At 36.3% G+C, this 72,089-nt stretch overlaps 3 protein-coding genes across 4 annotated transcripts; 2 read left to right on the plus strand and 1 right to left on the minus strand.

Moving 5' to 3' along the window:
- The first annotated feature begins 7,635 nt into the window (after positions 1 to 7,635).
- LOC141666951 (E3 ubiquitin-protein ligase UPL3-like) lies at positions 7,636 to 19,855 on the plus strand. Of its 2 annotated transcripts, none has more exons than XM_074473211.1 (18): positions 7,636 to 7,789; positions 8,080 to 9,073; positions 9,246 to 9,356; positions 9,467 to 9,583; positions 9,695 to 9,865; positions 9,939 to 10,100; positions 10,536 to 10,775; positions 10,859 to 10,980; positions 11,075 to 12,500; positions 14,550 to 14,648; positions 15,784 to 17,331; positions 17,436 to 17,654; positions 17,752 to 17,856; positions 18,766 to 18,846; positions 18,926 to 19,009; positions 19,091 to 19,219; positions 19,329 to 19,451; positions 19,540 to 19,855. In XM_074473211.1, the coding sequence occupies exons 2-18, from the start codon at positions 8,225 to 8,227 to the stop codon at positions 19,603 to 19,605; spliced, it is 5,652 nt and encodes a 1,883-aa protein (XP_074329312.1). In that variant the 5' UTR covers positions 7,636 to 7,789; positions 8,080 to 8,224; the 3' UTR covers positions 19,606 to 19,855. The 2 variants fall into 2 exon arrangements, with proteins under 2 accessions (XP_074329312.1, XP_074329313.1); XM_074473212.1 differs by having other exon boundaries at positions 18,941 to 19,009.
- Positions 19,856 to 25,002: 5,147 nt separating this feature from the next.
- Positions 25,003 to 25,916, plus strand: LOC141665840 (CASP-like protein 4D1). The gene is made up of 4 exons (XM_074471825.1): positions 25,003 to 25,175; positions 25,340 to 25,475; positions 25,567 to 25,692; positions 25,764 to 25,916. The coding sequence occupies exons 1-4, from the start codon at positions 25,003 to 25,005 to the stop codon at positions 25,914 to 25,916; spliced, it is 588 nt and encodes a 195-aa protein (XP_074327926.1).
- A 7,112-nt stretch (positions 25,917 to 33,028) lies between these two features.
- Positions 33,029 to 38,427, minus strand: LOC141664008 (beta-galactosidase 13-like). The gene is made up of 19 exons (XM_074469868.1): positions 38,053 to 38,427; positions 37,750 to 37,845; positions 37,514 to 37,626; positions 37,326 to 37,392; positions 37,137 to 37,229; positions 36,872 to 37,015; positions 36,689 to 36,783; positions 36,347 to 36,452; positions 36,179 to 36,263; positions 35,957 to 36,075; positions 35,673 to 35,843; positions 35,373 to 35,551; positions 35,134 to 35,243; positions 34,891 to 35,000; positions 34,436 to 34,543; positions 34,214 to 34,318; positions 33,975 to 34,120; positions 33,504 to 33,855; positions 33,029 to 33,393 (listed from the first exon to the last, which is right to left on the minus strand). Exons 1-19 carry the CDS (start codon positions 38,239 to 38,241, stop codon positions 33,253 to 33,255), a joined length of 2,529 nt encoding a protein of 842 aa, XP_074325969.1. The 5' UTR covers positions 38,242 to 38,427; the 3' UTR covers positions 33,029 to 33,252.
- Between the last annotated feature and the right edge of the window lie 33,662 nt (positions 38,428 to 72,089).

Genomic DNA, 72,089 nt, shown 5'->3' on the forward strand with positions numbered 1-72,089 from the left:
TTATAAAATAAATATAAATTATTTATAATTAATTCAAATAATTCCTAAAAATTATTTTTAAACTTTTAAAAATTATATTTTGGTATTAAAAAAATCAATTAATATTATTATTAATTGATTTATTTCCAATTATTTCTTATTTTATTCATAATAAATAAACCGTTCGTCCGTTTGAGTCAGTATCTGATCGGTAAATATTATTATTGACCTGATTTTCATTCTGAACGCACTAAGACATATCTTTTAATGATATGACTTATGTGTTACATGAAATATGTGATTACGTGTTAGACGAATGCCATGATTACTTGCTACATGATATGCATGCTATCTGTTTACAGTTTTAAAATGCCATGATTAGTTATAAAACGATCGGGTAGATGTCAAGACGTATAGTTATGTCGATTGAGTTTGGTTCTGTTAATTAAGATAGTCCTTTTATTTATAGAATCGAGTAGCAAGGGGTGCAGCCAAGTGTTAGATGGAGATAGTAGCCAGCAGCTATAAGCAGAGTTATAGTGAAAGGTTATTGAGCATACCAGGCAAGCACCCCTAATTTCACTTATCGTTCAAGTAACGTTTATTTCAAATCATATTATGCCAGTATTTATATCTTCATTTATCATTCAAGTGATACTGACTCTGAACTTTATTCTTTCAAATTCCATACTATTCTAAGTTCAGAATAGTTCAACATTTTATATCTCGCTATAAATCACTCTATACAGTGGAACGTTGAATTGAGAATAGCGAATAACTAATTGTTCTAATTATTTCGCCATTGATTGTTGAGATAACTCTGGATCATGAGAAATGGGGAGTTATACAGTTAAGGATGTCCTTTGATTCGACTTCTTTGATCAAAATGTTTTATGGATTGGATGAATGCGTAAGTGACCGGGACGGACGGTCCAGCGGAGGGCTATTGTTATGTGTTATATGAAATATTATGACACAATTTATGCCACAGGCAGATATATTGCCTTTTTATTTGAGTACTCGTGTTTTGGGGACATGTTTCTACGAATCATGAACCAGTGCTATCACACGGGCTGATCAACATGTGATAGTACGTCCGTCGGAGTTAGATTCCAATCTAAAAATTATCGTTTATTGTTGATAGCTTGTGAAGCTTTTATTATGGATCAAATATTACAGGTTTTATCATGTTGTTCAGTTATTATCAAAATGTGGTTTATCATTTCAAGCACATTTTATACTGCTTGCTGAGCATTTCTTTCGCTCATACTTGTCTATCAATCTAATCTTTCAGCTAAGCAGAGCAGGCTTGAGTTCCATGTTTGATCAGAAGTCAAGTGCTTGTAGATAGTCGAGTGTGTTTTCCAGGTAGACTATTTTGGGATGCTTGAATAAGTCTAGAGGTTTGTAATAAAATTTGAATAATCTGTAAAACTAGTAAGACTTATGGTTTGTAATAACAGTGGTTTGCATTAGTGCATGTTCCATACTATAACCTGTGATCGATCCAGTGTATGCAAGGGGTCATATTTATTATATTATTCCCCTGTGATTATTTTATTATGGTTTATTTGCTAGTGAACCCAAATCTAGACCCCGGGTTTGGAGGGCGTCACAACTCTTCCATGATTTAATTCTTGAACTCAGTGTCATTATCACTTCTTATAATTTTGACAGAATATTTGACCAATTTATCCAGCTGTCTGACATGATCAGTTAGAGTAGATGTAGTTTCATTCTTCTTATGCAAGTAATACACCCAAGCGTATCTTGTGAACTCATCCACTATAACCATAACATATTTCTTCCTTGCAATAGACATGACATTGACTGGACCAAATAGCTCAACATGCAGTAAGTGATAAGGCTCAAGAATTGAAGATTCAGTTTTGCTCTTGAATGAAGATTTTCTTTATTTTGCCTTTTGACTTGAATCACAAAGGCCATCAGGAGTAAATACAGATTTTGGTAGTCCTCTCACAAGATCTTTCCTTACAAGCTCATTTATGTTGTTAAAATTTAAATGAGAGAGTCTTTTATGCCAATTCCAGCTTTCTTCAATTGATGCTCTACTCAACAGACAGATTGCAGAACCATCAGAACTTGTTGAAAGTCTGGCTTCATAAATGTTACCATGCCTGTAAACTTTCAGAACCACTTTTCCTGTAGAATTGCTTACAACTTCACAGTGTTCTTCAAAGAAATCCACATGATAACCTTTGTCACAGATTTGACTCACACTTAGCAGATTGTGTTTAAGTCCTAAGACAAGAGCTACTGTTTCAATGATGACATTCCCAAGATTGATATTGCCATATCCCAGAGTTTTTCCCATGTTGACATCTCCATAAGAAACTCCTGGGCCAGCTTTCTCCACAAAGTCTGATAGCAGGGCTTTATTTCCAGTCATATGTCCTGAACATCCACTGTCCAGCACTAGGATATTTTTCTTGTTGCCCTGCAATCACAAAGACCACTATTGGTTAGTTTTAAGGACCCAGACTTGCTTGGATCCTTTGGCCTTTTTAAGTTTGTTAGCATTCGCAGCGGATTTAATTTCAGAGGTTATGCTAACATGCTGTTTATCAGAGTTTATATCAGACTTTGCATCAGACTTTACACTATAAGGAATTAAACTCACTTTCTTCAAAGAAGGTTTTATTTGATAATAATCATAATACAAACTATGATATTCCTTACAAGTATAAATGGAATGCCATAAACTACCACAATGAAAACAAGGATTTTATGGCTTAAACCTAATAGACTGATTCTTAACTCCTGATCTAGGAGGTAAAGAGTTTATATCTTTATTTTTCCTGCAAAAAGAAGCAAGATGTTTAGAATTTCCACATTTATAACATTTCTTTCTAGGAGCATTAGGAACAGGCATATAATTATTGCTTTTATTCACACCTTCCTTTCCATTCCTATTTTTCATAGCTTCCTTTACCTTGTTGACATTCCTAATCTCTTTCAGCTTATGCTTAAGCTGCTTCTTAGTCATTAAGCCTATGTTTACTTCAGCTGGTTTATCCTGTTCTAATTTGTCAGAAGTTGACTTTTCTTTGACTTCTGTCCTAGACTCTTTCATCTTTTCAGAATCAGACTTTACAGTTTTTTCTACAAACTTAACATGATTTACCTTTGGCTTAACAGTCTGTTTAACAACAGTTGGCTCAATTTTTACAGTTTCTTTCTCACTTGTATCATTTCCATAACCTAAGCCCTCTTTTCAGTTTCCACTGCTTACTAAATTCTGAGTTGTTCTGCCAGAGTTAGTCCAAGTTCTGATAATTTCTCTTTCCTTTTCTAACTCAATTTTTAGAGATTCATTCAATTTTAGCACTTCATCTATAATATAAAAAGCATCATCTCTTTCTTTCTGAGTTTGATGAAACATAACTAACTCTTTTTCTAAATAATCATTTCTCTTTTTAAAAGCAAGATTTTCAGATGTTAATCTTTCACATGTTAAAGTCTGATCTCTATAACTAATGAACATGGTTTTAAGATATAATCTCAACTCAGTAATATCATCAGTATGAAAAATATAAGTTGTTTGAGGTACCTTTAATTCAGCAGTTTCAGGACTGCTATCAGCATTTGCCATTAAGGAATAGTTCACCTCATGTTCAGAATCTGAAGTGTCTGTCCAACTTTTCTTCTTTGTGACAAGTGCCTTGCCTTTGTCACTTTTTCCTTTCTTGCAGTCAGGAGATATGTGGCCTCTTTTACCACAATTGTAGCATTTGACATTTGAGTTGTCTCCTCTGTCAGACTTTCCTTTACCTTCAGACTTTCTGAACCCTTTCTTATCAGAACTTCCACTTTTCTTGAAAAACTTCTTGCCTTTTTTGAATTTCATGTAGGCTATCTTTGTGATACCCTTTACCATAAGAGCACACAGTTGGATCATCTCTTCATCAGGATCCATTTCAGGTAAACTTTCAGTTTCTGAATCATCATCAGAATATGATGACTCTGAATCAGACTTTATGATGAGAGCCTTTCCTTTGCCCTTCTTTAAGACAACAACTTTAAAAGATTCCTCCTCAGCTTTAAGAGCAATTGTCCTTGACTTTCTTCCATGCCTCTTGCTCCTTTGATCCATCTCAAGTTCATGAGTCTTGAGCATACCATAGATTTCATCAAGAGTAGTTTCAGTAAGGTCATAGTTGTCTCTTATGGTAGTAGACTTCAAATCCCAACTTTTAGGAAGAGCTAAAAGGAATTTTAGATTTGAATCTTCAAGATCATATTCCTTGTCCACCAGTGACAGATCATTCAAGAGTCTGGCAAACCTGTCATATAAATCAGTTAATGACTCATCAGCTTTTGAGTCAAAGTGCTCATACTCTTGAGTGAGTATAGTCTTCATGTTCTTCTTGATTGTATCAGTTCCCTGGCATCTTGTCTCCAAAGCATCCCATATCTCCTTTGCAGTCTTGCAATGAATTACCCTGTTTGACATGACATTATCAATGACACTATGTAGCAAATGCCTTACCCTTGCATCTTTGGTAATAGATGAGATGTCTTCAGCTGTATACTCACTTTTCTCCTTTGGTACGGTCTTTGCTGGTTTATTAGCAACTACAACAGAGAGTTTGGTTGGCTTATGTGGTCCTTCATTAATTCTGTCAAGGTATTTTGGATCTGTAGCTTCCATAAATATAGCCATCTTCACTTTCCATATGGGATACTCAGAAGGTCTCAGTATGTTAACCCTAATAGTCTCATATCGACTGTGGGTTTGAGTGTTTTGAGTTTCTTGAGTTTTGGTGGATTTGGTTGGAGTTTGTGTTTCTTCAGACATGATTGTTTGGATCTTTACTGTATGTGTGTTAACAGATAAGCTCTGATACCACTTGGTCACACAACACTGTAGAAGGGGGTTGAATACAGTGTTTATACAATCAAATCGATTTAACACAAGTATGTAACAAAGATCAAGTATATTGAATAAATTCTGTTACAATATGAACTGTTGTTCTCTATCAGTGATGAACAAATATCACTAAGAGCTTCTAGGTTACAATGTATAATCTTCTCGATAATGATAACACATATAGTGTAAACCCTAAGTCTGTATTTATATAGTACACAGTTACAAGATAACTTCTAATTGATATGGAATACAATTTTGTCTCTTAAAATATATCAATCAAATATCTTCTACAAGTCTTCCAGTCTTCTAATTCTTTCCATGCATATATTCTTTTGATTTAGTCTCGATCTTCTCCTGTAAATCAGCTTCATTCCTTATCTGAAAGTCTTCCCGCACTTAAGTTTTGATATGACCTTAAGTTCTGATATTAAGTCCTGACTTTCAGTAAGTCCTGATTTCAGTAAGTCCTGATTTGTCCTGTTGTTAAGTTCTGAAAATTAAACATAAATCATATTAGACATGACATCTCAAATAAATCTAACAAGATAAGTCGAATTTCATCGTGTATCAACATCCATTATTGGCATACACTTGGAGTCAATTTTCTCAATCTCAACACAAGTTCTGAAAGTATCAAAACGGTTAGTAGAAGCACATATATACTTCACAGCATTTCTAATTGAATCAATGGACTTAATTTCTATTTTTAAACCATCTTTTACGACCAAATTAAGGATATGGGCGGAATAACGAATGTGTAGAAATTCATTGTTGGAGATACATGACTTCCAATTTGTTGTCTTCTATTTTAAGTGCTTAAGTAATAAGTCATTTGCAGAGGCATTATCAGATGTTAGTGTCAAGATATTATCAACCCCCCACTCTAACATGCATTTTTCAATTGCTTTTCCCAGTACCTTCCCTTTATGACTTTGCACTCGACGAAAATTTAATTTTTTTTTATGAAGTTTCCAGTCATCATCTATCCAATGGGCTGTTAAGAACATATAGTTCATTTTTTGATGTGAACCCCAACAGTCAGTAGTCATATATATGCGTCTACCTTTCATAAGATGTTTCAGTTTTTTCTTTTCAACTTTGAACACCTTAATACAATCTCTAGCCACTGTCCACCTTGATGTGATATTAAACCTAGGCTCTAACTCTTAACTATATCTAATAAAACCAATACCTTCAACAATTCGAAAGGAATATTCATCTAATATAACCATATTTGCTAAGGCCTGCCTACAACGCTCAACACTAAAAGTGTGGCCCTTAAGAGTTCCTGACCCCTCTCTTTTCATTTAAAATGAAAGTATAGGTTGATTCTTATCTGCTCTCTTAGATGGAATTTTTGGACATTTTTTGGCATGATTCCATAAGGTACTTGTCCCATTAGTTTTATTATCATGAACATACTCTTTGCTGCAATAGTTACAAGTCGCTATTTTACTAATTTTATCTTCGGTAAAAAATTGCCAAATAACTAATCTAGCTGCTCTTTTTTTGTACCTTGAGATTTATGCTGAGTTTGTGTAGGAGGTTCCGCATGTTCTTTATCCCCGATAGCAACATCAGGTTCAGGTTCGACAAACTCTACGTTTTGCGGAACTTCGTTAGCATCAAGTTCAATAATTTCACTATTTTCATTCATATTCTTAAATCTCACATGCACATTATTTGGCACAAAATACAAAGTTATAAACAACTAACAAAGAAAAATAATGATAGACTCTAACTGTATTCAAACACAATACACACCAAGTGTTTGTCAAAAGTTCACAATTAAAAAAGTAGTGTGTTCGAATTTATTTAAACTAATTAGTAATATTAACACAATAAATTAGAAGATTCAAGTATATCAAGCATCAATACGATAATATCTTCCATCGAACATAATGAATCTCAAGATTCAAGTAAAAATTCACTAAACAAAGAATCATATATATATATATATTATATTATATATATATAAGATAGACGAAGAAAGATGAAAGATAATGATACATTACCTTCAAAATAATATTGAAAAGAGAACTAAATGAAGAGTTAAGAAGAAATATATGAGCAGATGGTGAAAGAAATTTGAGATACTATTAGTGCGGTTCAAGCCTTAAGTGCAACTGTGCAAGTACTTGGGTTTTTTCAAGATAGAAATAAAAAATTTATTTGATATCCCCACTTACTAATTTTAAGTTATTTTAAATAAATATGTAAATATATATAATATTTTAATATGTATTTTGAAACGGTCCGGTCCGGACCTAAACGGTCGGTTTGGATGTGCAAGTCGAATCGAACCGCTAAGAAACAGTTTTTATTTTGATCAAACCTAAGTCGAACCGAACCGCCTCAAAAACCGAAAAATGCGGTTTGGTCGGTTCGACCCGGTCCGGTTCGGTCGGTTCGACCCGGTCCGGTTCGGTCGGTTTGGAAAAATTTTGCTCACCCCTACATGAAGCTGCAGAAACTCGTCGAAAGTTGCATCTAGTTGAATCGAGTTGTAGAAAATCGTATTTTTACAAAAAAAAATATTATTTTTTTCAAATAAAAAAATATTTTTTTTGAATAACAAAATATTTTTTCCAATTATGTTTTAAAAAATCAAAATATTTTCGCAAAAATATTTTTGGCATTAGGTAATTTTTCAAAAAAGGTCAACAATTATTTGTTTATTTGGCTAGAAAACAAAAACATACAATACATGAGAGTACACGTGGCAACTGAAGCCCAGATATAATAGGAGAAATAAATTTATATTAACCTCCATTAAACTCATTTCTTTCCCCCTCTTCCCTATATACTCCTCAATCCGCTGCTATACACACACATATACATACATATCATATCATACACACACATCTAATTCACTTTACAATTAAGCGAAGATTGAATAATCACACCGTTTAATCCAAGGTTCGATGATTCTATTTTAATAATTAACCTGTTTTTTTATTATTTGTTTTTTGATCGTTACTATTAATTGAGATTAGGGTTTTATATTAATATTCGACTTAATTTTACATGTTTGTGTTCTTAATTCATGTTTGTGTTGTTATATATGGTTATTGTGGTGTTATTTGTGTGAATTGTTTGTTTTTAGTGTTTTTGGATTGGTGCGATTGAAATTAGTGAATTGATTGTGATTATTATGTGGTTGATTAGGTTTGGGTGGTTAATTTGTTGTGTTTTTGTGTGTGGTGCAGATTTTAGAGGGAAAGTTTTGATCTTTGGCGTTTCGAGTTTGTAAAATTAGGGATTTTGGATGAGAAGGAGTTTTGGAGTGAGTAGTGTTTGATCGCCGAGTCACGGCGATTGAATTTGTGATTTTTAGGGGGTTTTGTGTTTTGTATGGAAACTCGGAGCCGTAAGAGGGCGGAGGCTACCTCATCAGCCCCTAATTCTTCGTCATCGGGTCCAACTACTCGTTCTGCTAAACGTGCTCGTACTTCTGGTGCTGCTGGTTCGTCTGCTAATAGTGGTTCGCCTGTTACTCCTGTAATTGTTACTCGTTCGCGTAGTTTGAAGATGGAGGAATCGTCGGGGTCTGCTTCACGTGGTGGTGGTCGTCGTGGGAAGAATGTAGAGAAGGATAGTTCGAGTAAAGGGAAAGAGAAGGAGCATGAAGTTAGGATTAGGGAAAGGAATAGAGAGAGTAGAGATATTGAGAGGAGTTTAGGGTTGAATTTAGAATCGACTGGTACTGGAGGTGAGGGTAATGATGATGATAATGACAGTGAGGATGGTGTTGGAATGTTACATCAGAATTTGACTTCTGCTAGTAGTGCACTTCAAGGGCTTTTGCGGAAATTAGGTGCTGGGTTGGATGATTTGCTTCCATCATCTGCAATGGCCGCTGCCTCCTCTCAGCAGAGTGGCAGGCTGAAGAAAATTTTGTTGGGTTTGGAAGCAGACGGAGAGGAAGGGAAGCAAGTTGAGGCGTTAACTCAACTTTGTGAGATACTTTCAATTGGAACCGAGGACTCACTTAGCACTTTTTCAGTAGACTCATTTGTGCCGGTGCTTGTGAATATGCTTACCTATATGGATAATGCGGACATAATGCTTCTTGCAGCAAGGGCGATTACCCACTTATGTGATGTGCTTCCCTCCTCCTGTACTGCAGTTGTGCATTATGGTGCAGTAGATTCGTTGGTAAATAAACTGCTCACGATTGAGTACATGGATTTGGCTGAACAGGTGAGCAACATATATAAATGCCAATAGTAGCTCAGCTGTGGTACAATGTTTAGAGTTACCGCAGTGTAGAATTCCTAATGTTTATCTAAAGAAAGTTTCCATTTTCCTTTATTCTTGTTGATACTCTAACTCTGATATCGTTATTTTAATGTGCTTGTCGTGATGGTATCAGTCTCTTCAAGCACTGAAGAAGATATCTCAGGAGCACCCAACCGCCTGCTTACGAGCTGGGGCACTTATGGCAGTGCTCCAGTATCTTGATTTCTTCTCAACAGGTGTTCAGGTAGTTCATCTACTAAACCATATTCAGTGTGTTGAATGTTTGGAATTTCCTTGTTATGCTACAGATGAATGAAACATGTTATCTCATTTCAATCCCATTGCCTTATTCAGCGTGTGGCACTTACTACCGCTGCAAACATGTGTAAGAAACTCCCTGCTGATGCTGCTGAATTTGTAACAAATGCCGTTCCTCTGTTGTCACAACTTCTTCAGGAACATGATGCCAAGGTAAGGTTATATGTACTGATAATAGTGGGCTGATTTTGCAGACGCAAAGCTTCAAGGTGGTTTTCTCCGAGGGAATCTAATTAAAAAGTTCATTCATTTTTCTGATTTTAGGTTATAGAGCTTGCTTCAGTATGCTTGACAAGGATTGTGGAGTCATTTGCATCATCTCCTGATAGGTTGGATGAACTATGTAATCATGGACTCATTACACAGGTGGCATCACTAATTTCCACCAGTAGTTCTGGAGGTGGACAGGCTACTTTAAGCACATCCACATATACGGTACTTAAAAATTTGGATTTACGTAAATCAATTACATTATGTTACTTTGTTCGTGACTAAATGAAACATGCAGGGCTTGGTTCGGTTACTTTCAACATGTGCAAGCGGCTCCCCTTTAGGATCCAAGAATTTGCTACTTCTTGGTATTAGTGGAATTATTAAAGATATACTCTCTGGTTCTGGCCTTGTTGCCAACATGTCTGTTTCTCCTGCTTTAAGTAGTCCACCGGAGCAGGTATATGTTAGTCTGTAGCATTTGCAACATAATTGTAATTTGTTGATTAGTATTTTAGTCGGTGTTCTTAAAGTGATACTATTATATTTAGAAAAAAAGAGGTATAATATTATGATGGACTTCTGCAATTAGCTTTTTATGGTCACCCGACAAATGGAGGTGCAGTTAGCTCTTTATATTTACTCAATATTATGAATTTTTGCAGTTAGCTCTTTTATTCACACTCTAATTAAATAGAAAACTTGATAGTTTGTGACATCTATTTATAGTTTCTAGTGGAGAATATATATTGTACATTTGAATATGTTATGGTCCATTTGCCTCTGGTTTCGTTACAGTTACATATCTGTTCTCTTTGCAATGCAACTGCTCTTTATTAGCATAAGTTTATAGCTGAATTTTGTATAGATATTTGAACTCTCTACTTCTGTGCAGATTTTTGAAATTGTGAACCTAGCAAATGAGCTTCTTCCTCCTCTGCCTCAAGGAACCATCTCTCTTCCTTCGAGCTCTAATGTATCTGTTAAAGGATCTCTTATTAATGTCCCCCTCGTTGATTCTGAGGAGCAAGATGATTCAACTGGGACTGAGATCTCTACTCGTGAGAAATTACTAAATGAACAGCCTGAGCTCCTGCAGCAATTCGGAATTGATATCCTTCCTGTATTGATTCAGGTTAGTTCCCAGATATTGTAGACCTAGAGAAAGCTATCCTTTGTTGCTCTTTGTGATTTCCCCCCCTTTTTTTCACCATGCAGATATATGGATCCAGTGTGAATGGTCCTGTTCGTCACAAATGCCTCTCTGTTATTGGGAAGCTTATGTACTTTAGCAGCGCAGATATGATACAGGGTCTTTTGAGTGTGACAAACATATCTAGGTAAAATTTTGTTCTCGATATTTACATGTGCGAGTATGTCATTTACTATATGATGTTAAATTATTTACCATTATATGTTGTTATTGATATCTAGTTTCCTAGCTGGAGTCCTGGCATGGAAAGATCCACAAGTGTTGATACCTGCTCTTCAGATAGCTGACATTCTAATGAATAAACTACCAGAGACGTTCTCCAAGATATTTGTAAGGGAAGGAGTGGTGCATGCTGTGGACATGCTAATATTAGCTGGACCTCATGGTACTGCTCTTCCAGTACAGTCATCATGTCAGAAGGAGAATGATTCTGTACCCGGATCGTCATCGCGGTCAAGACGTAACCGAAGACGTGGTGGTAACTTAAATTTTGAGGGAATCACAGCCGAAGATTCTAAACATTCAGGTTTAGCTGTTGGTTCACCTCCAAATCCCGTAGAAAATCCAACCTTAAATTCTAGTCTGCGTATGGAAGTAAGTTCATCAGCTCAGGCCTTTAAAGATAAATACTTCCCTTCCGATCCTGGATCTGTTGGAGCTGGTCTGTCGGATGATCTCCTACATTTGAAAAGTCTCTGCTCAAGGTTGAATGCTGGAGTTAGTAACCAAGGAACTAAATCGAAAGGAAAATCTAAAGCCTCAGGACCATGTCTTACCGACACTTCTGCTATTAAGGAGGAGAATATGGCTGGTATCATATCCGAGATACTAACAGAGTTAAGCAAAGGGGATGGAGTTTCCACTTTTGAGTTTATTGGTAGTGGTGTTGTAGCTGCTTTGCTGAACTACCTATCCTGTGGGTTCTCCTCCAAGGACAAAAAATCTAAGTCTTCCATTTCCAAGAACCACGAGCAAGCAATGAGAAGGTATAAATCATTTATTTCAGTTGCCCTTCCTTCAGGTCCTCAAACAAAAAATGTGCCTCCTATGAGTATTTTGGTTCAGAAACTTCAAAATGCTTTGTCCTCCTTGGAGCGTTTTCCAGTTGTGTTAAGCCATACGGCGAGGTCATCTGGTGGAAATGCACGAATGTCATCTGGTTTGAGTGCGTTAGTGCAGCCATTTAAGTTACGCCTTTGTAGAGCACAGGGAGAAAAATCACTCCGTGATTATTCTTCAAATGTTGTTCTGATTGATCCTTTAGCGAGTTTAGCTACTGTTGAAGACTTTCTTTGGCCTCGAGTTCAACGAAATGAGTCTGGGCAAAAGCCTTTGTCATCTGCACCTAAATCCGAGTCGAAGGCCACACATGATGCTGGTGTTTCATCACCTTCTAACTTGACCCCTGCCTCCGCGACTCGACGTCAATCTACAAGATCAAGAACATCTATTAGTATTGGTGACAATGCTAAAAAGGAGTTGGCAGCGGAGAATATTGCAAGCTCATCCAAGGGGAAGGGAAAGGCTGTTTTGAGGACAACACCGGAGGATGGAAGAGGTCCACATACAAGAAAGGCTGCTCGTAGAAAAGCAGCTGTGGATAAAGATGTAGAAATGAAAGCTGTAGAAGTAGAATCTAGTTCAGAGGTATGTATGTATATAAAATTATGCGCGTTCTATAATTTTGCGGGCTAAAGGTCACTGGTCTTTCATATATCAGAACATTTCATTTGCACTGAACATCGATCTAAGAACTTTGATATGAACTGTAGTGTTAGGTTAATTACTTAAAGAGAATCTATTTGCTTTAGCTAATGTTACAAATGAGAAATGACCATTTTTCACTAATGGTGATTAGTGATTGTAATTGGCTATAACGATTTTGGTCCTAATGTTATAAATGCAATGTAGGTATTTAGGTATACAGTAGGAAAGAGTATTTAATCAATTTCTGCATTTTCTTTTATGTAGGAAAGTATTTCCCTGGGTTAACCAATATATGTCCGATTACTCTTATGGAGAAGTCGAAATATTATTTTCCAAGGGGATTGGTATCAGCTTCCACATGAAAATCCGAATCTGTATTCTCTCTGGTAGAGATCAAGGATATTAACCTTGTCAATTAAGCTCTTATAAAATGTTTAATAATTTTCCAACCTAGGTGTATCCTTCTAATTACTTCTCAGTTGAGTATAATATATCTGGGAGGTTTGGTAATGGTTTCTGTTTGGAAGTATAGGGCATGGAATATAATAGATAGTTCTTAACCTATGTGTGAAATGGTGGATCGTTTCTGCCGTATTGTTCTATTCACTTACTAAAGCATAGTTGCCTTGGGTTGGTGTTACTAAATGACTTTTAGAGAGTTTATATGGTGTAGGTTTGTTTGGGTAAGCTTATAGGTTGATCAAATGAACTTCAAACCTGAACAACTTATTGGTAAGTTTGTCAGTGAAGAACTTGCAACTTGGGCACACTTGTAGGCTGAATCATGGATGTAGGGTTTATTTTTTGGGCCTTGTTAGTTTGTAATCGGACACAAGAATCAGTATTTTCTTCGTGGCATGTTACTGAATACGTTTATGTCATTTCTAAATTCTTTGCCTTAAAAATCACACACTATTGAACTGTAAACACATATTGATTTTGTAATTCGAACTATCCAAACAGCGACTTATTTTGAAAAAATTACTTTTGCATGTAATTTATAAATATAACTTCAATTAGCAAGTAACTCTTTTTTTAATGTAAACCAGTACTCCCTTGGGCTTATAACTTTAAAGAATGAAGCCAAATTAAACAAAGATTTGTCGAGGTGCAATGTGCAAAATTTCTTGCTTAAGGTATCTTGTTACAAAGGATTGTACCAGACTAGGTTTCTATGCACTTTTGAAATATTACATTACTGTGGTTTTTTTCTAAGCTTATCACTGTATATAGATTGCAAATCCTTGAGTTCTGACAGGTGCTAGGATGAGTAAACACTATATGGGTACAGGGTTATATTTTTTGTGTATATATAGAGTAGTAGCTATTTAAATTTTTGACATCGGTCAGTGCTATAATGTTAGCAGATTAGCTATGCCCTTAAAGGATAAGGTAAAATCCTACATTCTATATATCATACTGTTCTTGTTGAACTTCATTTCTAGATGTATAAAAACATTTGGTGCCCGTTGTTTATATTTTATTTCTAAAGAAAATCAGGAAAAAATTGACCACCGACACGAGTGACTTATTTAAAACAATGTGTAGTGTAGGTTACCTGGAGTTTTGTTGTAGTTCAATCAGAATGGTATATTAAAGTGCCTGTTTGATTGATGTTAATGGGAAAAAGGACATAAACTTGCAAAAATACTTTGCTGGATGTTGCAACTTACAATGGAATTGCGGGGGTTTTCTAAGCTACACTCCTTTTATTGTTCTTGTTCGAAGGTCTTCTATGTTCCGCTACTTGTATGTTAGGTTCAGATATAGAGGCCATCGTCCTGCTTTATAATTTTCTAAGGTTATTTGTTGTCATAATGGTTAAAGATTTAGTGCTACCGATATGTCATCAAAAGTAGCATAGATGGAATCAATCTTTTCTGCAGTTTTCTTATGGTCATATTTCCGGCCTTTCCTATTTTGTATATAGAAACTTCTAATCTGTAAATTTTCGTATGTGTTACAATAACTGCATTTTGTGCTTTTTAGGGCGAGGACTTGGAAGCATCTCCTGTTGATGTTGATGATGAGATGGTGATTGAAGATGACAATATCTCTGACGATGAAGATGACGATGACCAGGATGATGTATGTACAAACTACAACTTCTATTTCATCCTAGAATGTGTCGACTGCGATTAAAAGCTTAAAATATAGTTTTTCCCAGAATCTCGTCTTGTGTTTTTTCTAAAACTGATAAAAATGACGATTTAGGATGAGCTTCTTTCAGTACTTCACTGTGCTTCTATCCGGTGAATGAACTGTTTGTCGCTTTGTTAATAAGCTTATTATAGATGCGATCTTTGGAGTGGATTGCACATGACATGGATATTTAGTTTTTCTTTGTGAATTCTGTTCCCTGGAATATATATAGCGTTGCATCAATTTTCTTTGTTGTGTATGTCGTAAATGTAACTTAATACAGCTATCTTTAGCTGATACAAAATTATAATGAATAATATAGAAGTAAACAGTAAGCTTCACCGGTCCTGTTATATTTATATATTTTTGACTATAATATATATTGATGCAGTAGTAGGAATGTAAGTTGTCATATTGATTTTGCATGAGATGTCTCCAATTTTGTTGGTTTTGGGTTTATTCAATATTACAATCTTAAGGGAATAAAAACTGATATTACATTTGTGCTCTTCCATTTTTCTTTTACTTCACCCCTGTTCTTGTACCAAATTACACTTGCACCAATAAATAATATCAAATATATCTTCTGAAAAAAAATCAATATAGCTATTGTAACCTTAAACTGCATGGCTATTATACACTCGAGCTGCATGCCTGCGTGAATTAATAACAGCGTGAATTAATAACAATCCTGTAGAAGCTTATATTTTAAGATTACTGAAGCTTAGTGCTAACTTCTATATTATCCATTATAATGAGTATTTGCTGGAAGTAACTCTATTTTAGTTGCAGTCATGACATAGACTTGGATGAAAGTTGATGTTACACTATAATTTAAGTTAAAGATGTACCGTACTACCATGACAGAACATCAAGTCATAAGTTGGTCAATGTTCTCTACTAGATAACTCATGTCATTTGCTTGGATGAGAGTTGGTGGGAAATTTTCTCATTTGTTTCTAGGGTTTCTGTATGTTACCTGCAAGACAATTACGATATCTATGTGGAGAGTCATCTTGGCTGATCAAATTACCTCAACTGAAGTTGATTATTGATGTATCTTTGTTTGTTTTACTTTTAGGTACTTGGCGATGGTTCCTCACGTGTTTCCATGATGGACGTAGTGCATGATGTTAAATTGGGCGATTCAGCTGATGACAGTCCTAATCCCCCTTCAACAAGTGATAAACAGGTTAATACAGCCGGTGTTTCTAGCAGCAGGACCACAACATTAAGGAGCTCGGAGTCTTCAGATCTGAGGAGTGGCACTGCTTTCGGTTCAAGAGGTGCAATGTCATTTGCTGCTGCTGCAATGGCTGGCCTCTCATCGTCAAATAGTAGAGGCATCAGCGCCACTAGAGAACAGCCTGGAAGACCTCAAATATCCCCCAGGCTATTGTTTTCTGCAGGTGGGAAGCATCTAAATAAGCATTTGCCCATTTATCAGGCGATTCAGCGACAACTTGTACTTGATGAAGATGGGGATGATAGATATAATGGTAATGATTTTATTTCTAGCGATGGAAGCAGGCTATGGGGTGATATATATACCATAACATACAAAAGGGCAGACAGCCAAACTGAAACGGCTTCAGTTGGAACGATAAATTCTTCATCCCCATCTAAATCAAGAAAAGGGGTCTCGGCATCCAGTTCTTCTATTGATTCATCAAAGCAGCACGTATCGCTCTTAGATAGCATTTTCCGTGGAGAACTTCCATGTGATCTAGAAAAAAGTAATCCAACTTATGATATACTGGCACTATTACGTGTATTAGAGGGGTTGAACGAGCTAGCTCCACGTTTGCATGTACAGTCAAAGATCGACAGTTTCTCTGAAGGAAATATATCCAGCCTAAACGAATTTAGTTCGTCTGGTGTCTGGGTCCCTAGTGAAGAGTTTATAAATACTAAACTCACTCCGAAGTTAGCCAGACAGTTGCAGGACGCACTTGCACTTTGTAGTGGGAGCCTTCCGTCATGGTGTTACCAATTAACAAAAGCATGCCCATTTTTGTTTCCATTTGAGACACGTCGTCAGTACTTCTATTCGACTGCTTTTGGGTTGTCTCGTGCACTGTATCGTCTTCAACAGCAGCAGGTTGCAGATGGTCATGGCTCGATGAATGAGAGAGAGGTCCGTGTTGGGAGATTGCAGCGCCAAAAAGTCCGTGTGTCTCGAAATCGCATCCTTGACTCTGCTGCAAAAGTTATGGAGATGTATTGTGGCCAGAAAGCTGTTCTTGAAGTGGAATATTTTGGTGAAGTTGGTACTGGACTGGGACCGACGTTAGAGTTTTATACCATCTTGAGTCATGAGCTACAAAAGGTTGGACTTGAGATGTGGAGGTCTAATTCTTCATCTGATAATTCCATGATGGAAGTTGATGAGAAAAGTAGTAAGAAAATTAGTGATACTGGTCTGGCTTTAAAGGATATAATTCAAGCACCACTTGGGCTGTTTCCGCGTCCTTGGTCGACAGGCGCAGATGTGTCTAATGGCAGGAAGTTGAGCAAAGTTGTTGAACACTTTAGATTGCTTGGCCGTGTTTTGGCGAAGGCTCTTCAAGATGGAAGACTTTTAGATCTGCCATTGTCAACAGCGTTTTATAAGCTTTTGCTTGGTCAGGTAAGGTGTTCTTGGTTATGCCAAGCTTAAGACGTTTTTTTTCTTGCATGTCAAGTAGATAGATAAGCCTCTGCCTAATGTAATGATATATTGATTTGCTGTAGGACCTTGATCTGCATGATATTATTTCTTTTGATGCTGAATTGGGGAAGACTTTGCTTGAAATGCAAGCCCTTGTTTATCGGAAGAAGTACCTGGAATCAATGGGTGCTAATGATCAAATTGCAGACCTAAGATTTCATGGGACTCTAATTGAAGATCTCTGCTTAGATTTCACGCTGCCTGGCTATCCAGATTACATTTTGAAGCCAGGCGAGGAGAATGTACTAATTCTGATCATTTAACCACATCTTGATTAGAAACTTTATAATTGTAATTACTGGGTGGTTCTCATGACATTATTTTTTGCTGATTTGGCAGGTGGATATAAACAGTTTAGAAGAATATGTTGCCCTCGTAGTTGATGCTACAGTTGGATTGGGTATTAGGACACAGTTAGAAGCACTGAGAACTGGGTTTAGCCAGGTAAACATGCGGAAAATTGACACAATTAGCCTGTTTATTGTAAAAATTGTACACAAATTACCGGTTTGTAAAAGTTGGCCAAATATGATCGTTTCTATCTGCCACTGAGAAATGTGTAACTGGAAACTATCCAAACCCTAGTAATTAGATTTACCTAACATGTGTTAGACAGTAGTTTGTATATAATATAAAATATAAAGCATAAAGGTATAAATGCTCACAGTAATCGTAATCGAGTAACTTTCTCATGCTTTGCTGATGTATGCCAACCTGTCAACAAGTTAGAATTAGAAAATATCATGATACGCAATCATGAGTAGGGTATATTATTAATATTTTATTGATTACTCCTTTAGAAAATGCGTAATCAGTATTATAAAACTATATTTATTCACAATACTCCGGTGTGATTTGTGTAACAGTTTAAAAATGAATATAATACCCCATACAGATTGCGTATTAGGTAATACCCCATTCTGACTTGCGTATTCGACCGGCTATAGTTGGCCAAAATTTTGAAACCGGTTATATTTGTTAATATTTATAAAAAATCGGTTAAACTTGGCTTTTACCCTAAACATGCCCACTAGTCTTCATTGTAATATTAGTCGTACTCTGAACTGTGCAGTCGAAGAAGCTTTTTTCTTGTCTGTACAAAGATTTGTTTTTTTATATTTCAGTTCTACTGTCCCTCCGATGTTAATTGTACTAGAAATTGGTCTGTTATCGAGGTCTTACGCTACCTTCTTTTAAGCTGCTCGTGGAGTTTGATAAACTTTAGTGGGTTATTCACGAAGTTCGCTGGAAACGTGGTAGTCTGTATCGATGCATCGTGTAGTCGTATTAAAGTATAAACTTCTTACATGCATTTCTAAAATTGAAATGTAATTTTATGGTACGTGATGTCAGGTGTTTGACATTTCATCTTTACAAATATTTACTGCGAAGGAGTTGGACTACTTGCTTTGTGGTCGTAGGGAATTGTGGGAGGTAAGTTACTTTTTTTGTTCTTGTTCTTCTAAGTAGTTTTGCAATGTATTTTTCCATAATACATGTACTTGAAATATAGGCTTCTTCTGTGCAGACGGAGACCTTAGCAGATCACATAAAGTTTGACCACGGCTACACTGCGAAGAGTCCTCCAATTGTTAATGTATGTGCTCTCCAGATAATAGAACCCTGCCCTTCTTAAATACATTGGAAATTAATAGATGTTATGTTTGGATGTTTTCAGTTGCTCGAGATTATGGGTGAATTCACCCCAGAGCAGCAACGAGCTTTTTGTCAATTTGTAACTGGTGCACCCCGACTTCCACCAGGAGGTCTGGCAGTGCTAAATCCCAAACTGACTATTGTGAGAAAGGTATGATTCATTAGTTGATGTTCTCAAATATATGATATAACTTGATAACATATATTGCACACATAACTCTCCTTCAGTTCACGTACTAACTCGTCAGTTAATATTGCAGCATTCATCAACCATTGCCAATACTACGTCTAATGGGATTGGGGCATTAGAATATGCCGACGATGATCTGCCAAGCGTAATGACTTGTGCTAATTACCTGAAGCTCCCTCCTTACTCTACTAAGGTAATTTGTACACTAATGTTTTATGTTTTTTTTACATCTAGCTTGTTCAGTTGGTTCATTTCTTGAATACAATTTTTATGTGTGACAGGAAGTCATGTACAAGAAACTTATGTATGCGATCAGCGAAGGGCAGGGATCTTTCGATTTGTCATAGGACTAAGAAGAGTTCCTCCTTTTTGATTTTGTTTCTTTTATCTTTTCTTTGTTTAATTTTAAGCATGCAATTTCTTTAAAACGAAGTGTACTCCTGATCAATAAAATTTTAGCTATCATTCAGTTATATTGCTGGTGGTGAACCACAAAAATAGTGTGGAAAGGAACAAACTATTTCCTGAAGAATGTTGTGATTGCTCAAGTCAGTTATGTGATATAGATTAATAAGCGTGCGCGGTTTTGTCTTCAAAGTATTTTTCACGCCGTACCTAGTTTATAATATAAGATGCTAAGTTTAATTCGTGACATGAAAAGAATCAAGCAGCTGTTACCCTTTTAAAATTTTAGAAGCTAAAAGAAGACTCATTTTAGTCAATTGACCGAAAACTTGCAATTGGGTTATTCAACTTAAAAAACTTTTAGTTACATTATTTTACTCTTAAAAATTTCAGAAAGTATACAAGTGATTGGGTTATTCAACTTAAAAAATTTTTAGTTACATTATTTTACTCTTAAAATTTCAGAAAGTATACAAGTGTTGAAAGAGTGAAGTCTGGGGACAACGGTAAACGTGAGTTCCGCTTTTGGCAGCTGTTGGCAGCTGTTTGGAAAGTGATACCTTACGCAAGTCCGGACCTATATAGCTATATAATATATGACCCAAAAGCTAAGAACGGCCCGGCTCGCGTCGTTCCAACTTCCAACAACCGGCGGGGAGCACCTCAGTATACGTTATTTGTTGTTACATTATGTTATTTTAATGTTATTGATTAAGTTTGGTGACTTAACTTAATATAATTAGCTAAGCGGCATTTTGATTGTTCAACTGACTTGCAATTTGGTTATCAAACTATTTTTTTTTATTTAGATTACTATCAAATCATTATGTCTATTGAAAATTTAAAACAAATCAAACGAATAGGTCTCTTATAATCATGTTAAGGACTGCTTATCACACAACAAATACATATATTATCATTAATGATTTTACTTATAAAAGCTAGGGGTGCACATATATCAGGTTGGCTGGATTAAACGTGTTTTAGCAAATTGGCCCAAATTTTGAAATTTTATAACCTGATTTATAAAAAATAAAAATGCAACGTAATCTTATCCTTTGTTCGTCGGTTTTAATTGGATTGAAGGATTGCTAAAAGTTATTTAAAATAAATAATTATTAAAAAAATGTATTTATGATTAGAGGTTGCCGTGCAAGCATACAAATTAAAAAATAAAATCACGTTACATGTTATTAGAGAACAATTTTGTGATTTTGAAATAAAATTCTAATAAAAATTTTGAGAACAATTTTTAAAATTTTGTAACGACTTTAATACGGGGATTGACACATTTTTTTATTGCATTTATCCGTTTCAGAATTTTTTAAGATCAGTTTTTAATGAATGTAATGATCAGTGACTTGAATGAAAATGTTTTTAATTTGATGACCAAATTACAAGTTTTCAGACAGTTAAGTGATTAAAACGCCGTTTCATGTGAATGTACCGACATGACGGATTTATTTAAGTTAAGTCAACAAGTGTAGTTAATATTTCATCAAGTTTTAATGATCCAGTTGAGTGACCAAAACACCCACAAAAAAAACTGTATGAATCATTCCTGGTTTTACTTCCATGGTGTTGTTTGAATTAAAATAAATTTCTGACTTGTTAAAATTCACAAGCTGGCCTGCAGCTCTGCAATAGTCATCAAATTTTGTTCCGCGCTGCCCTAGCAAAAATGGCAGAAGTCAACAATTATTGTTCTCATCTGTGTTGCCCCAGCAAAAGAAAAATTCCATCTGTGAAAAAACAGATGACTAATCTGGAGCATTGATGCCAATTTAACACCATGAATTTGCCTCGATGACACATTTCTCCTAAGCAATGGTGAAAAAACGCTTCTGCAAATAGAATTAATAGATAAGTTGACATTGGATAGGGGCGGACCTAGCCCATGGCTAGGGTGGGCTCCAGTGAAATTTTAGCGGTCCATTAAAATTTTATATATATAAAAAAAATATTTTGCCCCAGGGTCCGTCCCCTTGACGGATACCATGCAGGGAACAACTAATCCTTCTGAATACCCACTTAAATTCGATCAATTGACTACTCGAATAAATACTTGGAATCCAACTCGAAGAAAGACAACCATAACAAATGACTACTCGATTCGATCAGAAGCATTGCTCACTTTAGCGCAAAAGAGCACCGCTTACAAGTATGTTTATGAAAATTTATCAAACCAAAAAAATCAGAAGCTTCCCTGAAAGTTGTCATTTTTATTTGGTTTTCTGATCTAGGGTTGGATTCTGTGAAGAACTCCTTAATTGAAGAACATAATTATGTGACGAACCAATGAACATTTCCCCGCTAATCACAAACATCATATGTCAATCGATGAAAATATATACAACAATAAAATTTCTATATGAAATAAAATTAAAGGAACATGGTTGATGATATATAATTTCCCCATATGAAATGTAATGCAAGTATTAAGCTGCTGCAATGCAACTAAGTGCAGAGCAAATTGCAAATAGAGAGAGTGGCATATGAGTCAATAGGTGATAAGCGAAAGGTTAAGAATGTAATTTATGAGTCAAATTCTGTTATTTCTGTTACGAGAGTGTGAGCTGGTGGATGTGCAGATGTAAGCACCGTGACTTGTGAGGGCGTAGCTACTTGCAGCGCCTATCGCACTACAAGATAAACAAAATAGCATGTCGAGAATTGTAATGCTACGGTGAAATATATTTCCCTATTTACATAAAGGTTACTACTGCAATTAATCAAATTTTCGGATAATTTATATTTCTTTTCGCATATGAACTGTCTCACCAGTTACGGAATTCGAAGATGCATGACCTGGTGTATATCTTGCAGGCATTTCAAAAATTTAATGAAACGGCATTAAGAAAAACAACGTCGTATGACTATATGTAGTCATCATACAAGTGGAGAGTTTCATTACAAAAACTGAAGGAAGAGATTCATCACTGTACCAAGGTGTGGTAATCCAGGCTGGAATGGATTAATCCAGAGATATCACATCAGAGAGAACCTCAAGGATGTTTTATCAGGAATCCTAAACCCACAATCATGAGAGGAGATAGTGTTGCAGGGATTATGAGATTTTGGAAAGAGGAAGGGCTCTGATATAAGGATAGCAATGGAAAATTGGAAATTGTAGTTTAAAGCTCCTTACATTGAGTTTTTTGTATATTTTAGAATGAAGGGATCTCACGGAATCCTCAAGAGGCTTCAAAGATGACTTTGCTTTTTAAGATGTACCTGATTCTAGAAAAGCAGACATTGCTGCCTTGTGTCCGAATAGACTGTCAAAGTCCTGGTACAAATCCTTCACGATTGGTAAGAAGTTGTTCCTGGAAAGTAATCCGATAGATCATTTCTAGCTAGATTCAATAATTTGGATAAAGAATACGTTCACACAAGTTTTATGCGCTCCAACAAATTTTGAATGGTGAAGTTTCAGTCCGATCTTTAATTTATCAAAGATCTGAAAATAAGGAACTTGTCACTATCTGAGGAGATTTTTGTATAAATAGTAGCTCATTATGACTCAATATACAATATTTGTACTCTGTAGAATGTAGATGGATACTTCTAAACGGTCTACAAGGTTGAGGAAAATTAACTTGAACCCTCATTAGCACAAGTTTCAAAACAGTAGGATTCAGAATCAAACAGAAAGTACTTGTGCAATGTGATTTGTATGTGATGAGTCTGCTGACTCAATATTGTATGTGAATTGCACCTTGCATATTTGTATGATCAATCTAGCTCTAATCAGACATGAGAGGAAGGACAAGGAAACTTAAATGCTTATGAAGCAAATAATGTTGATGTGGTTAAGGATAACCGCGAAGAGGGAAATTTTGAGTCACGAGCTAGAACAAACTGAGATGCAGAATTAAAGCTGATTTTTGCATACTGAGTAAACATTGACAGGATGCTGCAACCTGTCTGTGCAAATGATCCAGAAATAGGATAACAATAAGATTTTACAAACTGAAATGCATTGGTTATAGATATTTAAATTCACCAACTCAAAAATTATAAGTGTTCATATGATTTGCTTATAGGAAAGAGGTATAATATAAGAGTATCATATCCTATACAGCACAGCATGTGGAGATGAGAGGTGAAACTGTAGTAAAAGATAATCTATTAGTTTACCTCTCAGAGCTGGATTGCTTGCATAAATCTCATGTTTACAAAGTTTAGACACACTAGATTAGTATATTGCCATTTTAATCATCTTAAATCTTAAGTTTGAAAGAGTTATTAAATCTAAATAGTGAAGTACACAAACCAGTGTATCGTCCATAGCATCAGATCATGATTTGTAAAGCATAGCAAGCCACTTCTCAGGTGAAAGCAACCTTCATTAGATTCTAGGCTTCTAAGATTGATACAAAGATATTGTGCATGATAGTTCTGATTAATTAATTATCATCTTCATGAGCAGCCACCTCAGGCAGGTATGTAGCACTCTCCTCGTATTATAGCCAGGATCAGTAAATTCAATAATTATACCATGCTTCCCAACCTGCATGATCATAACGTAGCAGAACTAAGTCCGGATGGATTCAAATACATGACCAACATCATGCAACTTTTCGTTATTCTTCCAGCAAGAATCTAGAAAGCTACTCAAGTATGATTTAAGAGAAGTAGATTGGTTTGTGTATATGTGAAAATCCTCGTATTAATATTCAAGTCCACAATCTTAGGTTAGTAGTTGTTACAGTTTAGACGTTGGAGCCTGACTGTATATTGCTGGAGCTGTTGTTAAGTGATCCTGTTAATTTGTATCTTTCTTCATGTCGATGTTCTAATCATGCAATATTTAAACCTTTTCTCTGTAACGCCTACACTCGTTCATCAGCAACACAATGTTACATCGGTTTCTTGTTCATATAACATTATATTAGTGTATTTAGACTTACCTGGCCAATGCAGTTTTTGACTTTTTGTTGTTTCAAATTACATATCTTAGTTTCAGTCATATACTAGCCAGGCTTTTTCTTTACTAAAAATTCTCCAAATTATAATGTTAGTAGTTTATTGGAATTTGTTCGTACTGTCCTATGTACGGCATATATATGCACTGAAGCTTTGTGTAACAAGACGGAGAGATTGAGTGTTAATAGGCCAGCTGGGTAAGAAATGATATAAACAAAAAGAAATGATATAAACAAAGCAATCGCCGCATCCAAATACAGAGGGGACAAGTAGTACACAAAAAGTAGCATTTGTTTGTTTATAAACAGGAGATGTAGTATTTAGAGATCACTTGCACATAGTATCTAAGTACAATCAGTAAGTTTAAGGAAATATAAAGATAGAGTTATTGTCTTATAGATTTGGTAAAGATGGCATTATCATCAATGGCATTAGCAACCACAAGCTTGGTATTGAGGCTTTTCAGTTTGTTGTTCTTAGCCGCTTCTGTTGTTGTCATGGTCGCCAACAATGTCACTGATTTTGCTGGTTTTTACGACATTGATGGTACTAAAAATCAATTCACTGATCACATTACTTACAGGTAACTTACTATCACCACGGCTACGTCCCACTATACTTTGAAGAACAATAACATAATCATATAACTATGTAGCTAACGGCCTGCAAGTTCATTTTACAGATTTGTAAGTATTAATTAGAATATTTGCACCTGTTAATATTTTTTTCCCGCTGTATATTATACAGGTATGTGGTTGCAGTTGGTAGTATTGGGGCCTTATATGCACTGATTCAGATACCTTTTGGTGTGTACCATCTGTGCACCGGGAAGAGGTGGATCCGAAATGGTTGTCTTCCTATTTATGATTTTTACTGCGACATGGTATGCAACTCATTTTTAGAAAAAAATTATGGGGAAACAAGATTGTTTCTTATCACAATCAAAATTAATGGATTTTGAAATGAATTTTCAGGTCATTAGCTTCCTCCTGGCAACTGCAAGTGGTGCTGGATTTGCACTGACTTACGAGCTGAGGACATACGTTGGTGACGGGCTTGAAGGATTTGGTCAAACAAGGAAGTATCTCGATATTGTGTACGTTTCAATGGGTCTTTTATTTCTCGGATCCATTTGCGTGGCTACAACCTCAATAATCTCATCTTACTTCAGAAAATTCAAGTGAAGGCGGCTTTTTTGGTTAAAGTTTCGACTCTTCACCAAGCAGCTTTAAGGCTCAACATAATTGTCAATTTCGTAAATGAATGGAGTTTAAGATGTAGAAATGAAACATACAACGATCATGAAGAAGAAGATATTATTTAGTAATGAACAAGTTTATTTTTACAACACTTATCTTTTTCTCTCTCTCTCGTGACTTATATATCTGACACAAGACTCATTGTGAGACCCTAATCTGTAACTAATTTTTGCCGAGCTGTGTTGTGCGGACCTGAGCTGTCATTTGCTGGACCTGAGCTGACATTTCAGACTTTAACATATCAGACTTTACCATATCAGACTTTAGCATATCAGATTTTAGCATATCAGACTTTACCATATCAGACTTTAACATATCAGAATTTATTTCTTTTGCTGTGTCTGGCTGCAACTTTGACTCTTACTCTTTGTCTATATGATTAACATCCCCCCTCAAGTTAGGAGGAGAAAACATATTACAAACTCCTAACTTGGAGTTAAAGAAAAGCAGCTGAGCAGAAGATAATGCCTTTGTAAAAATATCTGCAGGTTGTAAAGAAGTGCTGATGTAGGTTGGTTGAATCATGCACAGTTGTAACTTCCCTCTAACCAAATGACAATCTAACTCAACAATCTAACCTGGAAATAGTGTGTTGTTTCTTGCACTTCCAGGAAATTAAAGAATTGCCAAACTTAACACAGTAGCCAGTAAGAGAATGTCTAGAAATTTTATCACCTGCCCAATTTGAATCACAGTAAGCAGATAGAGACATTGGATTATGAGAAGACATTCAAATACCTTGGCCAGGAGCATTTTTGAGATATCTAACAACCTTATGAGCAACTCGTAAATGATCAGACCTAGGAGTTGCTATAAATTGTGATAACACCTGGACAGAGTAACAGATATCAGGCCTGATGACTGTAAGATATAGTAATCTTCCCACAATTCTTCTATAGGAAGAGGCACTGGAATCAGGTAAAAGAGGACTGGCATTATCTTGGAGATTATGATTTTGCTCAATAGGAATCTTGGATGGTTTAGCAGCTAGTAAGCCTGTATCCTTGAGTATGTCAAGAGTATACTTACTTTGATGTAAGTAGATTCCAGCTGAAGACCTGGCAACCTCAATACCAAGGAAGTATTTAAGGGATCCCAAATCTTTAACTTTGAACTTTGTAGCCGAAAATTCAATAACTTGTTGCATAAGAGACTTGGAAGAGCCTGTTATCAGGATGTCATCCACATAGACTAAGACTACCACAAATTGATTGTTGGATGTCAATGTGAACAAGCTGTTGTCAGAATGTGACTGACTACAACCATACTCTATTAAAGCCTTGGAGAATTTAGTGAACCAACATCTTGGAGCTTGTTTAAGACCATACAAAGACTTTTTGAGTTTGCAAACAACAGTAGAAGGATCTGTGATGCCAGTAAGATCAACACAGGTGGACAATTGAAGATATCCAGGTGGAAGTCTCATATATACAGTTTCATTCAAATCACCATGTAAGAAGGCATTTGTAATGTCCAATTGAGAAATTGGCCAATCTTTAGTAGCTGCAACAGCAATAAGTAATCTGACAATAGTCATTTTAGAAACTGGTGCATAAGTTTTAAAATAATCCAATCCATAAGTCTGAGTGAAGCCTTTGGCCACTAATCTTGCTTTGTACCTTTCAATACTCCCATCTGGCTTGCATTTGATTTTGAACAGCCATTTGCAATCTACTATATGTTGATTCTGTGGTTTAGGAACAATTTCCCAGGTGTTGTTACTCTCTAGTGCATTCACCTCAATTTTCATAGCTTGCAACCAGTTGTGATCATAGGTGTATGGTATAGATGACTGAACAGTAGCAGCTAAAAATTTGGAGTATGATGATGACACATTGTCATACGATATGTAGTTTTGAATTGGATAAGAATAAGAAATAGTGTTTACCTGATCAGTTATAGAAGTTGCAGAGTGGGGAATTAGATGCCTTGGCAGACCTGTAAAATCTCTTAGTTTGACAGGAAGAGTTTTGTTTCTTACTGGTCGAATGACAGAAGTAGTTGTACTGTTAGTATCATGATTAGTAGCATGATCAGGAAAATGAACAACAGAATTATCAGTGTCATGTTGCAAAGGAGATGCTGGAAACATCAAGTTATCAGGAGATGTATCAGGAATAGGAGGAGATTTGTCTTTAAATGGATAAATATCCTCTTTAAAGACTATATCTCTGGTAACATAACATTTCTTAGTATCAAGATCAACCACCTTATATCCTTTTTTATTGAAAGGGTAACCAACAAATAGGCATTTGAGTGCTTTGGGAGCAAACTTATCACCATCAATATGAAAATTACTGATGTAACACAAACATCCAAAGTTTTTGAGACTTGAATAGTCTGTTTTTTTTTAAAACAGAATTTCATATGGGGATTTGTTATTCAAATGAATAATAGGAAGAAGATTTATAAAATGAGTAGCTTTCAAGACACAATCCCCCCACATGGTAATAGGAACATTTGATTGAAATTTAAGAGATCTAGCAACATTGAGCAAGTGCTGATGCTTTCTCTCAGCAATACCATTTTGCTGAGGACTGTAAACACAAGTAGTTTGATGAATGATACCTAACTCTTGCATTTTTGTTGTAAGAATGGAATTAACAAATTATGTACCAGTATCAGTTCTTATTGTCTTAATAGTCTTTTTGAACTGATTTGATACATAAGACATAAAAGACAGAAGCAAAGAAGTCACTTGAGATTTATCAGACAAAAGATATAGCCAAGTACACCTTGAGAATTCATCTACAATAGTGAGAAAAGAATTACATTTGCCATGAGTGTTATATCTGTATGGCCCCCAAATATCACAGTGAACAATATCAAAGCACTCACTAACAGAAGACTGTTTGTCTGGAAAAGGAATTCTAGTTTGTTTTGAGAATTGACAAACATCACAACAATCAGCATTATCATAAACTCCTAATTCTGGGATTTTTTTAAGAACAGACAATGAAGGATGCCCTAATCTTGTGTGCCACTGATTACTTGAGACACTACACACATTAACATAAGGAATGAGATGATTTGTATGAAGTTTGTACATGCCTGCATCTAATTCACCAATCTCTGTCTTCTTCTGAACAGTAGGGTCCTGAAACAGATATTTTGAAGAAGAAAAAGAAATAATGCAAGCATTATCTGCTGTGAGTTTAGGTATAGATAACAAATTGCATTGAAAATCTGGAACATATAATACTTCTTTCAGAGTAATTTCTGAATTAAGAATTACATGTCCAGTTTGAGTAACACAAGATTTGTGACCATTTGGAAGAAGCAATTCAGACTCAACATGTTGTATATTGAATAATAGATTTTTATGAGGAGTTATATGGTGTGTAGCACCAGAGTCTAGAATCCAAGTATGTGTAAAACTATTAAAGTGAACACTATTGGCTTGACAAGCAGGAACAATGCATTGAAGTGTACCTGCACAGTTTGATTTAGACTTAGCAGTATTCATCCATGTAGCATTAGAGATAGCATGTGTTTTGCCCTGAGTCTGTTGAAGTAGATTCAGAAGTTGCTGGTATTGACTTTCAGTGAACATTGAAGTAGACTCCTTATTTGTACCAGTAACAGCAGCAGTTTCAGATTGTTCAACATCAGTAGTTGTGACAACATTAGCATTAAACTTTCTTTGTGCTGATTTGACCTTTGGTTTTGGCTGACCATACAATCTATGCCAATCAGGATATCCATGAAGTGCAAAACACTTATCCTTCACATGACCTTGCATCTTATAGTAGTCACACATCACACTTGGATCTGTGAATTTCTTGACTTGCTTTGGCTTAAAGCTAGTGTGCAGTTTTGCATTCATAGCAATATTTTCAGGAACAACAATCACATTACTAGAGTAGTCTCTCTGATTTTCCTCTTGCAGCAACATTGAATAAGCTTGACTAATATCAGGTAGTGGATTCATGAGTAGAATCTGACCTCTAACAGATGTGAACTGCTCACTTAATCCCATCAGAAACTGACTCAACTTAGTTAATTTCTCATACTCAAACAATTTTTGAGCATTTCCACAAGTACAAGTAGTAGCAGTACAAACACACTTAGGTATTGGTGATAGATTATCAAGTTCATCAATCATGCTTCGAAATGTGGTAAAATAGGTAGTTATTGATTTCGTACCTTGACTTAGAGATGCTAGATCTTTTCGAAGTTGAAACAGACGAGGAACATTACTCTGAGAGTACCTTGCAGAAAGATCATCCCAGATCTGCTTTGCAGTGGTGAGATAAACAACACTTTTGCAAATTTCTGATGAAATGGAATTGAGAAGCCAGGATATAACCAGATCATTGCTTCTCATCCACAAACTCAACTGAGGAGAGTTATTTGCAGGTTTTGGTTGTGTTCCATCGATGAATCCAAGCTTTAATTTTGCAGATAGTGCGATCGTAACCGAACGACTCCAGTGGTGATAGTTTTGGTTGTTTAACAACTCTGTAACTAGTGATAAACCTGGATGATCAGATGAACTGAGATAATACGGATGATTTATATCAATGACTGTATTATTCGCCATTGTAGATGTTCGATTATTTTGATTTGATGAGTTTGATCGAAGAGCAGATGCGTATGAGTACATATATATGTATATATCTAGCTGATGATATTATATAACCTGGCTCTGATATCATGTCAATTTCGTAAATGAAACTCCATTAATGGAGTTTAAGATGTAGAAATGAAACATACAACAATCATGAAGAAGAAGAATATATTATTTAGTAATGAACAAGTTTATTTTTACAACACTTATCTTTTTCTCTCTCTCTCTGAATGACTTATATATCTGACACAAGACTCATTTTGAGCCACTAATCTGTAACTAACTTTTACTGAGCTGTGTTGTGCTGGACCTGAACTGTCATGTGCTGGACCTGAGCTGACGTATCAGACTTTAGCATATCAGAATTTGTTTTTTTTGCTGTGTGTGACTGCAACTTTGACTTTTGCTCTTTGTCTGTATGATTAACAATAATAGGTCAGAAAGTTCCTTGTAATAATCAGAAAAACCCGAGCCCAGGGATGTTTACGCTATATCTTTTGCTCAATTTGTTAAAATGTTCTGCATGAGGTTTTGGAACATTTATAAGTTTAGGTTTTCTTTTTAAATGTAATAATTCAACATTCCAGGAAATGACTTGCGAACATGATGGATACCCAGCTCTCCACACCAAGTATGTTAGTTTCATATATAGTGCCTATAATTTTAAAGATAACTTGGCTTTTTAAGATGTACCTGATTTTAGAAAAGCCGACATTGCTGCCTTGTATCTGAATAGACTGTCAAAGACCTGCTATTCAATAATTTGTAGCTAGATTCAATAATATGGAAATTTAATGCAGCTACGACAGATTATGAGGGGTGAAGTTTCAATCCGATATTTAATTTATCAAAGATCTGAAAATTAGGAACTTGCTATCGGAATAGATTTTGTATAAACTTCCCTGCTTGTCATGCTTTTTAACTGTATTTTCGTTCTTCAACTTCTCGCCATACATAGACTCCCCTTGAGACGTGTCTTGGTTGATAATAGCGCCTCCCTGAATATAACCACGGTCATCCATTAAGTAAATATTGGAACCCTTGTAATGCAAGGGCTTGCCATAGCCTCCCGTTCCCTTCTCACCTGTGCAAACTGCACGAAAATTTTCTCAAGTAATGTCGAAAAAAACTATGGGGTTTGCCATATGTAGATCTCTGGGGCTTAAGAAACCAAGTAGAAAGAAGGGCAGCTAGGAACTATTCAATTAGAAATTGGATATGTATGCAACTGCAAGTCGTTTGTGTACGAGAACATCACTTATTAAATTAATATATGGGGATTGATGAACTCCTGGCAGTAAAATCATAAAATTTTACCAAATTGAGACGGTACTAATAAATTTCCAGCTGAAATATAAGACCTGCAATGATCAAGGCAAGAACTCACAAGAACTGGCAACTCAGTTGAAGCTTTTTTAAGGTTATTTGTTGTCATAATGGTTAAAGATATAGTGCCACCAATACGTCATCAAAAGTAGCATATAGTTGTGAGGCGAATGCTAAGTGTGATCATTTAACCACATCTTGATTAGAAAACCTTATAATTGTAATTACTCGGATATAAATAATTTGGAAGAATATGTTGGCCTCATAGTTGATTCTACAGTTGGAGTGGATATTAGGACACAGTTAGAAGCACTGGGAGCTAGTTTTGGCCAGGTAAACACGCTCACTAGTATTCATCTTCATAGTAATATTAGTCCTTATTACTCTGAACTTTGCAGTTGAAGAAGCTCTTTTCTTCTTCTGTACAAAGATTCGATTTTTATATCAGTTTTACTCTCCCTCCGATGTTAACTTGTACATTAAATTGGTCTGGTGTTGAGGTCTTACGCTACCATCTTTCAAGCTGCTTGGAGTTTGAAAAACTTTAGTAGTTATTGATGAAGTTTGCTGGAGTTTGAAAAACTTTAGTAGTCTGTATCGATACATCATGTAGTCATAAAAAGGATAACCTTCTTACATGCATTTTTTGAATTGGAAATGTAATTTTATGGTACCTGATGTAAGGTGTTTGACATTTCATCTTCTCTAATATTTACTGCAAAGGAGTTGGACTACTTGCTTTGTGATCGTAGGGAATTGTGGGAGGTAAGTTGCTTTTTTGGTACTTGTTGTTCTAAGTAGGTTTGCAATGTATTTTTCCGTAGGACATGTACTTGAAATATAAGCTTCTTCTGTTTAGACGGATACCCTAGCGGGCCACATAAAGTTTCACCATTGCTACACTGCGAAGATTCCTCCAATTGTTAATGTATGTGCTCTCCGGATAATGGAATTGAACCCCGTCCTTTAAAACATTGGTTACCCTTGCAACATGTATATGTAAATCCGCACGATACAGTATTATGAACATATGATTTCTTCTGTAACAAAGGATAGGGGCAGGTTGAAGATAACTGGCATTTTGGCCTTAAAAAAAGCTTTTACCAGGTTTGGACTGTGACTTGGTAAATGACAATCAGGCATCGAAATACTGTACATTCTTCAACTTAGAGGAGTTGCTTTGTTGAATATTTTGGGATGTTGAGCTTAGATTTTGATAGAAAACCACTCTTCTTTAAAACAATTTTTAAAGTTATAATTTGGGTTATCATAGTTTAACAATTTGTTTCCGAATTGCTGGTTTGCATTGAACTCCCAATAATTTTTACCCTCAAGTTGAAGCTCTTCCAACTTTACATATATTCAAGAAACATGTTTGTAATGTCTAGATGTCCAAGTCCCTTTACATCTCAAACATCCATCAGTTTGTCTACAAGTTTATAATAGTTGGAGAGCTTCTTTAGCTAGGTGTCGATACAATAATGTAGATGTCTAGCTAGGCATTGCTAGGTATGTGGCATAGATGATTTGCCACACCTCACTTGGACAGCCAATGACTTAAATGTATCAGGGCAGGTATCATCCCCGGTTAAATAAAATGCTTCTCTGTCAAGTGGGATTGTGCAGCTGTGTTTTCCCAGGCAATGCTGCAGTTGGGAAAGCAACCTCGTATGTGTTAATTTTTAAGCATAACCATAACTTAAGCCATATTTGTAAGTGATACGTGAATAAATGTGCAATAGTATATGTGCATCACCTCTAAGACAACGCTCATGCTATTGGGAGAATGGCAAGTCCCCAGACTAAACATTCCACAAGCACCAATAGGATCGCCGAAGCTTGCAAACTCCACATCTACGATTACTTTGTCATCCGGACAAGTTAAACGAGCTCCTGCCTTCATATCTTCCACCAGCAGTACCTTCCGCAATTCATTTTCCTTCCTTTCCCATGATTTCACTGATGGCGGGGTCACCTCACTGATCAAGCTGCATATTGTATCTCTGTTCACTGTCATTATTGTTATGTTTTCTGGCTTTCCTCCCACTTCCTCAAACACAACTAACAAATTCTTCTTTGGCTTCAAGAATTCTCGCGGGATGTGGTATCTGAGCATAAATTGCACATTTACATAATTAGCACTGTAGATAGGACCAGGCTTGTTGTCAAAAACAAGATTAGGAGTCATGTATATACGAAATTGAAGAACAGAGAGATCGAGGCATACTCCGTCTGAGAAGGCCTTCCCTGAGGAGTGAGGAAAGATGACCAGTAACGACCAATGCTGTTACCATTGACCCAGATCATTCCTTTGCTCATTGAATTCATGGTAATTGCCACCGGATTTTTCCCCTCTGGAGTTTTAAAGTGTGTCTACATACAAAACATGCATATGTGATTTATTATTTTGCATTGTGGCATCTGTTTGGATGATTATACCTGCTAAATTTTTTAGTTATTGTTTACCTTGTACCATGTGACTGAAGTTCCTAATCCAGTATCTGGTGACCATTGTACTTTTCCTGCTCCTTCTTCTAGGTATAGTGGGAGCTTTTCTCCACTAATGCCAACCTACAATATAAATCTCTGATTAATGCGAAAACTAATTTCAGACTCATTAATCAATTGCATTTCATAACACACACAAAAACTAGGCATTTGTACTAAGCAAGTGCAGGTGTTAAGCACCTCGTGGCCCCAGTTAGTTTCAGTGAGATCAAGTGTTCCTGCGTTCAGACCCTTAATTAGTACAACATCAGGCCCTGTCCATCTCTTTTCCATGTGAGCTCCACTATTCTGCACAATAAAATCAGAATACATGTTACTGCACAATAAAGTTATTGTGGTGAATGGCCTGGTTTGGTTTCTTGTGATCTAGTCCTTCATAGATTAAATTTGTTCAAGAAACTAGTGACTAGTGAGTAATATGGTAAACTGATAAATCTTCTTGCTTCAGATCAATAACTTTTGAATATTCGGGTTTTATTTCTAAATTTACATATTTGCATTTGTGCTTGAGAAATGGGGGCAAGGCTCGAAAAGGAAAGATTATAATGAGATTTGATGTCAATTTTCAAATTAATTTCTGATCTGTCTATAATAACAAAAACAATCATCAGATCTGTAAAACTAAACGACAGTACCTGGATTCCGATTGTCATGCACAACAACGTTATATGATTGAGTCCGGGTCTCAAATTCACAGGTTTCTGTAAAGAAAACTTCTTCTGGTCTATAGTCCCATGTGCAAATCCTTAAATTTGATGGGAAAAAAACAATCTAGTCAGTCATAGACCATATAAATTGTTGTTGTTTGTACAGAACTGGGATAAGTATCACAAACAAGTCAGAAAACATCCCACATTTTATGTACACTCATGACTCACCTATAAATTCACCATTCACGAAAGCAACCATAGCATGGCCATTGTTTTGTACTTCCAGAACAGGGATCATGTCTGGCCTCATTGGAAGGTCACGGCGATCAATATTGATACTGTATAAATTGAAATTGGATAGTAGTTAATCTTACAGAATTTCACAGTGACCGACTGTGTTTTTACCAAACCATGTATTTTTACAGGCAAGTAATCAATTATTAAAAATAATCAATCATACAGCATACCTGGTACTGTACCATGCATAATCTGAAGCATCTTTAGTCAACTGATAGAGCTCCCTTGGTATTATGTCTTTAATGGGTAAGTCGTTGTAGGTTGGAATGCTTTCACGATAAGAAACCCATCTAAAATTGCTTGCTTTCTTTGAAGGTACAAAATTTCTTGTACTGTGTTGCGCAATGATCTGCAATTTTCTTAGAATCAGTCTTCTATAGCTGTACCTTACTCCTTATATAATGTATATATAACCCGCAGAGAAAATTATTCATGTAATGAATAGGATAGGGAAATAGGCAGAATTTTACTGTTTGACTATTGAAGACAACAGTCTTGCAATCTGGAAGAATGCTGATGGATTTTGAGGGAACGTAATAACTCGAACCCCTAAAATTAACTGTTCTCGGAAGTTTTGTATGGTTGTTTATTAAAAATGCAGCACACATGCTTGCATCACCAGGCTTCTCATAAGTTACTATCTGCAAATATTTTGAACAGAATTATCTTTAGTTAACTGTAAACGTCTTGCCTGACATTACTTCTAATTGATCAACGGTTTGTAAACCTAAGTACGTGTCGTTTAAGTATATACCTCAACATTCTTATTGATTCTTTTAGAACTCCTCTGTCCCCAAAACAAAGCCTTCTTTGATAACCTCAAAGCCCTATGGACATCTCTGAGGTGACCCCATTTAGGTTCCCTCAGCAAACCTGTTTTATCCATATATTATTGATTATAATGTTGTATATGTAGTCTCTTAGTTTTGAAATATTTATCAAATAGACAAGTTTCATGAAGAGGGGTATAAATTACCATATTCATCGAGAGGACCTTCATCATAGTAGCGTGTAGTTACAAAGGATGAGGAAGTTCTACCATAATTTGTACCACCATAGTACTGCACCAGCACTCAATCGGTATAGATGTGACAAAAAAAACATTATATAAAGAACAAGTTTAGTATATATATATCTTGCATACCATGTAATAGTTGACAAAAGTTCCATTCTTGGCGAAAAAGCTGGCGACTGAGAAAGCAAGATCTTCTGCTGATCTTTGAGATGGTGGATCTCCGAATGCTCGATATCTATATAGACAGTAAGTGATTCACCTTAGTTAATTAGTCCATATACTATCAGTAGATTTGGACCTTATAAGCCATATTTTAGGACTAGAAATATAATAGCCAGGCAAACTAATTCTTTGCTCGTCTAGGAAGCTGCCTTGCTAATAGTTCTTTGCTCATCTAGGAAGCTGTAATATAACGAGAGTTTGTACGTATGTGTGTGTGTGTGGATTATGGAGTGCTGCATCTGTACTCACTGTGCAGTCCAATTTTCAGTCCACAAAGAAGGCTTGTCTGGACCATTAGGCCCTTTGAATGTATCTGCGCAGTGCCTTCCGTTGCATGTTTCAATCTGGATATCATGAATCAAAAGCAGCAATTAATTAGTCACTTATGCTTGCTTAGAGACTCAACTCTTGGGCTTTGTAGAAGGTAAGTACCACTATTGAAGGAGCATTTTGCTGCTTGCACATAACCCATGGGATATCGCGATATAGGCCAACTGCCATCTCAGCTGCCCACTGTATGTACTTAGCTCCGTCTTCCCTGTATGTTGCCTGTACTGCTCCATACTCATTTTCTATCTGTTCACATTCATGCAACGTCGTCACATAATGAGTAAAAGAGACATGGTACTTGATTATACATTAATACTACACAAATCTTGGTTATATATAGTATGAGATACTTTAAATCTTGACTAACCTGTGCCATTATGATGGGGCCTCCCTGAGGATAGAACAGCTTCTCATTTTTCATCATGTTTATAATCATCTCGCTGTATCTTCTCATGTAGTACTAAATAAACATGTACGATTTATTAGACTGAAATTGCTATCACAGTAATGCATGCTAGAGTTCTATTGAAAGCTAGGTGAAGGCATAGAGAATCACCATGAAAGGTTCGTTATAAGAACGAAATGTAATGTTTGCAACCTCTCTGAGCCAATACGGAAATCCTCTGTGTTCATGATCATATAAGAGCAAATATTCAAATAAATTTGCCACATGACAAAAACTTGAATAAGTTTAGTTGTATAGTTTAACTAATTAGAATGTGCTAGGAAAAGATTGAACTTTACCCATGGTTCCATTCAGCAGCAATATACGGACCGATCCTGAGGTTCACCCACAAGCCATGCTCATGAATACATTTGATGAATCGAACTAAATCAGCATTGCCAGCAAAATTGAACTGCACAAGCATATTTTATGCCAATTAATGATTCCTTTTATGTAAAACTTTTTGTTTCGGAAAAAAAGGCTATTAAAATGTATAATGGACAGGAGATATTTCAATGTACATATTTACACATACCTGTCCTTCAACAGGCTCATGGATGTTCCAGAAGACATAAGTTTGGATGACATTCAATCCTCCTGCTTTAGCCTTTTGGATGAGGTCCGGCCACATCTGTTAAAAAGCCGAAAACAACACATACTTCTATAATTGCACCATTCGTCTGATGGAATTTTCAAAGGTATGTCATGAAACGATATGTAAATGAAAAATAAGTTCTGCATAAATGCCGATGAAAATTATACATCCCTAGCATTGCACGGGCACGTAGATATTTAAATTTTTGTAATCGACCATCACAAGAAAAACATATATACGTACCTCAGGCTGAGTACGAGGATAATGAATAGAACCGGAGAACAGAAGTTGTCTGCTACCATTGATGATCAACGACCTGGCATCGTAGATTACCGGTGGATTAATATTAATGTCATCCGCAAGCACAACTTTGGACATGGCAATGGCCAAAAACAGGGTTAACAAAAAGCTTGAAGCTAAATGTAACCCCATGATACAACTTGTGAGTCCCTCGGGAACCGATAAATGTAGTGGAGTTTGTGTGATTGATGAATTGGTGCAGGGGATTAGTAAATCGAAATTAATCAATTATTTAAATATTTATATGAAGATTGAGCTGAAGGGATTTTCCTCCCTTCCCAGAACGGAGGAGTTTTCCCGGGAGCTGGCCTTCAAAAACTCATCCCTGAACAATATATGTAGACAGGGTTTCAAGTCTCATTTACTACATGGCTTCACCGGGTTCCTCGCATCGCATGTATCTTTACAACAAACTATTATTATTAAAATACTACTCATAACCCGTGCGAACCCAGACCCGAAATTAAAATAATATTAAGTTGTTCATTGCACAAAATTGAACTTTATAATGCGTGTGAAATATAAATCGATTAGTTAAAAGTAAACCGACGTTTGGATGTACAGTTTTACACTAATAAATAAAAATTGAAGTGAAAACAAAATTTACGGAGAGTAGAATAATTTATGTTAATTGACATTTAATTACATAAAATTTTAAAAATACTTACATAAAATTTTAAATATAGTTTGTATAATTTTCTAGTGTGTTAGGCCCTTAATCAACTGTATAGGGGTGAATACAGTTAATCCAATCTAATCGACAAAATCTCAACAGAATCAACAGTTTTTATATTAACTGATAAAAATTTATTACACATGTACCCTCTCGAAAGGATGAACAAATATCCTTGAGAGCTGTTAGGTTATGCGAAAGATATAACAATGTCGCAATACTTATAGCATGAACCTAATCTGTACTTTATATACAATCGCTTCTGAGATAAAGTCATTCACCGCCTTAAAATTCCTGTTTCCTTTTCCTCTTCGAAGATCAACTGATGTGACAAATACTGATTTCATTATCCGTTGACATCATCATCCGTTGAAATCATCATTCGTTGATATCCTATCATCCGTTGATATTTCATCATCCGTTGATGTTGTCATCAACATCCGTGGATATATAAGTTCTGAAATGAACTTCTGATAGTTTCTGTTTGATATTATCAATTGCTCCTAACAATCTCCCCCTACTTGTTCATTAAGGAATTATGGACAAGTTCCAATTGATGATGTCAAAACTATCTAAATGCATGAATCAAGTATGCATATTAAATCTTTCTTCAGTGATATCAGACTTTAACTCTTCATCCTGAACTGCTTCTTTAACTTGAGCAATGTCAGAGGTTAATTCCACTTCCTCAGCTCAAAATGCTTCCAGAAATATTTCTTTTTTGACCAACTTGGATGATTTCTGCTTCAAGTAAATTTTCTTCAGTATCAAGAGTTTGAACTACTGTATAGATTAAATCTATCAAAGTTTAAGACTTAGATTCCTTAGATACTGACTCCAGCTTTGACTTTAGACTTTGAAATCCTTGACTTTTCTTCTATTTTCTCCTTTCCTTTAAGCTTCATGTCAGCTTGTGATATGAGAGATCTTTCTTTTTCTGCCTGACTGATTTTCCTTATAACTATACCTCTGGTTGGTTTGTTAGAAGGATCATATTCATAAAGTACTTGAGAAACAACAACAATATCATCATTTGCTGTCTTCATAGAATTTTTGAAGTCTTTCTCCGTTTGCCTTAGATGTTCAAGATCAACTCCAGGATTTTCCTTTGCAAATATTCTTCTACTCACCTCAGAGTTAAATAATTGAATTTTTGGATCCTCATAGAACAGAGTTGTCTTTCTTCCCTTAACTTTCAGAATTTGAAGATATTGGCTTGCTTCAGCACTAGCTTCTTTTTCCAGAATACCTTGGTCTTCATCGGCAACAGTTGTGACTTGTGAAGATTGTTGAATTTTAGTAGTCACAGTCAATTCTTCAACTCTTCCTTCATTCCTCTTGCTTTCTCTTCCTTGTCTAAACTGAAATCTAGTGATTGCTTTTAATGAACCACTAACTCCAACTAGTTTTTCACCTCTTTTACTTTTACTCTCCCTCTGTTCCCCCTTATTACCTCCATCAGGATTTTCATCATCAGTACTTGTTAATGTCAACTGTTTGCATTTAGATTTAACAATTTTCTCCCCCTTTTTGGCATCATCACCGAGAAGTAGAGAAAGAATCAGCTCCATTGAATTTTGTATTTCTGTAAGTTGATCAGACATTTGACCTTGATAAGCTTCCATTATAGCTTAATTGGCTTCAATTGCAGTTTGTCTAGTAACTATTGGTGAAATTTGTTTCTGAATTTTCTAATGAGTAAGTAGATTTGATGCAATCAATGATTCTTTAATCTTATTGATTTGAGTAGTAGTTGCTTCATGAGCTGTGTGTAAGGATCTGACAACCAAAGTCGATGCTTTCAGATGATTTAGCATATCAGGATTTGTAATCTTCTGTTCCGCTGTTTCCAGATGTTCAACTACATGTGTTCTGGAAATAGGATATATTTTATCTTTCCAATAAGCATTATAGAGATTATCAGAATAATCCTGCTTCTTCTTAGCATCTAACTCTTTCATTTTCTGTTGTCTCACATGCATAGGCATATCTTCAGGAAAGAAAAGATCATTCTCAAGATTTAAAATAGAATTAGATACATGAGTTTCTTTACCATCATTATATTCTTCAATAACAGCTGGATCTTGCACTAATTGCTGAACTTTATCACCAGCTTCAGCATGCAGAATAGAATGAGAAATTGATCCAATGGCTTCAGAAGCTTCCATACCTTCAGCAGTTATCTCCACATCTTCAAGTATTGTAGATAAATGAATTGGAGCTTCAATATTAACTTCCAGAAGCTCAGGTCCTGTAGAATGTTATGGTGATTCTGAAATGGATGAATCTTTATAAATGGACTGTTGTGCTACTACATCTTCAGCAACAACATGGATTTTTTCAGGTGATGGAAAAGTAGAATGAATGGACTTTTCTTCAACAAAAATAGGGATTATCTCATGTGGTGGAATAGTAAAATGTATGGACTGCAAGAAAGTATCAGTACTTAGACTTGCAGGGAGATCAATAGCCTTTGATACATCAGAGTTTTCCTGAGATTCAACAGACTGCTTCAGCATCTGTTCCTTTAGTACTCTGAGCATCTGCAAACATATAGAAAATTAAACTTAATCTCTCTATTTTTTTACAGTAGTCTCACTACCCCTCACACCACACATCTATCTCATGACTTTTAATAGTCGGAACTTCCTCACAAGGATTACTAAATCCTATTTTAATCTACCTCTTCTTTTGCCAGGAAGGATCCTACCTCTCTTAAATTCTATTTTTCTCTCAATCTTTTCACAAATCTCACATAAAAAGGCCCAGAAAGATTGTCCTATAGAAATAAAAGGTGGCTAAAGAAGGGATCTGTGATCATACAACTAGAGGTAGTCCTTAACTAAGGTCTAGATGTAATCATGTCAACATGATTTATATCATGAAAAACATACTATAAATGCTGAAAGAACTAAATCAGTATTTAAAATAAATGCTGATAAAGTAACACCAGTATTTATACCTTGTAAATTTACAATTAGGCTCACAGTAGATAATGTGGTTATGATAGTTGTTGTTCATTAATAATGAGAACCTCCATTTGAATTGGAGAGGATTTGATCAGGTTACTGTCATGTACCATGATCTCAAACCTTGTTCTTCTTGCAAAGAACTAATACTTGAATGTGTTTAATGAAAGTTATCACAGAGTCTTCAGTAAAGACTGATGAAACCTCTGTGTCTCTGTTAGTATCATCAAGATCTACCTCATCAAGTAGTCTCTAACCAACTAAATGTTGTTTCTGAGTGGTGAACATAATTCAAGAATTATGTCACTTGATTTTTTGGCAATATTTGAGAAAAGAATTCAAGTATTTCAGTTGTAAGAAGAAATTTAAGATAAAAGATATATAAAATTTGAGATTGAGTGTGGACAACTTTATTGATCAGAAAAAGAAACTTTCAAAAGATTTTGAATTGTAAGCAAGACTCAAAGATTATAACTCTTAGTGATTAAGAATTAAATCTTCCTTAAATTTTCTTCTTTAACACTAGTTACTTCCTGTAATGCTAAATCTGTACTATATTAGTTTTTCATATGCACTATGTAAAATATCTGATATTTAGCATGCAATACTGATTTACCATTTAACATTTTAAGAACATTCAAGCACACATAAGAAAGTAATCAAGAAGTCATTTAGAAAACAAAGAAGCTTAAAGATTTTCATTAATAATGAAGAGATAAAGTACAAGATTTTATAGAATTTTAAGCATAAAATCCTAAGACAATCTAACTACTCGGATGTCTTCTGCTTCTTCGCCGCTCGCTCTTCCTTCATCGCCTTGCGATGGTAAATCCTACTCATTGTGTCTGTAAGAGAGATAATATTCTCTTGCAGCTCAAGAGCTACTTGTCAAGCACGTTCTGCCATCTCAACCTGAAGTTCTTATTGAAGAAAAATCTCTCCAGTGAAGAAGTCTAGTTCCAACTGATCATCTCAAGAGAGATGATCGTAGACAGAAGTTAGAACTTCAGTTGGATGGTAGGTTTCATCACGAATACGAACCTTATGTCCGTAAGGGCCAAAGTATATCTTCTCATCACTAGGATTAAAAATCGGTAGATAACAACCATCGTTGCGTGCGTAGAACTGAGGTTGAACCATTTTGATGAGTAAGATTGTTAAAGAAGTGATGAGAATGTGGTGAGTTGAGTATGAAGAAAGCATTGAGAAGATTTGAGAGTGGAGGGTTGTATTTATAGAAAAGAAATTAGAAACTGAAGAGACTCTTTGATTGACCATGCAATAATTAGACATAATAAGTATACACGATTACGCTTATCGAGGCAAACAAAAAGTAATTTCACTCTTCATATTCCTATTTCCAATATAAACACTAGGGATGGCAATCGGGTCGGATCGGATCGGGTATTGCAGAATCCATATCCAAACCCGAAAATTTTATCCATACCCGAACCCGACCCGAACCCGAAAATGAATACCCGAACCCGATTCATCAGATTTTGGATTGGATTCGGGTATACCCGAAACCCGAAATTTTTTTGAATTAAATATTCATACCCGAACCCGAAACCCGAATCCGAAATCTGAAAATTTGTATAATTATTAATATTGCAAGTGCTTGGGATCGAACACGCGACTTGCATAGAAAGAGTTTTAACGTGTCATTTTCAACCACTTCACCACATCATTAATTGTGTTATTATATGTATAGCTAATATATAAACAATCAACTCAACTGATATCCAATTTTTTAAATTTATCACTAAAAGATATTTTGTTGACCTTATAAACCTTATCACCCGTTTAAATGATTGATTAATCATATTTCATTAAATTTTATAATTAGTTAATTTTTAATATAAATATAAAAATATTTGTTCTAAAAATAATATAATATTATGTATAATGTATATTATATAAAATATATACATATATACATATATATAATATTATAATGTGTAATATTTAAAATTCTAATATTATATATATATAATAATTCGGGTTTTTTTCGGATTTCGGGTTCGGATCGGGTTCAGATAGAATTTCGGATTTCGGATCGGATTTCGGATCGGTATACCTAATATCTAAATCTAAATCCAAAAATTTTCGGGTTTAAAAATTAAATCCATATCCAAATCCAAATCCAAAAAATCGGGTTCGGTAAATCCAAAATTTCGGGTTTCGGATCGGATATCCGTCGGATCGGATTATTTTGCCATTCCTAGTAAATACTTAAGTATCAGCGGATACTTGCATCAGTAGCTAACCCATTTAAACAATTAAAAAAAATTCCACACACACACTGATTAATTAAAAATATTGTTAACAATTTATTTCGAATAAATTCAAAATAATCAATGAAGTATAACAGTCAATCATGATTTGACCATTATCAGTATCTTAATTACTAGTATAGGATTTATCAACTACTGATATAAACTATTAGTCAAAATAGTTTAACTAATAATAGGGTTTATAGGCATAATCAGTAGTTCAACATGCAATTATCACATAAAATCATTTAGCACAGTTTGCATGTTATCATGGCATCAAACATTTAGCATAAAAATCAGTATCTAACAAATACTGACACATTATAAGATACCATGCTTTAAAAATATCAGCAGACTTAATTATCAGAGTTTGAGAATTATCCTGAAATCAGTCCCAATCCATTCACCAATCTTGTGAATGTAGCTTCACAGAGAGGCTTGGTGGATATATCTGCTACTTGCTGATCTGTTGGAACAAAGACCAATTCCACTGTACCAGCTTCCACATTTTCCCTTATGAAATGGTATATGATGCTTATGTGCTTAGTCATTGAATGTTGCACTGGATTTATTGTCATTGCAATAGCACTTTGATTATCACAATATATAGGAATAGAAGAATAGTCTAACCCATAATCCAACAGCTGATTCTTCATCCATAGAATCTGATCACAACAGCTTCCTGCAACAATGTATTCTGCTTCTGCAGTTGAAGTGGAAATTTACTTTTGTTTCTTGTTGTACTAAGAAACCAATCTGCCTCCAAGAAATTGGCAGCTTCCAGAAGTGCTTTTTATGTCTATTTTGCATCCTGCAAAATCAGCATCTGAATATCCAATTAGCTTAAAGTCTGGATCTTTAGGATACCATAATCCCAGATTCATGGTGCCTTTGAGATACTTAAAAATTCTTTTCACAACTAATAGATTATGTTCTCTAGGGTCAGCTTGGAACCTTGCACAGAGACAGGTAGCATACATGATATCAGGTCTACTAGCAGTCAGATATAGAAGTGAGCATATCATACCTCTATAGTTAGTTATATCTACTGAAGAACCAGTATTTAAATCTAACTTAGTTGCAGTGGCCATAGGAGTTGATGTAGTTGATCAATCTTGCATTCCAAATCTTTTGAGTAAATTCCTGGTGTATTTGGATTGATTTATGAAGATTCCTTCATCAGTCTGTTTAACTTGTAACCCCAGAAAGTAACTCAATTCTCCCATCATACTCATTTGATACCTGGACTGCATTAGCTTTGTAAATCTCTCACAGAGCTTATCATTAGTAGATCCAAAAATGATATCATCAACATATATATGTATTAATAATAAGTCCTTACCATGGTATTTATAAAAGAGAGTTTTATCAATTGTACCTATTATGAAACCTCTCTTTACCATAAATAGAGCAAGTGTTTCATACCAGGCCCTTGGAACTTGCTTCAATCCATAGAGTGATTTATCCAGTAAGTAGACATTATCTGGATACTTTGGATCAATGAACCCTGGAGGCTGTTCAACATAAACTTCCTCTTCAAGTTCTCCATTTAAGAATGCACTCTTCACATCCATTTGGAACACCTTAAACTTCTTGTGAGCAACATAGGCAAGAAAGATTTTTATTGCTTCCAACCTTGTAACTGGAGAAAATGTCTCATAATAATCAATGTCTTCTTGTTATGAGTAACCCTTTACAACCAGTCTTGCTTTGTTCCTTGTAACAATGCCCTCACTGTCAGTTTTATTTCTGAACACCCACTTTGTGCCAACTACAGATCTGTTCTTTGGTCTTGGCACAAGAGTCCATACTTTATTCCTTTCAAACTCATTGAGTTTCTCTTGCATCATTGTTCTTACACCACTATCAGGGTTTCCAATGATTAAGTCAGGTGTGTGTGACTTAGACCATTTTCTTGCAGATGGAAGTTGACTCCTAGAAGAAGAACCTCCCCTTTGATCCATGAATTCTCTGTTATTTCCTTGAGTAGTACCACTATTGTTTCCTGATGCTCCCCCTAAATCAGTGTTCCCACTATTATCAGTTTTTTGACTCATCGAAGTTTGAGGAAGATGAGTCTGATGATCTTTCTACTGAAGTTTCTTGAGTTGAATCACTTGCAGTAGTCTATGGATTTGCGTCATGTTGCTCCCCCTCAACATATGCTTCTCTGTTAGAAGAATTTCCACTATTATGTGGAACCTCAGAGCTTTGAGTGATGTCAGGAATTACTGAATCAGAGTCAGGATTTATAAGTTTAGCATAAGGTTCTTTATTTTCAAATCTCAACTTGTCATGGTCATCTGCATCTTCTAGACCTGTTATCTTCTTGTCATCAAAAGATACATGTATGAATTCCATGACTGTTCTTGTTCTCAGATTATAAACTCTGAAGTCATCAGCTTTTAAGTCAAACTTGGTAAGCTGCTCCGGATGAGTTTTGAGAAAAAAACACTTACAACCAAATATATGAAAGTATTTTAAATTTGACTTCTTTCCTTTCACCATCTCAAATGGTGTCTTTCCATGCTTGTTGCTCAATATTGTATTTTGTGTAAAGCAAGCAGTTTACACAGCCTTAGCCCAGAAGTAGGTAAGCAATCTTGTTTCTTCTAGCATGGTTCTTGCAGCTTTCATCAGAGTTCTATTCTTTCTTTCAACAACTCCATTTTGCTTTGGAGTTCCAAGAGCAAAAAACTCTTGTTTTATTTCCTTGAGTTTTGCAGAACTCTTCCATAGAGCTATTCTTGAATTCAGTTTTATTATCACTTCTGATGATCTTCACTTTGTATGTTAACCCTTTTTCCAGCTCCCTCACATGATCAAGAAGAATGGATAGAGATTCATCTTTGGTGTGCAAAAAATACACCTATTTGTATCTTGTATATTAATCAACAATCACAAGTGCATACCTCTTCTTGGCAATAGACATAACATTCACTGGACCAAAGAGATCAGCATGAAGTAGATGATATGGTTCAAGAATTGAGGATTCAGTTTTACTCTTGAAATATGTCTTCCTTTGTTTAGCTTTCTGGCATTAATCACATAAGCCATCAAGAGTAAATACTGCATTGGGAAATCCTCTTACAAGATCTTTCCTCACAAGTTTATTGATATTGTTAAAGTTGGGGTGAGAAAGTCTTTTATGCCAGTTCCAGCTGTCTTCCACAGATGCTCTACTCAGTAGACAAACTTATGAATTATCAATTCTTATAGAGACCATGGCTTCATGTAAACTACCATGACTTACACCTGTTAATGTGATCTTGTCATCAGTCTTACTGACAATTTCACAATGCTCCTTATAAAAATTTAACCTCTGTCACAGATTTGACTCACACTGATCAGATTATGCTTGAGTCCTGCAACCAGAGCTACATTTTCGATGATGACATTCCCAATTTTGATTTTGCCATATCCCAAGATTTTTTCTAAGTTGCCATCTACATAAGAAACGCTTGAGACAACCTTCTCCTCAAATTCTGATAGCAGGGATTTATAACTAGTCATATGTCCTGAGCATCCACTGTCTAAGACTAGAGCATTCCTCATGTCACCCTGCAATCAATAATTTAAATTAGTTAGTGTTTTTAAGGACCCAGACTTACTTAGATCCTTTGGCCTTTTTAAGTTTGTTAACATATGCAACAAAAGACTTAATATCAAAATTTATGTTAACATTCTTACTATCAGTATTTATACATGCAGAAACAGATTTTGCTTTAACTAAAGAGGGTTTCAGTTTATAAAAATCATAATATAAACTGTGACACTCTTTACATGTATAAATAGAGTGCCAAACACTGCCACACTGAAAACAAGGATTATGTGGTTTATATCTAGCTGTTCTATTCCTAAACTCTGTTTTAGAAGGAACGGCTTTTAACTATTTATTCTTCCTGCAAGAATTAGCAAGATGATTAATGTTACCAAACTTTGAACAGGTCTTTCTAGGTACATTAGGAGGAGTCACATAATTTCCATTCTTATTAACACCTACCTTTCCATTCCTATTTTTCCTAGACCTTTCCCTCTTGTCTTTCATGTGTAAGTCCTTCAGCTTTTGCTTAAGCTGTTTCTGAGTCATTGAACCAATATTTACTGAATTTGTGTGAACTTGTTCACTCTTTTCAGTAATTAAGTTTGATCGAGGTGCCGAGGTAGTACCTTCCTAATGGATTGATTTAACATTATTAGCACTTGGATTATACTTAATGGTCATTATTTGAACCTTGTTCAATTTGACCTGACTATCAGTTTTCATTGGTTCTGTTTTCTCAGTTTCTTAACCACTTTTCTTATCAGAATTAGATCTAGCTGAATATCCTAATCCTGATCCCCAACAGCCATTTTCTAATATTTCCCGAGTTAGTCCAAAGTTTAATAAATTCTCTCTCTTTATCTAGCTCCTTTTCTAGATAAGCATGTTTTTCTAACAATTTTTCTTTAACATAAACAGCTTTATCTCTTTCTTTTTGAATTTCTAGCATAAAAATCAACCCAATTTCTAGGTAATCATTCCTTTTCTTTAGCATAAGGTTTTCACTTTTGATTCTATTGTTCTCTAAGGTTTGATCCCTAAAACTAACATGCAGAGACTTAAGAAATAATCTTAAATCATAGATATCATCAATCAAATGCAAGAGTAGACTGAGGTACCTTTAATTCAGCATTGTCGGGATCAACATTAGCATTTTCTATGTGAGCATATTTGATCCCATCATCTGAGTCTAATGAATCATCCCAGTTTCTCTTCTTTGAGATAAAAGCTTGTTTCTTCTCAGCTCTAGGTTTTCTGCATTCAGCTGCAAAGTGTCCAAGTCCATCACAGTTGTAACATCTCTCTTTTGACTTGTCAGGTTTTCCAGATCTAGCTTCCTTCCAAGCAGTATCTCTGCTATTGTTCCTCTTATCAGAGTTTGAGGAACTGGAACCTTTTCTGGAAAATCTTCTCCATTTCTTGAAGTTTCTGTAGACCATCTTCTTGAAACTTTTAACCAGTAGGGCAGCCATTTGATCCATATCTTCATTTTTGTTATGATCACTATCAGTATCTGATTCAGTATCAGGATTTGAGTCATCATGAGAATTTAATGATTTAGTATCTGACTTAGCAATCTTGGCTTTCCATTTGGAGCAGCTTTTCCTTATAGCTTTCTCATGTGGCTTCTCTTCAACTTTGAGTGCAACTGGTCTAGATTTTGATCCTTTTCTCTTGCTCCTTTGCTCCATCTCTGGTTCATGAGTTTTCAGAACTCCAGATATCTCATCTAGAGGTGTGATATCAATATTATAGTTATCCCTGATTGATGTGACTTTAACGTCACACTTTTCAGGGAGAGCAAGTAAGAACTTCAAGTTTGAGTCTTCCAAATCATATTCTTTGTTGACAAGGGATAAGTCATTCAGCGACTTCTGAAATCTGTCATAGATCTTAGTTAGGGACTCATTGTCCCTTAAGTCAAAGTGCTCATATTCTTGAGTAAGTTTTGTCCTCCTGTTCTTCTTGATAGCAGTTGTACCTTGACACTTTACTTCTAAAACATCCCATATCTCTTTTGTTGTTTTACATCCAATGACTCTGTTGGACATAACACTATCAAGACTGTTGTGCAGGATATGTCTCACCTTAGCATCCTTTATGATAGATGAGATATATTCTGGAGTATACTCCTTCCTATTTTTGTCTATCATCTTCTCTGGTTCTCCTGTAAGCGAAACAGCTACCTTCATTGGTTTATGAGGACCATCATAGATCCTACTTAAGTATTCAGGATCCGTGGCTTCCAAACACATGGCCATCCTGACTTTTCAGATTGGATATTCATGTATCTTCAGGATACGCACCTTGATTACTTCATACCTACCCATGTTGCTGCTTATCTGTGATACGGCTGAGGGTGGTGGCTTTGGATTCCGTGTCTCTTCTTCTTTGTCTGCCATTGTAGATTGATCTTCAGATCTTAAACTGTTTGTACGTTAACAACAAACTCTGATACCAATTGTTAGGCCCTTAATCAACTATAGAGGGGGTGAATACATTTAATCCAATCTAATCGACAAAGCTTCAACAGAATCAACAGTTTTTATATTAACTGATAAAAACTTATTAAAAATGTACTCTCTCGAAAGGATGAACAAATATCCTTGAGAGCTGCTAGGTTATGAAAGATATGTGCTTTATAAGAGCACAACTACCAATGTATACGGAATCCTATTCTATTAACAACAAGGAAACCTCTACTATTGCTTCTGAGATAAAGTCCTTCATCGCCTTGAAATTCCTATTTCCTTTTCCTCATTCGAAGATCAAATGATGTGACAAATACTGATTTCATTATCCGATAACATCATCATCCGTTGATATCCTATCATCCGTTGATATTTCATTATTTGTTGATGTTGTCATCAGTATCTGTTGATATATAAGTTCTGAAATGAACTTCTATAGTTTCTGTTTGATATCATCAATTGCTCCTAACATAGTGAGTACCAAGATTTGGTACTTCTGTGATTTAAAAAATATGGTTTCGCTTATTACTATAGACTAGCTTTAAAACCGTGCGATGCACGGATCATATTGATTTTTTTTTTTGTGTTATATATATATATTTTTAAATATTTTAAATTTAATTCTTAATTTTATTTATGAAAAATTTTAAATGATATGATTTCGCGATAATTATATTAATACACATATGTGTTCATAATTTTTAAGAACAGTTAAACTTAGTTGAAGTAATAACCTCATATGGGGAAAAATATTATTATATCGATACGTGAAAAAGACAATATTACTAATTGAACGATAGATTTTATTAATAATTCTATGTGTGTTTTAAAAAATAATATTTAAGTTTTTATGAAAGTTGATTTTTAGTTTAGATCAATAGGGTATACTTAGTCTAATATTAATTTGATTTATCTCGGATCAGTAGTTTACATTATTTTATTTTAGCCTGGTAGCTAATACCCGACCAAATCAAACAAAATATTTTGATTTAATTAATTTTTAAGTCTGGATCAATAAGATAAATATATTTTAATTGGTCAAATAATATTTTTATTTTAGTTTTATATTAGTTTGGATCAAAATCTGGTAGGGAGTAAAATGAACCCTGATTGTGTAATTAATGTCACATTAATTATGCTCGATTTGGGCTGATAATAAAGCCCATTTGAAAGGGTCCAAATAATTAATATGAGTAAAAACAGATGATAAGGGGTACCCAAATATGAATATAATTCCATGGGGATTGACCTCCAAGAAACCCCATGGAACAGGGAATCAACTTCCTGCATTATAGGACTCCATAGTCCACTCTAAATCTGAGACTTGTCCAACAAGTCTCATAAACCTAATCCAATTCAAAGGATTCACATGCCTATATAAGGGGGCCTCATCCCAATAATCAGAACTATATTTTTTGACTTGATCCTTGGAAAATAGCAAGGTACGTAAGCATCTTGTGAAGGCAGATTGAGTCACGAGACACGAGAGCAGTCAAATTGAGCCTTGAAGCTCACGAACCCTAGCAATAAATACATCCTAATTTTTATCCATAACATTTGGAGCCGTCTGTGGGAAAGCATAACAACAACCATGGTGTACACACGGAGTAGAAACAACGCCCCTAAAGGAACACCGACTGGGACGACCCAAACGGTTTCATCAACGGTGGAGATACCCCCGCACTCAACCTACGCCTCCACCCAAGGAGGAACCCTGATGGGAGTAAATGAGGCCCGACCACAAGGGACGAATCCCCTGGTTCCTCAAGGGACGAATTCCCAATTTCAGCATCTACATGCACTTGTGAACCCTCAACCCGTTGGATAAGAGTATTCAACAATTGTGACCACTAACCCCCCTTACGGGATGCCCCTATACCCCGAGGTTGGAGGAAGTGGACACTCTAATCGGAGTGAACCACAAGGATGGACGCCCCAGTACATACGTGGTTTGGCTCCTATTCCGGAGGATCAAGAATTCTCTGGACCTTATACTGAAAGAGACTTTAAATCATCAGATGATGACGTGGCTTCGAGAAGGAGGCGTCCTGGTAAAGAACCGATGTCTAATGCTAACCAGCATCCCAAGAGCACCCCAGTGACGAACTCCCAAGATGTACAGAAGAGGATCAGGGCTCATTAAGCTGAGATCCAAAGGCTAAAGCGCGACCGAGAGACGCACCTGACCCCAAGACCCCCACTTGCTCTTAGGCGGAGAGACCCTCCTCCGATCATAGACCTGGATGGTCCAATACCTAGAAGGGTTGTTGTCCCAAGGGCTGATCCAAGTGATCTTATGCCTCTAGGAGATCCTGATGATCCAACTCCATCATTCACTAAAGAGATAATGAATGCCCACATCTCAAGGAAGTTTAAGATGCCCACCATCAAAGCCTATGATGGTACTGGAGATCCCACTAATCATGTCAGGACATTCTCTAATGAACTATTGCTACAGCCCGTGAATGATGTTATTAAGTATCAGGCCTTTCCTCAAACCCTGTTGGGAATGGCTCAAAGGTGGTACAGTCGTTTGCCTCCTAATTCAATTGGGTCCTTCAGAGATTTAAGTCAAGATTTCATTAAGCAATTCATAAGTGGTAAAGTACATAAGAAAATTTCAGCATCTCTCATGAGCATTGTGCAAGGAGCAAAGGAGTCCTTAGGGGATTTTCTGAATCATTTTACAAAGGAAGCCTTGAAGGTCCCAGATCTTGACGACAAGGTAGCTATGATAGCACTACAGCAGGGAACTAGAGATGAGTTCTTCAAGATGTCCTTAGCTAAGCGCCCCCCTGAAAGTATGTTACAGCTCCAAGATAGGGCCGAAAAGAATATCAAGGTGGAGGAAAGTATGAAGAAGATTATGGTGAATAACGAGCCCGCTGGTAGCAAGAAGTGAAAAACTGATCTAGAATACAATGCCAAGGACAAGTATCCTAAGACTGAGAGAGACGCTGATTCAACCCCAAAGAAGGGATGACCTGGATAAAAGTTCACCGAATATGCTAAGCTGAATGCTCCTAGAAGTCAGATCTTAATGGAAATCAAAAGAGACAGGGACGTTCGTTGGCCTAAGCCCTTGAAGGCTGATCCTGCTAAGATAGATAAGAGCAAATATTGTAGATTTCACAAGGATTCTGGTCATGACACTGATGAGTGCTGACAATTGAAGGATGAAATTGAATTCCTAATTCGAAAGGGAGATTGAGCAAGTATACTGGAGATGGGGAGAGAGGAGAAAGAAATAATTATGGAAAAAGGAACTTTGATGATCACAGGAGAGACCAAGACGATCAGGGGAGAAACCCACAGCCCCGAGGGCCAGTGATAAACACGATCTTTGGAGGACCAACTGCTGCTGAATTGTCTAAGAACTCAAGGAAAGCCTATCCTAGAGAAGTCATGCATATAGTGGGGGGAAGCTCCGAAAAGGGCCAGGAAAGGAGTAGGAATGGTGTTCGATGATTTTGACTTGGAAAGGGTCAAGTTTCCCCATGATGATCCCTTAGTCATAACATCCATAATAAGGAACAGTCCGGTGAAAAGAGTCCTTGTAGACAATGGAGCATCAGTGAACATCTTACTTTATAATACCTTCATAAGGATGGGTTACAATAATTCTCAATTAATCCCAACTGATATGCCAATATATGGTTTTTCTGAAGTCGAATGCCCCGTGGAAGGGATAATTAAGTTGCCTTTAACTATGGGTCACGAACCAAGACAAGCAACACATATGTTGAAATTTGTAGTGGTAAAGGCTTGATCAACTTACAATGAAATCATGGGAAGAACAGGAATACATTCCTTTAAGGCAGTCCCCTCTTATTACCATTCGGTAATGAAATTTCCCACCACGAATGAGATTGAAGAAGAGAGAGGAGGTCAAAAGATGGCAAGGAGTTGTTATGTGGCCTCCCTTAGGGCAGATGGAGTTGGGGGGGGAGGTTTTTCTTATTGAAGACCTGTATATTCACGAGAATGACGAGAAAAGAGGAAAGCCAGCAAAATGACTTGATTCCGATCCCTTTGGCTCCCGAGAATCCTGAGAAAGTGACTTTCATTGGAGCATCACTGGAGAGCCCCTTAGAGGAAAGTTAGTGAGATTTTTACAAGAGAATAGTGATGTGTTTGCATGGTCGATAGCTGATATGTCTGGCATAGACCCAGAACTAATCACTCACAAACTGAACGTGGATCCAAATCGAAACACTGTGAAGCAAAAGAAGAGGAGTTTTGCCCCTGAGAGGCAGGAAACAATCAAGAAAGAGGTAGAGAAGCTCTTAGAGGTTGGTTTCATTGAAGAGATACAATTTTCGGAATGGTTAGAAAACCCTGTAATGGTAAAGAAGGCTAATGGAAAATAGAGAATGTGAGTGGATTTCACTGATCTAAATGATGCATGCCCCAAGGATTGTTTCCTAGTTGCCAAGGATAGATACGCTGATAGATGCAACCGCAGGTCACGAGATACTGAGCTTTATGTATGGATTTAGTGGATACAATCAAATCAAGATGCATAAGGATGACATCCAAAAGGTATCATTCATCACCGACTTTGGTGTTTTTTATCTTGTTATGGCGTTTGGTCTCAAGAATGCAGGAGCTACCTATCAAAGGTTGGTAAATAAGATTTTTAAAGATCTTATTGGCAAAACGATGAAAGTATACGTAGATGACATGTTAGTCAAGAGTCTTGTGAAGACTGACCACATGACCCATTTGAGGGTTTGATGTCCTGAGATACCACAAAATGATGTTGAATCCTGCAAAGTGTGCCTTCGGAGTAGGATCAGGAAAGTTTTTGGGATTGATGGTCTCCAAGAGGGGAGTTGAAGCAAATCCTGATAAAATAAAGGCCATTTTGGACATGAAGCCTCTGCGGATTATCAAAGATGTTCAAAAACTCACTAGAAGGGTTGCTGCCTTGGGTCAATTTATCTTCAAATCCGGAGACAAGTGTTTGTCATTCTTCAAATCCTTGAAGAAAGTAAAAGATTTCATATGGACCGAGAAAAGTCAAGAGGCATCGAAGGATTGAAGAAAGACATGGTTTCAGCCCTGTTATTGGCCAAACCAAACCTGAATGAAACTTTGTACTTATATTTGGCCATTTCAGAAAATGCCTTGAGCGCCATATTGATTGAGGAGGAACTTAAAGTCCAGAAGCCCATATACTATGTCAGTAAGATTATGTACGGAGTTGAGTTGAATTATTCGACTATTGAAAAGTTTGCTTTAGCCCTGGTAATGGCCTCAAGGAAGTTGCGTCCTTACTTCCAGGATCATAAAATTGAGGTACTAACGAATCAGTCTTTTAAAAAAAATCATCCACAGTCCTAAAGCCAGTGGAAGGTCGATTAAATGCCATTGAGCTGGGAGAATTCGATATAAAGTATAAGCCATGAACGACGATAAAAGCCCATGCCTTGGCTAACTTCATGGTTGAATACACCATCCCCAACCAAGAAGTTGGGGGCAGGAAGATAGCGAACCTCAGGGCATGAAGGGAAAAGTAGATAATGAAGGTAGATAAAACAAGGACATGGAATTTTGGGTTCTCTATTTTGATGGAGCATCAAAAATAAATTATAGTGGAGCTGGGTTAGTTTTGCAAAACCCCGATGGATTCTTGATTGAATATGCTATGAAGTTAGATTTACCAACCACAAATAATAAAGCTGAGTATGAAGCTCTGATAGCTGGCCTTGGTCTGACAGGTATCTTGAGAGTCAAAAACTTGAAAGTTTGTGGGGACTTGAAACTGGTGGTATCCCAGGTCAAGGGGAGTTTGAGAAAATGGATGAAACCATGGCGAAGTATGTACGCCTAGTAAGGGTCGTGATGACTCAATTCGATGAATGCCATGTTGAACACATTCCGAGAAAAAAAATGCTAAGGTTGATGCGTTGTCCAAATTTGCCTCATCAGAAATAGAAGAAAGCTATGAAAGCTTGTACTTCGTGTTTTGAAAACATAGAGCATAGACATCAAATTGATTTTCCCCATAGGACTTGAAGGGTCATGGATAGATCCTATTAAGGCTTATTACAAACCGGGTGGCTTCTTAGTGATGCTGTGGAAGCAAGAAAGTTATTTGTACGAGCCCTAAGATATTCTCTGATTGATGGGATTCTTTATAAAAAAATCTTTTATAGTTCCTAATTTAAGATGTCTCAGGCCAGATGAAGCTCAACTTTCTTTGAAGGAAGTACATGAGTGTATATTTGGCCAACACTTGGGGGCAGGGCGTTAGCCCACAAAATTACCCGTTTAAACTTCTATTCGCCAGAAATGATGGCTGACTGTGACGAATGAGAAGTTTGCGATAAAATTAAGTCAATAAAGTATGATTTATGTGATGTGATTATAAAATATGTGATTAAGTGATGATTTATTTATCTTTATTATATATTAGTATCGAGGAGCGTAAATAGAAGCGTTCCAATTTAAAGAGTCAGCTTTGGAGTTAAGTTGTGTTGTTGGGCCGTCAGGTAGAACAGAACCCGTCCTAAAAAGGGATTAAAGTATAAAAAAATGTGTGAAATATGTATGATTATGTGAAATGAATGTTTAAATAAAGTATTGCGTCCTAGTGACGTGTTGGTCGATAATGATAATGAGAAGCGTAATTGAAACGCTGAGCGTCAGGCCGTCAGGCAGAACGTGACCCGAAACGCGTAAAAAGGAATACTATTAAAGAAGGACAATTTCTATGATCAGACATGAGTTGTGATGTGTTCGTATGTGTGATTGCTTGTCTGTATGCATGATTACGTGATTTGTTATTATTTTATGGATTTAAGGGAATTATCTGATTTAAATAAAGGTTTATTTAACCTTCGCACATTTTTATAAAATTATCAGAGTAAGATAAAGGCATGAAATTTGTTCTGATATCTTCAAAATAATCCTAAAGACTTCTAAACATGATGGACGGATTTATTTGGTGGTTGTTGCATTTTAAATTGATTTTTATGTGATAAAATGTTATTAGTAGCACAAACTTGTAAAAATCATATAAAATCAACCGTATGCTCAAAATCTTATTATGAGTAATGGTTGGAAAGCTAATTTCGAGATTCACGTTTTAAAATTATCATTCGTATCAAATTCATCTTTTCCGAGAGAGATACTTGCAAATCAAATTCGTTTTCTTTTAAGAATAAAAAGTGAATCGGAAATGAGATAACCTAATTACCATACTACCCCTCCCCTTGGTAGTATATAATCTCACCCCACCCCCTCTTTTCTTTCTTTTCCACCCGAGCATCTCTCTTCTCTTTCTTTTCTCTCATTTTCTTCCTCCCTCTCGGGACTTTTCTCTCTCTCACTCTCGGTACACTCTCTCTTCAATCTCTCACTTGTTCTTCATCCTTTTTCGGTTATAAAACCATGATTTTGTGAGATTTTTCTTTATCTATCCATAAATATGCATGCATGTCACTATCTTCAAGGTTTTGAGAAAATCCAAAGTTGGATTTGGTGGTTTTGAATTCGGTTTTCATGAAAACAAAAGCGTTTTGGTACTTAAGTGATTTAAAGTGAAGATGTATGATTGCATGTGTGTAATTACTTGAGAAAATTGGTGGTTGAAGGTTGGAAACCCCCGAATGGGGGCACCACCGTGAAGCCACTGCCAATGGTGATGAACTCCGGTGAACCGGTGGTGAGCAATGATATTAAAAACTGAGCTCTAGTATTTAAATCAATTATTTTGTGTTTGTATGTGGATTTTTTTGAAAAGCCGAATGGAAGTGTAGTTAATAAGTTGATTTTGTTGATTATAGATGTTAATATAGCTTAATGTTAAAAGATTAGGATGATTAAAGATGTAAGGGTATGAAATTAAGTTTACATGTGAGGTTCTTTGATAAAAGAAAAAGAGGCCGAATGGTTCTTGTTTTTTGGGAAAAATCATGTTGATTTGTTGGTGCAAATGATCTATTGATAATTGTTTTATGAATTGTAGAGTAATTAGAATGAGTTATGGTTAAAAGTCCAAATTGAGGCATGCATGTTTTGATTCTTGGAAATTTCAAATGACCCTACTTGATTAAGTTGTGTTAAGTGTTAAAAGGAGTGATCATCCATAATTACGTTTAAATTATGAGTTTAAGTGAGTTGTAAGAATGAAATTGAACTAGTTTGGGATGATATACTTGATGCATGTCAAATAAGGGCTTTGCATGTTTGATTCTTGATTGTGATAAGTGTTAAGGCCGAATAGGCCATAGGATATAAAGGCTAAGAATTGATTTTTTGGTAATTGAAAGTATGATTGAGTGTTTATATGTGAAAATCTTTGGATTTGCTTGTTGGATTGTTGTTTTGGTTCGAATTAAGGATAAAAGAAAAAGGGAATTAAGTTGATTGATTTTAAAAGCTACAAGTGATAGCTATTGTCGTAAGTAATTAGCTATGAATGAAATCGTGTGCTCGTATGAGTTATAAATGTTTGGTTTGAGGAATAGTCAAGATTTAGCGAGTATAAGTTGATGATCGAGTATATATATATAGAGATATAAAGGCTACGAGAAAAGAATGTGTTATGTGCATTGTGTATATAAGCTATACTCGTATAGTTCGAGTCAGAAGTATAATCGAGCTATCGTATTGAGTGAACGTTCCGGGAACGAGAGTTAAGAAACTAATTGAGGTTTTGGTTTTGATTGTAGATTCGGAACGTGAGGTAATTCAGGCTAGAAAAGGGAAAGGTATACTAGGTGGCAGTAGTTCAATATTCGTGAAACAGGAAAGCGAATTCAGGAAAGTAACTCTAATTACTTGTGTAAATGGTTATAGAGAGAATATTGTTCATACCATGTAGAGTATTGAACTGTTAAAATAATGAACCCCTGTTATGGATTTGAGATACCCTGTCTTTGATCTTGTAAAACTGTTATTGATAAGCTTATTGATTCAACCCTTTGGTAACCTATCTTTTCTGTTCAAATTATTTGTTATGCCATGAACTGTTATAAACCCTATAATTACCTTTATGAATCCCTTGTAATGATGCCATATTCTTTTATCACCATATCCCCTATTGATCCTTGGAACAATCTGATTCTTTTAACTTAAGTACCTTGTTATCATTGATTCAAAACCCCTAGAATTTCATCTTGCTTATCCCTAATTCGTTTCCTTCACTTTGATTTCTTGAAATTGAATCTAAGAATGAGTTTTGACTTGAAAGAGTCCGAATGATTTCATATTCTTGGTAATGATAAAATAAAATTTAGAAAACCTACTCTTTTTCCAACTCAAGGTTTTCCAAACGAATTCCTGATGGATTGGATTGGACGTAAGAGGCTAGTGGGACTAGTCCAGTCATGGTAAGAGGCTAGCGGAGCTAGTCCAGTTTGAGGCTCAAATTATGCCTTTGGTACCTTAAAGACCGGATGGAGGTCGGTACGGGCTGATCACCCGTATTATAATGAAATGAAAGATAAAGTGGTCCCATCAAGGGTTCTATATTGATTTTAAAAAGGAATTGAAACTTCCTACTCAGTAATGGATTCTTTGAAAAATGAAAATGGTTTATATTGATTTGAAAAGAGTTTATTGTGATATTGTGAAGCTTGTAGCTCGTGAACCCTGATTCTTAATTCTGTTAATCATTTAACCGATTCCTTATAATGAAAAGGTTGTCGCTTTCCACTTGAAAGATCATTTGTGATCCCGATAAAGATTTGGGATGAATGTCGGCTTTCACCTTGCTTTGAGCCTTGTTCCTTGAAAGCCCCAAAATTTTCCCTTCGTACCCCTTTTCTTAAGCCGAAAGATAGAAATCTGCCACCTAGAACAGATAAAGTAGAATGGCCAGAGATTGGTAAAGTATATTATAGATTTTATATTGTAGAACTGCTCTATAGTTACTTGCTGAGTTTTATACTCATATGTTTTGTTTTAATCTAACCATGGCAGTTAAGTAAGAAGATGGCCAGGCTTAGGCGCACTGCTCGTAAGAGCGTACCTGGTGGTCCCTATCGTGTTGAGGGCTTCCGGTTGCCAGAGCAGGTAGTGGTGTTTTTGAGTGAGCAAGCGCTTAGCCAGAGAGTTGTAAAGATACAATGGGTTATCTGTCGGTTCCAAGCTGGAATCAATTATGTTTATTTAATATTATTTTGGGGTTGTAAGTTATATTTTATGATTGGTAGTTGTAATCTTGTCTCATACTTTATCCTGTTTGATCCTGTTAGTAGTTAATCGGGGTTTATGCTTATTTAATTATTAGATTAAAGGTGTGTGGGTCCTCATTTCCTAACCCCGAGATTGAGGGCGTCACAAGTTGGTATCAGAGCGACAGGATATAGTCCCTGAAACAAGTTAGGATTAGAAAGGGTATTTTAGGTATATAGTTATATCGCGAGAGAGTTCGACTCATATAGAGTTGAGTTAGACTATTAGGTATAGTCTAAGGAAAGTGTGTATTAGTTAAAGTGGAAACTAGAGTTAGGGTGTGAGTTAGCTGGTAGCTTTATTTAACCCTAACGTTGTTTCTTGGTTGCTGTTTTGTGTTTTCTCTCAGGATCCCAGTAGTGGTAGTGATTCAGATTCCGAGATTAGTTTGACCGGTACCCCGGTGGACCCCATTCCACCCTCTCCAGAGGAGCCTGTGTATGTTAGTTCAGATCCAGAAAAGGATCCTTCTGAGAGTAGTGAGATCCCTATGCAGATTTTACCCTTGAGGCCAGATTCAGAGACCCCTGCCCCTGAGCCAGAGTCTGAGATGCCTAAGACTGTGTTGTGCATATGTTGTGTACTTGATGATTACATGAACAAAACACCTAAGTAGATTTTACTTAGTGAAATAATGTAGCACTCGACGGATAAGAATTATAGTCCCGACGGATAACTCATTATAGTCCCGACAGATGATGACTTATTATCCATCGAGTGAGTAGCTTATATAATAATGAGTCTGTAGCACATTTCTGCATACACCTTTGTATAGATTCTGTAGTAGCATATAAGTCATGTTGAATTTAACTAGATATGCAGAATAGGTTGATTAATTGTACATAGATGATGTCTTGTAATTCTGCATAAATGAATTGAAGTCAAGTGCCAAAATAGCTACCGACGGATGATTAACAAAGCCATCGACGGATGATCAAAAGGCTATCAACGGATGTTCAATATAGCAGTTGACGAATGAGCAATAAAGCCATCAACGGATGATCATAAACTCGACGGATGATCATGTACTCAACGGATAAAGAATTCAAATATCAATTGACAGTGACAACATAGTCACATGCGTCGAAGTGTATGCAAATGGAATGAGGAAGCCTATTAACTGGGTAATAAAGAACAAAGTAGCAAAGTATTAGACCCGATAATTTTTATAATGATCCTGTCTTTTGACTTTGTAATCTTGGTAATATATAAACTAAGAAGTAGCAAATAGAAACAAGAATCTGAGATAAAAAAAAAGGTGAGAAACATTTGTAAGTAGAATTTTTAGCATTTCTCTGTATTCTCGGTAGTTCAATATTTGTAAGCAGCTGTGAGCATTTTTGCACACAGGGTTCTCTCGATATATAATATATATCTCTGGTGGAATCATTCAAATCTACCAGAAAGTTTTTAAAGACTCTTGTTTTTAATTACTTATGTTTTGATTCACTTAAGTTTTATTCTGCAATGTGCTAATCAATACACTTATATTTATATTTGAGTTAGAACATTTTATTTCAAGAAAAAGTTTCAAGAATTCCATTCAACCCCCCTTCTGTAATTCTTGTCTTATTGTTAAGGGACTAACAATTGGTATCAGAGCAAGCTCTTAACTTACAAAGAGTTTAAAGATCAAAACAATACAGCAAGATGAACAAGAAGGATGTTGGAGTCAAGATCCCTTTTCTGGATAAAGATAATTACCATCATTGGAAGGTAAAGATGCATCTTCATATGCTTTCTCAAGATGAGGCCTTTGTGGACTGCATAGAAAGAGGCCCTCATGTTCCAATGAGAGCTGCAACAGGAAATGAGCCATCAGTCCCCAAGCCAAGGCATGAATGGTCTGATCCTGACATTGAACAAGTCAGGAAGGATAAAAAGGCCATGAATATCCTGTTTAATGGAGTTGATGGAGATATGTTTGACAACATTATCAACTGCAAAACTGCCAAGGAAGTTTGGGATACAATACAGATCATCTGTGATGGCACCTAGCAAGTTAGAGAAAACAAGATGCAGCTCCTGATTCAGCAATATGAGCATTTTCATAATGAAGAAAGTGAGTCTCTCACTGGCATCTTTAGTAGGTTTCAGAAACTACTAAATGCTCTAAAGTTGCATGGAAGGGTCTATCAGACAAAAGACTCCAATCTGAAATTCCTTAGATCTCTTCCAAAGGAATGGAAACCAATGACAGTCTCATTAAGAAACTCACAGGATTATAAGGAGTTTACTTTGGAGAGACTGTATGGCATCTTGAAAACCTATGAGCTTGAAATAGAGCAGGATGAAAGGATGGAGAGAGGAAAGAAGAAAGGAGGATCAATTGCACTAGTTGCTGAGTTGGAAAAGGAGAAGGAAGTGAAGATGGAAGCTGTTGAATCAACTTCCAATTTGACAACCTTTTACCACCTATGAAGATGAAGATGTCAGCTATGTCAATCTAGCCCTAATGGCCAAGTCTAATGAGACATAAACTAGTTCCTCAAGCAATCAGGTAATTACTACAAACCTTGCACATTTATCTAAAGCTGAGTGTAATGATGCCATTAATGACATGTCTACAGAGTTATATCATTTGCGTGTTACACTTAAGTCTCTTACTAAAGAAAATGCTAAAATCAAAGAAAACAATTTGTTTTTGAGTGAGAGGAATAATGTGCTTGAGTCTCAGTTTATTGATTTTGAGAAATTAAGAATTGAGTGTAAGATTGCTAAGGAGGAATTAACTGAGTCCTTGAAAAAGGAAGAAATTTTGAAGAAGTAGCTCGAGCGTGAACAAGAGGTGATTAAGGCATGAAAAACATCCAGGGATGTCCATGCTCAAATCACCAAAGTTCAAGGAATCGAGTCCTTCTGTGATGAAGCCTGGAAAAAGAACAAAGAGAAACTAGAACCTAATTTGGTAGATGGACTGCTAACAGATGTTGACTCGACGGATGATGAGGATCATCCGTCGGATAACAAAAAGTGTTATCCGTCAATTCATGAAAATCATCATCCGTCGGTTGTGAGCAAGCCCATCAGTAAAGCCAAACTAGTTAAGCTGAATGAGAAGTATGGGTCTGTTTCCAAGAACTTTGTTTCAGGAGAGTCGAGTCAAGTTAAGAAAGGGAAAAAGGCTAATGTTGGTCACATGACTGTCAAACAGTTAAGTGACGGACTTGAAAAGATTGAGGTAAAAACAGAGACTAAAAGGAAAAACAATAGGAATGGTAAAGTAGGGATTAACAAACACAATAACTACACACCTGATAAATATGCTCCTAGAAAAATCTGTGTCAAGTGTGATAGTGTAAATCATCTGTCTGTTAATTGCAAATCTGCCATGTCTACCTCCATGTCTGTGCAACCTCAATTTCCTAACATGAATGCCATGCCTCCCATGCCTGTTAATGTTATGACTACACAGAACATGAATGCACAATTTGTTAATATGCCATTTGCACCTAATCCTTATTATGCTGCATATAGTATGACACAAATGCCATTTAGCATGCCTTACTGGAATAACATGTTTACACATAGCAGGCCATTTCCTGTTAGTCATAATATGTATGATAATTCTGTTGCAATGAAAGGTTTCAAAGGCTCAACTCAAATGACTAAGGATGAATTTGAAATTCCTAAGCCAAATGAGATAAAGCCTAAGAAACAGAAAAAGAAAGCTAATAAGGTAGGACCCAAGGAAACTTGGGTAGCAAAATCAACTTGATTTGATTTTGATGTGTGCAGGGAAACAAAAAGAATCTTTGGTACTTAGATAGTGGTTGTTCAAGACACATGACTGGTGATTCTGCCATGCTCACAGAGTTTAAGGAGAGAGCTGGCCCAAGTATTACTTTTGGAGATGACAGCAAGGGTTATACTGTGGGATATGGCTTGATTTCAAAGGACAATGTCATCATTGATGAGGTTGCTTTAGTGGATGGTCTCAAACACAATCTGTTGAGTATCAGCCAGCTTTGTGATAAAGGCAATTCAGTAACCTTCAACTCAGAAGCCTGTGTTGTAACTAATAAAAGAAGCAACAAAGTGGTTCTTACTGGTGTGAGAAAAGGGAATGTGTACCTAGCTGATTTCAACTCATCTAATGCAGAATCTGTAACTTGTCTTCTCAGTAAAGCAAGTCAGGATGAAAGTTGGCTATGGCACAAGAAGCTATCCCATTTAAACTTCAAGACCATGAATGAGCTGGTAAAGAAAGAACTGGTCAGAGGCATCCCTCTAGTGGAGTTTTCTAAGGATGGACTGTGTGATGCCTGCCAAAAGGGGAAGTAGATTAAATCATCATTCAGGAAGAAACTTGATTCAACAATTGAAGAGCCTTTGCAACTGCTTCACATGGATTTGCTTGGACCAGTCAATGTATTGTCCATCTCAAGGAAAAGATTTTGCCTAGTAATTGTAGATGATTTCTCAAAGTTCTCTTGGACATATTTCCTTAAGTCTAAAGATGAGGCTAGTGAAATCATCATCAATCACATAAGGCAAGTCAATAATCATCCTGATTTCAAGGTTAGAAGAATCAGGAGTGACAATGGAACTGAGTTCAAGAATTCTGTCATGAGAGAATTTTGTGAGGAAAATGGGATTTTGCATGAGTTTTCAGCAGCAAGGACTCCACAACAGAATGGAGTAGTGGAAAGGAAGAACAAATCACTTATTGAAGCTGCAAGGACAATGCTTGAAGAATCAAAACTGCCAACATATTTCTGGGCTGAAGCTGTAAATACTGCATGTTACACTCAGAATATTTCTCTGGTTAATCAAGCAAAATGCATGACTCCCTATCAATTGTTCAAGAACAAGAAGCCAACTCTAAACTTTCTTCATGTCTTTGGCTGCAAATGTTATATTATGATAAATCAAACTGATCAAAATGGGATGTTTGATGCTAAAGCAGATGAAGGAATTTTTGTTAGATATGTTGTTGGTAAAGCATATAGAGTCTACAATCTAAGAACCGGCATTATTGTGGAATCAATACATGTTGTGTTTGATGATAAAAAGATTGAAGGACTGAAATATGGAGATTACCATGAGAGCCTCAAATTTGACAATGTGGAGATGGTTAGTGATGACAGTGATGATGAAAGTGATCAAGAAATAGTATCTAAGGATAATGCAGATAAATCTACTACCAATGAAGCACAAAACTCAACATCTGTCGAGTTGCATAATGCTTCATCCGTCGGGAGGCAATCTGTGTTATCCGTCGGGAGACAACCAGCTTCATCCGTCGGTATTCAAAATTCACCATCCGTCGGGTTATCAAAAGGAGCAGGAAGTCAAGATATATCACCTATAGAAAGTTCCCCTTTCTTAAATCAAAGATCCACAAACTCAGGGGGAGTTTCTAACAATAAAAACTCAATCACACATCAAGACAACAATGAGGTTTTTTCATCTAGAGCTAATCTACCTCAACAAAGGAAATGGACAAAAGATCACCCCTTTGAGCTTATCATTGGTGATGTTTCTTCTAGAGTTCAAACAAGAAGAGCAACTCAGGAAGAATGTCTATACAGCAGCTTTCTTCCCAAGGAAGAACCAAAGAAGGTAGAAGAAGCTTTGTTGGATCCTGATTGGATTTTAGCTATGCAGGAGGAGCTAAACCAATTTGAAAGGAATAATGTATGGAAGCTGGTGCCCAAGCCTAAAAGAAAGAATCCAATAGACACCAAGTGGGTATTCAGAAACAAGATGGATGAAAATGGCATAGTTGTCAGGAACAAAGCTAGATTGGTTGCTAAGGGCTATTGTCAGCAAGAAGGAATATATTTTGATGAAACATTTGCTCCTGTTGCAAGACTTGAAGCCATCAGAATCTTCTTAGCCTATGCAGCCCATGCCAATTTCAAAGTCTATCAAATGGATGTCAAAAGTGCCTTTCTGAATGGAGATTTGGAGGAAGAAGTCTATGTCAGTCAACCTCCTGGTTTTGAAGATCCAAATTTTCCAGAACATGTCTATTATCTTCTGAAAGCACTTTATGGACTGAAGCTTGCACCTAGAGCCTGGTATGACACTTTATCAAAGTTCCTTTTGGAAAATCACTTCACAAGAGGTACTGTAGATAAAACTTTATTTTTCAGAAATGTTAATGGCTCTAGTATACTTGTTCAAATTTATGTAGATGACATTATTTTTGGCTCTACAGATGAGAAACTTTGCAAAAAGTTTGCCAAATTGATGCAAAGTAAGTATGAAATGAGTATGATGGGAGAACTAACTTACTTTCTTGGTTTACAAGTTAGGCAAGTTAGTGATGGAATATTCATTAGTCAAACTAAATATATTTTTGATCTTCTAAAGAAGTTTGATCTAATGGATTGCACATCTGCAAAAACTCCCATGGCCACTGCAACTAAGCTTGAATTAAACACTACTGAAAAGTCTGTGGATATTTCAAGTTATAAAGGCATGGTTGGCTCACTTCTGTACTTAACAGCTAGTAGGCCAGATATAATGTTTGCTACATGTTTGTGTGCTAGATTTCAGGCTGATCCTAGAGAATCTCACTTGATAGCTATTAAGAGAATTTTCAGATATCTCAAGGGGACACCAAAACTTGGCATTTGGTACCCTAGAGATTCTGGTTTTGATCTAACTGGTTATTCAGATGCAGATTATGCAGGTTGTAGAATTGATAGAAAAAGTACAACAAGAACCTGTCAATTTCTAGGAAACAAGCTTGTGTCCTGGTTCAGTAAAAAGCAAAATTCAGTTTCTACTTCTACAGCTGAAGCTGAATATATTGCTGCTGGCTGCTGCTGTGCACAGATTTTATGGATGAGAAATCAATTGCTAGACTATGGTTTGCAAGTTGAGAGGATTCCTATTTTCTGTGATAACACAAGTACAATTGCCATCACTGAAAATCCAGTACAACATTCAAGGACAAAGCACATAAATATCAAGTACCATTTCATAAGGGAGCATGTAATGAATGGTACTGTGGAACTTCATTTTGTTCCAAGTGAGAAGCAGTTTGCAGATATCTTTACCAAGCCACTGGATGAATCCACCTTTTCAAGGTTGGTAAGTGAGTTAGGTATGCTTAATTAATCTTGAATCTATCTTAGTTTATTTGCAAGTTGAAATGCAGCCAGAAATTTAATTGATTTTTCAGTCTTGGATGAAATTTTGGCTAAGTCAGAATTTACATCTCGACGGATGACCCTTATCCATCGAGTTTGGTCATCCGTCGAAATATAATTTGCTAATAAAAATCAATTACTTTTCTGGAATATTTTATGTCTCGACGGATAACAGTTTATCCTCATCCGTCGAATTGTCTTAATCTCAGCCGTTAATTCCCTGTAGATTATTCATCGAGTATACTTACAGTTTGTAAGCATAACACGACGGATAATGAGCGGAATTTTTGCATTTTATTTTTAAACGGCTATTTTAGGCTATTTTTATTGGTTACTTTATTTTATTTTATTATTTTTATCAGTTATTTTTGAGATAGTATAAAAGCTTATTTCATTGCAATTGCTTTTCTTTTAACATTCTCAATTCAACTGCTCTAATTTCATTCTCTCTCAAAATACTTACTCTCTTTCTCTTCAAGCTCTTATTCTCTAACAATGGCACTTGTTGTAAAGATTATGTCTCAAACTGGGTTCATTTATGAGAAGAACAATTTCACTGCATTAGTGAACAAGGGTATTCAGCAATCGGATGACTATCACAAGATGATGGACTTTGTGAAGAATTGCAAGCTCAATTATGCCATGCTGGAATCACTCACAATCTTCTGTGAAGTTGTTGAAGAGATGTGGACCACTGCTACCTACAACTCTACAGATAAGACCATCACTCTAACCATTAAAGGTAAAGAATTCTGTATAAATAGTGATGTGATTATAGTGATGTGATAAAAGCATGTTTTAAAATTCCTGATAACAATGTGACTTCACCACACACTGACACTGATATAATCAATATGCTCAATTCCATGCATTATGCACTTCCTACTTCTAAACTAAGTGATATTAGGAGAATGGGTCTTAGGAAAGAGTGGAGTTTCTTGTGTGATGTAGTTACAAAGGTTTTCTCAGGAAAGATCAGTAATTTTGATTCAGTGAATATTTCCATGTTTAACATGCTATACATGCTAGTTACAGATAAATTTTATAATTTCAGTGACCTTATCCTGTTTGAGTTAGGTTTTAAATTAGGAGAGTTAAATAAAAGAGGTAAGAATGTGTACTATGCTATATTTCTCATGTTATTAGCTAACCACCTCTATGAAGAGATTGTGCTTGAGAACCCTAACAACAAACTAGATTTTTGGGTTCAAGAGAGAAGGCTCATTGCAGATTTGAACAGGGCCAGTCATCACAAGGATGTGCCAATGTTCTACTTTTTTGTAATGCAAGCACCTCAGGTAAGTGAGGTAAGTTCATCCATCCCTACACTTATTCCAACCTCCACAATTTCTTTGAGTTCAAGAGTAGTTATGACAACTGTGCCAATGACCAAACAGTTGCCTACCAAAGCTGCCAAACTTACTATTATTTCAAAATCCAAATCAAAGAAAGCCCCTTCTGGTATCTCCCAAAAGATGCCAGTTGCAAAATCCACAAAAGCCAAAAAGGGGAGTGTGAAGGAGGGTAAGTTAGGTGAGGGTAGGGGTGAACATAAAAGAAACCCCAAGAATAAGGTTGGAGAGTTGAGTGAATCCCAGCCCAGCCACACTGCAGTTTCCCAACAAACTGCAGTGCTTAAAAAGGACAAAAGCTCATTTCTAACTGCATCCTCCCAAAAGGATGTAGTTATTGAACAAAGCTCTCAACCAAGAGCACAGGCCAACAGGGTTAGGGACACAAGCTCACCCCAAACTTATGCCAGAAAGAAGAAATCAAAAACCTCTGGGGATGCACAGGGTACACACACAGTGCAAACTGGTGCAACAGACACAGTCACTGCACCTTCACAAATTCAGCTTGATGTGGCTCCAATAAATGTGGAGTCACAGCCAAAATCTCTAGTTATAGAAGCACCTCAAACACCATACTCACCAACAAATTCTCTGGATGTGGATATGATAAGCACATCAATTCCTGATTCCCCTTCTTTAACTCTCTTGGAGAAGCCAAAATCTAGTGCAAGTGAGCATCATCTTTTAGATGATTTGTTGGCTTACTTGCCAATTCTTTCAGGAACTGTTGTGTCATCTGTGCCTAAAATATCTTCAATCAGCACAAAGTTAACAATATTTTCTATTCCCAGCTCATTCATTTCTACTCTCTCGACGGATATTGCTCATCCGTCGAGTAGTGATTGTATCCCGACGGATAAGCCTAACAGCAGTTATCCGTCGGATAGCAAAACCACTTACCCGATGGATATCACTCATCCGTCGAGTATCTCTGTACAGCTTCAAACTTCAATTATTTCAAGTGCAGAAGATTTAGTGGTTGTACAGTCACTCTTAGGTTTGAGAGAGAAGAGTGTTTTGAGTGAGAGTCTGGGTTGCTCCCAGGAAAAAAGAGAGGAAATGAGTGAAAATCTGCAATCCATTTCTTCAGGATTGGCAAAAGGGAGTGAGAGGAGTCCCACCTTAGTAGGTGAAGGTGAGGGTGTGAGGGTGGGGAGCCAGGGTGAGACCCTGATGCAATAAAAGAGAGAAAATGAGAGAAATGCAGGTACTGGTGCAATAAGGATGGATGTTATTGCTAGTGAGTCAATGAATGCCCAGGATGCAGACAGGGAAGGACTATCTCAGCATCCTAAAGCTGTTATAGATTCTACTTCTCTTGATGCTGAGGCATTTACTCACCCTGTTCCAGCTTATCAAATTCTAGCTGAACGGGGCAATGACAATGCAGAAAGGATGCTCAATCTGGTGCATACCACCCAGTCTATGTAAAGGGCTAAGGATGCCATCACAGCTTTTCCTTCTACAGCTGGTGATGTGGACTATGAGACTGGGGGTTCAGCTGATTTCTTTGGAGATGGGAGTGGGGATAGTGAAGATGAAGCAATGGACATAGGAGAGAAGTAGGCTCAAGCTCAAGGTCAGGTATGCCATCATGGGCATTCTCAAAGTACTGTGATGAGTATTACTTCAAGACAACCCTGATCCAGTTAATTAATCAAACTCACACTGCTCTTCAAACCACTACCAATTCTAGCACCAAGAAGCGCCTTCAGGCACATCTAGCCTCCCCGCAACTTCAGTAAATCCAGGGCTTCCAGCATGCTAGAGATGTGAACACCATGAATGGTGATATTGAGGAGATGAAGAAGGCCATTTTAGATAAAATAGACTCTAAACTTCCAGACACTGCAATGATTGACATCAAGAGACAATTAAGGAAAAATTATGATATTGAAACCAAGATAGAATCCTTGGATACAAGAGTGTCAGCTATGGAAGCATCTTTGACTGCCATTCATCTCCATCGAACCCAACAGACTGATCTACTTCAAAAACTAGTGGCAGCTCAAACCCCCTCCACAACTCAACTTGATGATAACAAAAAGGGGGAGAAAGGACCAAGTAAGGGGGAGAAGCTTCAGATACAAATCAGTAAAGTAATTGTGCCTTCAATTACTATCTCAAAGCCACCAGTCACAGATGGTATAGATCTGATTCAAGCAGCAACAGCCAACTTGAAAGTTGCTGAGAAAGAAAAGTTGAGTTTGGTCAACTAGGAGAAGATTAATGAGGATATACAGAAGAAATTTGAACTTGTAAAAGAGCCAGCTAAGTCAGCCATCCATCACTCTCAAGTCAAGCAAAATAGTGTGAATGAGATGAGTATGAACTATCTGGAAAGAGGACAATCTTCCTGCATCAAGTCTCCAAAGGCTGAAATGATTCTTAAACCAAGGGAAAACTACTCAAAATCATCTTTGAAGAACCCCTTGGACACTGTGTATGAGACACCCAAGCCTGATGAGAAGAAGCTTCTATCAAGATCAATTGCCTTCTATAAAGATCCAGCTGATTCAGCTTCTAAAAGGAGGATTGCTAAGATTTTCAGGAATGGGAAAGAAATTTGTGTGGTGGCTGGACATCCTCAATTTGCTCAAGCAAAGAGAGAAGAAAAATCTAGACTGAAGCAAGAAAAGAAGCAGGCTGCTCTAGATGCTAAAAAGGCTAAACAAGAGAGAGAGCAGATTGCTATCTTGGCCAAGCTGCATGCTGTAAATTCATCACAACAAATTCCCTCTCAACCATCTGAAGCTACTGAATCAAGGAAGCAAGTTGAAGAACAGAAAAATCTCCAAGAAAGAAAGAATTGGCTAAAAGAACTAAAAGGAGACTGGATATTGTTGACAAGGAATTGGAAGATCAATTTCCTAAGGAATCCACACCAGCTACAACTCTAGCATCAAAGTCCTCTGTGGTATTTGAAAACATAAGGGTGGTGGATCCCTACATAAATATTCATGATGAACCTATTGTGCCCAAGGATGAGCCAATAGAATGGGAGAACATACCAATTCTAGACTTCAATCTACCAATCCTTAGCAAGCCAAAAAGGACAAAGTCAAGAGCAGTCAAGAAAGTGAAGCTGTCACCTCTCAAATCCAAATCTATAGTCAAAGCTCAACCCAAAGTCAATAAGGGAGACTATCTGTACTTGTGTGACATCAAAGAATTTTCAGATCTAAATCTCTATCTGGATGAACTAGATGAAGTAAGAGGTATTGATGCATACATGAACCTACCTGAAAGGTTAGTGTTCAAGTACAAAGGAGGAAAGGAGATTCAGTGACCACTTCACAGGATTCTTCAAGAGAGCCAAGCTGTACTGATTAAAGTTTATTCATCCTTCAAGAAGAACTTTGGGTTCAATGTCACTGCAAGAAGACTAGTATTGAAGAAGATTG

This window comes from Apium graveolens, chromosome 6 (genome assembly GCF_009905375.1).
Source record: "Apium graveolens cultivar Ventura chromosome 6, ASM990537v1, whole genome shotgun sequence".
Lineage (NCBI taxonomy): Eukaryota > Viridiplantae > Streptophyta > Magnoliopsida > Apiales > Apiaceae > Apium > Apium graveolens.

What these genes read in the sequence shown, in the direction of transcription:
- LOC141666951 (XM_074473211.1), top strand. Translation starts at nt 8,225, where the DNA reads ATGGAAACTCGGAGCCGTAAGAGGGCGGAGGCTACCTCATCAGCCCCT. An exon ending in TAAGTAGTCCACCGGAGCAG is followed by an intron (nt 10,101 to 10,535) that starts GTATATGTTAGT and finishes ACTTCTGTGCAG; the next exon opens with ATTTTTGAAATTGTGAACCT. An exon ending in AACTGACTATTGTGAGAAAG is followed by an intron (nt 19,220 to 19,328) that starts GTATGATTCATT and finishes TTAATATTGCAG; the next exon opens with CATTCATCAACCATTGCCAA.
- LOC141664008 (XM_074469868.1), bottom strand. Translation starts at nt 38,241, where the DNA reads ATGGGGTTACATTTAGCTTCAAGCTTTTTGTTAACCCTGTTTTTGGCC. An exon ending in CTTCAGTCACATGGTACAAG is followed by an intron (nt 34,121 to 34,213) that starts GTAAACAATAAC and finishes TTTTGTATGTAG; the next exon opens with ACACACTTTAAAACTCCAGA. An exon ending in GCATGAGCGTTGTCTTAGAG is followed by an intron (nt 33,394 to 33,503) that starts GTGATGCACATA and finishes TCCCAACTGCAG; the next exon opens with CATTGCCTGGGAAAACACAG.
- LOC141665840 (XM_074471825.1), top strand. Translation starts at nt 25,003, where the DNA reads ATGGCATTATCATCAATGGCATTAGCAACCACAAGCTTGGTATTGAGG. An exon ending in ACTGATCACATTACTTACAG is followed by an intron (nt 25,176 to 25,339) that starts GTAACTTACTAT and finishes TATATTATACAG; the next exon opens with GTATGTGGTTGCAGTTGGTA. An exon ending in AGTATCTCGATATTGTGTAC is followed by an intron (nt 25,693 to 25,763) that starts GTTTCAATGGGT and finishes ATCTTACTTCAG; the next exon opens with AAAATTCAAGTGAAGGCGGC.